General features: G+C 41.9%; 1 protein-coding gene across 3 annotated transcripts; it reads left to right on the forward strand.

The window, feature by feature from the left end:
* Positions 1-1,855: 1,855 nt before the first annotated feature.
* Positions 1,856-52,054, forward strand: KREMEN2 (kringle containing transmembrane protein 2). 3 transcript variants are annotated; one of them, XR_015733706.1, is made up of 10 exons: positions 1,856-3,213; positions 16,709-16,975; positions 19,881-20,005; positions 23,961-24,114; positions 35,589-35,921; positions 37,655-37,783; positions 41,966-42,038; positions 48,295-49,487; positions 49,604-49,741; positions 51,321-52,054. XR_015733706.1 is itself a non-coding variant. In XM_034423416.3 (8 exons), exons 1-8 carry the CDS (start codon positions 3,147-3,149, stop codon positions 48,590-48,592), a joined length of 1,446 nt encoding a protein of 481 aa, XP_034279307.1. In that variant the 5' UTR covers positions 1,856-3,146; the 3' UTR covers positions 48,593-52,054. The 3 variants fall into 3 exon arrangements, 1 of the variants encoding a protein (XP_034279307.1); XR_015733707.1 differs by lacking the exon at positions 49,604-49,741; XM_034423416.3 differs by having other exon boundaries at positions 48,295-52,054.
* The last annotated feature ends 3,630 nt before the right edge of the window (positions 52,055-55,684 follow it).

The following is a 55,684-nucleotide window of genomic DNA, read 5'->3' on the forward strand; positions in this document are numbered from 1 at the left end:
GGACTGCTCTAACCATTAACCAAGCACAGACTCATCTCTTCCACCTTGAGTGTCTTAATTTTTTTTTTTTCAAGATTATTGCAAGGAGATGAAGCTGGGTACTGTACAAATTCATCCTAGGTTCATACCTGGAATCTCTTTTTATAGTCAAAATATTTCATTTAATAGTATGCATCAGCCTAGTGAATTAGATGACATATACATCACTATAATAAAAAAGAAAAGCATTTGAATATGAACAGACAGCATTTCTACTTGAATTAATAACCAGTGAGATCAGGCTTTTACTGTGAATTTCTAGCAAGTACTGAACCATGGAAACACTGTGTAGAAAATCCTCTTAGATAGCCCCTAAGCCGGGGTGAAATCCAGCAGGTAGGTTCTGGAGAACCGATAGCGGAAATTTTCAGCAGTTTGGAGAACCAGCAAATACCACCTCTGGCTGGCCCCAGAGTGAGGTGGGAATGGAGATTTTGCAGTATCATTTCCCTGGAGTGGGGTGGGAATGGAGATTTTGTAGTATCCTTCCCTGGAGTGGGGTGGGAATGGAGATTTTGCAGTATTGTTTCGCTGGAGTGGGGTGGGAATGGAAATTTTGCAGTATTGTTTCCCTGGAGTGGGGTGGAATGGAGATTTTGCAGTATCCTTCCCATGGTACGCCCACCAAGCCACACCATGCCCACCAAGCCACGCCCACAGAACCGATAGTAAGAAAATTTGGATTTCACCACTGCCCTAAACTTAGCTCTTTCTGCCTTTCAAAGTAGGGTCCAAAACAACCTTTAGGCCATGTAAAATCAGAGAAACAGTTTCTCTATTTTTTTGTGACATTGATTTGAAACCACTAGGTAAAATTTGGAGTGTCGTCAACATATCGATCACGCTGAGGAAATAGTTGATACCTTGGACTGTCACTTGGGCTGGCTTAATTTTGGGCTGAACGAGTGCGAACAAGCAGAGCCAATTTGGAGCTGCTATTGATGAAGAGATAGCTTGGCCCAGGTTTAGATTTCAAATTGTTCTAGAAGTGTTACAGGTTTCTTGGAAATGCTTGTTTGCTCCACTTGACTTCCAGACTTTGAGTGGCAGCAAAAGGGAATGTTCCACAATTAAGTTCATCAGCTTTCTTTCAACATTTCTCCATACTTTAGCCACCATGACTGGACTACTGCAGTGAGTTATACGTAGGGCTACCTTGAAGAGTTTCCAGAAGGTTCTATTGGTGTGAAAAGTTGCAGTTAGGAGTATTGATTTGGGCAGGGTACCTCAATTATATTCTTGTCACTGAAATATCTCTGCTAGGCACCATTGCTTTTCCAATGCTTTTCCAGTTTAATTTATTAACCTGTAAAAGCTTCTATGGTTGATCCTGGCTATCTGACTGATTGCCCATATTCTATGACCTTATCTGTTATTCACTCCAGTAGACAATTTTGTTTTCTAGTTGCCCACTGACCCAGCTTATGAGAAATGGCATTCTGGCAGATGAATGCATATCCATCCACCCGCTTTGCTTCTGGGAGGATTGCCAGAGCTTTTTTTTAAATTACGTTTTTTTTTTTAATGCGGGTCTGTGTTTGTTAAAAGGGCTGATTCATTGATTCTGTTGTCTAATGAACTATTCTGTAGTATTCGTGGTGTTGTTTTTGTTTTTACTATGTGATCGCTCAGTATCTCATCTGTGATCTTCATCTGGACAGCTTTCTCTTGCTGACGCAGGGCGGGCGTTGAACAAAAGCTGCCGGGCGGGGTGCAATCCACAGCTCCCGTCCTGGCTATCCAGCAACTTCCATCGCCCCACGCCCGCGTCCCCAAAACTCCCGTTTTCTCGTTACAAACCGCCTCCTCCTTCCTTGGCTCCGCCCCGTCTCGGATTTCAAGGCTGCGCGCAACGCTGAGAAAAGGCAGCGACTCGCTTGCAAAGCCGCCGAAGAGCCGCTTCTTCCACCCCTCCCTAGGCCCACCCTCTCCGGGATGGGACGTCCCAGGGGCGGCCGCCGGCCAGGGCGGGGAGATCTGCAGGGAGTGGGGTGGGGATGGCGGTGGAGCCGCCTTCCCTTCTGCCTCCGGCTGCCAGGGGAGCGGGCTGGGGGAACGGAGCGCGGCGGCAGCGATAGCGGCAGCTGCAGCACCAGAGAACAGAGCCGTCTGGCCAAGCGTCGTCGAGCCGGGGCGCGCGGCTGCGACAGGTGGTCGTCTTGCTTTAGGACGGCTACTAAAGGACCCGACTTCTCCGTCATCCAGCCAAGAGGTCTACAACTCGGGCTGCCTGAGCTGCATCACCCGACCGATGTAAACAAGCGCCACGGTTCCTCTCTCCTCGCTTTTGGTCCTTCGGGGATCGGCCGGCTCCGCAGGCGGCTGGGGCTGGCAGGATTGCTCTGGACGCCACCGTCCAGTAGACGCCGAGCGAGATTCCTCGAGGGATAGAAGAAATACACCTGAGGATGACACCTGGCGGGAACTGGGCTTGACCGATCTGAAGACGGAAGGATCCGGAGATATCCGGATTTATTCCAGCAGCGAGAGGGGAGCAGAAGGGATTGGTCGGAAGCCAAGAGAGGCGGGGAAAGGAGGCGGAGAGACAGAGACCGGGAACGATCCCTAAGCATCCCGCTTCTGGCAGGAGACCCAGCCGATTCGAGATCTGAAGTTTGGGAGCGAAGCCGAGAAGGGCGAGGCGCAATCCCGTCTCCGAGGCGCGTCTTCAATCCCGCCGCCAGGATGATCTCCGACCCGGAGAAATCCCAAATGTCTCCGGGAAGACAAGCCTAATCTGTGGCTGCGTTGGGAGGGCGCCTTATAGGCTCCTGACTCCCGAGTAAAGACTCCAGGTGCGTCGACTGCCGCTCCTACAAATCGGGAGAAGGCAGCCTCCGACGCTCTAGAAACCCAGAGGAGGAGCATAGTTCCAACGACAAAACCACCCTGGACAGCGAAACCAGGTCCCCGGGACCATGGCAAACGGAGACCTTGCCCATTGATCCAGCTTGATCCCTCCTCTCTTGGCCGGCACCGTGACATTTCAGAGAGGGTTTGCAGCTCCAATTGCCAGCTCTAGCTGTCAGTTGGGACCCTGGCAGTTCCCACACCCTCCAGCTGTGGGGCAGCCTTGATGCCCAAAGCAGGGGTGACACAGTCCAGAGATGCCCTGGGAAGTCGTTGGTTTCCTCCTGGTGCTCTTTCAACGGTCCTGGACTCTGCAGAAAGCAGGTAAGTAAACTGGGAGAACAAGGCTGGGAATGGGGTCTATAAGACCCAGGACTTAAAACCTGGGAGGTGGGACAAAGAGTCTGTATTGGCCAGTGATGAGGAGCACACATCCTAACTTGGCCATTTCTGCTTTCCTGAACCAGTGTTACCCAGGCAATTCAGACTACAATGCCCATCATCCCCAATCGCAGTGGCCATCACCTATTTGGACCCTTTCTATGCACTCCTAGCAGCATCATAAGAGTTCTAGATCACACAATTGAGTACTAAGTTTGATGGAGAGCTGAGCAAACACACCCTCCATCTCACATGCAGGCAGTATTCACACATCATCATATCAATTAAAGATCTACCAGCAGCATTTGCAAAATGCTTAGCTGGTTTAGTTTTGAGCTTGGTTTGTCTGTTCATGGGTTGTGGGAACGTTGCTGTGCTAATACGGTACAAGCCAGTGGTGGGATTCAAATAATTTAACAACCGGTTCTCTGCCCTAATGATTTCTTCTAACAACCAGTTCACCAAACTGCTCAGAAAGTTAACAACCTGTTCTCCCGAAGTGGTGCGAACTGGCTGAATTCCACCATTGGTACAAACCCCCAAAATGGGATCATTCCAGAACCAAGTTATTGTGTGAGCATGCATCTATTTATTCCACGTGTGCCTGTGGAGGTTGTTGTGAGAGTGTTAGCCACACAAGATTGTTGAGATGCAGAAAGTGGCAGCTGGAAACACAGCCATAGCCCTCAGCATGGACACGGCAGAGATTGGGAAGAGAAGAAGGAGAGCCACTTGGTAGACTTTTCCTCTGTCTTTGGCCTGGGAGGACCCTCCTGCCTCTTTCACTTGGTGACTCTGCTTGGCCCGAGGAGCCCTCGGCCTCAGAAGCACCTGGCTAGACCACCTGTCCTGCCCGACTGCAGACAGATGAGCCTCGCCAATTTCTCCCTCACCCTGGCAGACCAGACAGCTGCTGGACCACAAACGGCAGCTCGGAAGGTGGTGGGATGGGAGGAGAATACCCTGGCAGAGATCCTGCCCTCTCCCCCGCCCCCGAAGCCCTTCTGAACTGAAGCATCCTCTACCCCTCCAGATGTGCTTGACTGGAGTCCAAGATACCTGTTGAAATGGGAATCCCAAGTGCCTGGAGAAGGTTGGGCTAGACTATTATTGAGAAAAGACTGTGATGGCAGGAGGGGATGAGCCTCACCTACAGCCCCAAAACATTCCTATGCCACTATAATGATAGCAGCTTCAGCGACGGTTTTCCCAGTTCTTCCTTTTTCTCCTCTCCAAACAAGCTGACCCCTCTTTCAGTTATTTGCAAAGATGGTTATTTGAGATACGGCAAAGCTTGGGGGGGGCTGGCTGTAAGAGTAGCAATGGGAATTGTTTGCTGTCGATTGAACTGGGTGTTACTAAGGTTTCTTCAGCAAGGAGAAATTGGGGAGTTTGTGATCTTGATGAGACGTCAGGCTTTTGTTTCCAGCACTCACAGCACTGGATGAAGAATGAAGGGACAGGAGGCTGCCCCAAAGGGGCTGTAAGAAAGGAAAACTGGAGAGAGACGGAGAAGAGCCAAAGAACAGGGCTGGGAAAACAGCTCCATGTTATTAGCTTTAGTCCGGACTGCTTTACACAGGCTGGTGCCTTTTGGGATATGTTGTATTACAGCTCCCATTAGTCTCAAGCAATTGACATACCGGCTTGGGATGATGGGAGTTGTAGTTTTAAACCCTCAGGAAAAACTCCAGATTGGGGAAAGCTGGAATTGGATGCAAGGAACTGTAGAGAGTTCCAGTGGTATAGTGGATTAATTAAAGTAATTAAATGGGAGGAAGAGCCTAGTGAAAGGTGTGTTTGTATCCATCATCACTAGAGTCAGTTTGGTGTAGTGGTTAAGGCTCCAGGCTAGAAACCAGGAGATTGAACTGGGTGCCTTCTGCCACTCTCTCTCAGCCCAGCCCACTTCAGGTTGCTGTTGTTGTAGTTGTTTTGGAGAAAATAGGAGAAGGAAGGAGTATTTGGTATGTTCCCCATCTTGAGTTATTTACAAAAATTATACAGGCAGGATGTAAATAAATAAAACAAAATAACTACCACTGTGCCATTTAAGTGGGAAATCTGACCTTGATGTTGAAAGGACCTAACCAGGATTGTGATTCCCCCCCCCCTGTACATATTCAGCGGTGTTCTTGCACACATTCCAGAGTGAACTTCTCTTTGGGAAGGGATTGTGGCAGCATGCTAAAGTACCTGCTTGGCATGCTAGAGGCTAGATTCCATTGGAAAAATCCAATTATAGCAGGTGAAGGAAAGCATCTCTATTTTATCCTCCAGAGATGGCCTTCTGGCAGAGCAGGCTACCCCAGCCTCAGAGGACCAGTTCATCTCCACATGAGACGGCTTCATATATTCACAACCCAGCCAATATAGATACGTTCTGGGCTGAAGACCAAATAACAAATGCTGTCCAGGTATGCAGGAAGAAGACGTTTCTATTCCACACCTCCTTTCATTGTATCTCCCAGGGAGAGGGAAAGATGTCTGGCTACTTTCCCAGCCAGGCAAGGACTTATATCATGGAGCTGGATATTAATCCTTGAGATCTGACAGTTACTAGGGCTGCCAATATTCTCCCCCTTTCCCCTCCCTCCCCAAACATACCTTGGCTGTCCTTCAGTGCCTTTAATGTAATACTTTCCTGAAGTCATCCTACATCTCTATTTATTCTTCTGTTTGGGGACTCTTTGTTCTCTTTCTCTTTCATGGACAAGTGGTGTGGAAACTCTTGGGTGGTATGGTTGATCCATGCGTGGGTGTGCTTGGTAGGTGCCATTATTCGGAGAGATTCAGAATAGGGCTTCTAAGATGGTTGAGGAATGGAAGACTCATCCAAGAAAATGAACAACTCTTCCGTTTTTCTTCTTCCCATTTTGGGCCTCCTTCAGAGTGGTTAGATATCACTTGGATAGGGAAACATGTGTCTTGAGAAGCACAAAAACAGCCAAAGAGAGATGCCAAAATCAGAACAGCAGTGGAAAGAATGGTGGGGTGACACAAAGAAGAGAAGTGAGATTCAGTCTTCCAGTTTTACAAACCCTACTCACTGGCTCCACCCACTGTTTGTTTTGGGCTCCACCCACTCTTCTTTGGGCCCTCGCCACAAACCCACTTTTATTTTGCCCTCCCCTCACATCACCATCAATATTTCTTCACCCATTAGTTCAGTTTAGCATGTCATGTGAATGCAGCTACCACAGCTTTTTTGTTGACTTGATTAAATCTGGAGCATATCCACTAAATGGCTTGGGAATATCCATTCATTCTTTTTGAGCTTCTCTTAATCTGTTTTTAAAAGAAAATGATGGGGAGTAAAGACATTCATCTTGTTGGGGCTTCTTTTTTTTTTTTTTTGGAGGGGGCCACATTTAATTTACCCAGAATTCATCTGTGGGAGAAAGAAGGTTTTACCTATCATGTGATCCAACTCTTCCTGAAACCTCCTCTGCTGTTTATGCTCTTTTACGTTGACATGTTCAGGGTAAAACAGCAATTCAGCAGATGAAATCTGAATACCTGCACTGAAGCTGTGGTGGATCATGTAAGATTCACCTGTTGAACCTTTGCCCTTTGGTGCAGTTAGCAAAGGTGGAGTTATTAGTGTTGACAACTCTGATGGTTGCAGATCATGAAATACTCCATTTTCTCTTTGTTGTTTTGCTTGAATCAATTATAATTTCTTTCTATTTCTTTTGTAACAGGAAATGCCAGTTAGTCAAAGTAACTTCTTTCTGTTTTTCTACGTTCTGAACAACAAGAGCAGAAAAAGCCAGTTTTAAAGCTTCGGGCTCCATAAGGGGGCACTGTGGTCACAGAGGCAGTTAGACCCGTTTGCTTCCTTTTGTTCCAGACAATTTTCAGAATGTCCCTACGCTATTTTGATTTTTTTTTTTAATCTCCTGAGTACGATCTTTAATAATGCCTCTGCAATTCTCACTGCCCCTGAAAATATAGTTGCCTTAATTACCTGCTGAATTTCATTTTAGAAACCTGTTTAAAGATGAGACTCAGGAAGAGAGACACAAAAGAAAACTATAAGGCAATTTTCCAGTTTTGTGGAATGCGGAGTAGTTAAGAGTGCAGAACGCAGAGGCGTGACCTTAATACATAATCCATGCTCCAAAATTAAAGAGTTATCTGAATTAGCGGCATTGTCACATCTTGCCATAGGAATACCCAGTCATTTCATTATGCTGGTGTGTGGATTTTGGCTAAGCCAGGATTTATTAATTTATGAGCAAGAACTCCTGCCAAAAGGCTTAAGCCAAAGGGCTTGTATCAAAAGCGCACACCTTTCAGTTTCTCACAAGTAAACTAGAGGCGTTCCTATACTTGTAAAACCCATTATTCTGACGCCAGAGCTGCAGTCTACCCTTCCTTCTGATGTATGCAATAGGCTGGAGCTGTCAGTCTTTCCAAGTTCAGTTTCCTCTTCCAGTCAGCTACAAATTAGGTCTCAGCAAGGGGTTGTATGTCTTTGTTTCCACATACAAATGCACAAACACGAGGGAACGGGTAGCCCCTGCCCTGAAAATACGGTTGCTGGGAAGGCTTACTCTGAATTAGGTTTTTCAAGGAACTCTTCAACTGAAAAAAAAAATGTGCACTCTGTTTAAATCAGGGGCGGACAGACTACAGTACTGCAAGCTAAATGAAGACCAGGCAGAATAGAAAATTCAGCAATGTGTAACAGATGTGTTTGAGCATCGGTTCCTGCTAGGAAAACTTGAGTTCTGTTTCTATCCCACCTTTTCTCAGAGAAGCTCAAGGCAGCAAATAGGATTCTCCTTCCTGCCGCCTCCCCCTTCCTCCCCGCCATTCCTCTGGCAGGCAAGTCAGTCAGAGAGACAGTAATTAGCACAAGGTTATTTGGTGTGCAATATAGCTGAGCATGAAAATATGCCTGGATCTCCTCTGATCAGTGCATCATGCTGGCAGATTTCTGGGGTCCATTTACAAAATGTTGAAGAGGGTGAAAGAAAAGGATTATAAAACTAGAAGGGACATCAGCTTCTGAACCTGGTGCAGATGTGATGTACTACAGTATGACATCAGCCCCAGACAATAGCTGCTCCGTGCCCTACAGCAGAAGAAACCGCCAAGGCCATTGTGAATAGCTGACAATCATTAGGAAATGACTTCTAAGAAGTTAGCCAGAAGCAGACATTTCCTTGCATTTTTCTTTTCCTACCCAGGGCTTCCAGTCCAGGTCTCCAAACTACAACTGGGAACTTAGCTCCACTTTATATGTGACAATCCTTCAGGAATTTAAGACCATTGTCATGCTTTTGCTTGATCTTCTCTTCTTAGAGTTAAATATGCTGAGCTCTTTCTTTCCTCCTTCAAAGTACTTAATTTCCAGATTCTCCTCTGTTTCTCAATTCTCTTCTTGACTCTCTTTTTAAAGTGTTGAATATTTTAACTGAATTTTTATGGAGTTTGTAGATTCCCTGTTTAAACAGGTCATGCTTTTCTTCAGCTTTTCACTTTAATTGGTTAATCTCTCCCCCACCCCCAAAAATCAGATAGAATGATGGGATATTAGATTTTTAACACTGCTGGAGAGCATTAGATTAAGGAACACTGCTGCATGGTATATTTATTTAATTTGCAGGAATAAATGATTTTGTATTCATGCTGCATTGTGCTGGCTGCAAGCAAAGAGGGCATCTGGTTAGTGAAAAAAATAGAAGGAAAAGGCAATTTTTAAAAAGTTATCTTCATTTTATGGCTGCCTGAGGTATAGCAGCCCAGATATGATATGTTGCCAATAACATGCATGTAAATGGCATGTGCTAGAAATCCAAAAATCATCCCACTTTTTATCTCTTCTATGCTTTTATGGATCCCTTGGTAATGGTTTCAAAGCTATGCAACAGGAATTATTGTCCTAAAATGTTTAGAAAAATACCATTTAACGTTATTGAAACAGAGACGTAGCAGCACCGATTTATCAGTAATGACATTATGGTAAATGTTGAACTGCAGCTTACTCTGACAGATGATACTTGTGTGAAGTACTTATATCATCACTGTTGTTGTCGTCATCATCATCACCATCATTTTAGCCATTGTCTATCCAACTGAAGGATGAAGGCCTCTTTCCAATCAATACGGTCCTTTCTTTTGCCAATTGGGCCCACAATACTTGCTGTTATCATCGATCCATTTTGTTTTAAGTCTTTTTCACGGACACTTTTTATCAATCATTCTATAACTGCCTTGGTCCACCTGCCATCAGTTCTTGTATGTACAGTATTTATATATGCATACTTAAATATATGCAGAGTTTTCTTAACACTTATTACACAATATGATTAAAGGAACAAAGACCAAGAGGGGAGCTCCTCTCTCCAATGAGTCTGATTTATACTGATATTTTGGGAGGTGGAAAATTAGGTGTAAAGAGGAACGGGATGGGATATTCTGGAAGAGTTATAAATGACTAGCTAGCAAGCTGTTCCTTCTTTCTCCCCATATCCTTATTCTTTCCTTACTTACCTCTCATTTCAGCTTTTTACTTTTCACATTTGTACATGAAGCATCAAGAAGTGCATCACTTTAGTTTCTATTTCATTTTTTTATTCTCTCAGGGTTCAAATTGTTTCCAAATCTCCCACAGGCTGCTTGCCATAGATCCTTTGAGTGAATCATGGAGGCTGCCTAAGGATTTGTTTGAAAGCACCATTGTTGACCTCTGGGCCGTGAAGGCCAAACTGGATGTGGCAGTAGCAATAAACCCAGATCCCTTCAAAATTTTGTCCACTGACATATAATATGAGGAGCAGAGAATGTAGATAGCTTTACTTAACTATATAAATGGTACTGAAGAAGGGGAACACCAAGCCCTTCAGGATTTCTGGGCCTCGCTACCTCGCTACAGTGTTTTTCCATTCCTTTTCCATCTCATCTTGGCTATGTTTAAACTGAAAAGAGAACGATGCAGCTAGAAAAACGGAGAGATAGGCTGAAATCCAAAGCAATGGTGCTTCTCTAATGTGCTCCCTCTACGCTTGGCCACTTCTATGTGAACTGTGTGAACATGTGAATGATGGCCTGAAAACACCTCAGGTCCTCCCTCGGCCTGCTTGATGGGGAAGGAGAAGATCTATGGGGGTGGAGCAGCTGTCCCAAATGATGGGCCATTTGCCGTGGAGCCATTTGCTGTAAAAATGCAAGGTTATGGCATGAACTCAGAAGGAAGGGAGGAGATGTGTATTTGCAAAGCCTGCATAGCAAAAATAATGGAAGAGGGAGTGTGGACAGGTGGGGCCCCTTTCAGTGTAGAGAACAAGAGCTGATTGTCAGACATATCATACAAGATATATTGCTAAGATAAGGAATAGGGCTAAGACAGCCAATAGAACAGGGGTCCACAATCTGTGGACCGCTGCCCACTACTGGGCCATGGCCTATTCACAACCGGGCCACATGAGTGGCCAGCTGGTGCGTGAGTGCTCACAGCCCCACTCACACGAGCATCTCAGGTGCTCAGGGTGCCACTCGCGTAAGCATCACGAGCACTCGTGGTGCCACTCATGCTAGCGTCATGGGTGCTTGTGGTTCCACTTGCGCTAGCATTGTGGGCACTCATGGCCCCACTTGCGTGAGGGTGACATGTGCTTGTGGCCCCACTCATGTGAGAGTCGTGGGCACTCTCAGCCCCACTCATAACAAGCAATGTGTACTCGTGCGCATTTATGCACGGCTCTGCCTCTGTCACAAAACCATCCCGTCTTTCCTCCCTCCCCCTAGGCTCCGGGCTGCCAACCTTGGGGAACTCTGCAACAGAAGGCTGCTAAAAATCTTCTAGAATGCCTATTTATTAATTTTTAGGAATAGGGTTGAAGTAGAACCAATAGAATACTTGTTAGATAACTTTTGAAATGTTTATTAGTTAAGACTTAGAAATAGAGATGGCGTGGAACCAATATATGACCTTTTAGATAATTTTCAAAAATCTATTAGACAATGTTTCTTTATCCCACCTTGAAAAACTGTATAAAAGCTTGTTGAATCCTTTTTTTGGGTCCTGGCATTTTGATGACAGGGACCCTTTTGCTGAAGCACTTCAATAAAAGGAAATCAACCCTGCACCTCATGTCTGGTTTTCTTCATTGGCTTCGGCGCCAGGCTAAGACCCGAATTTGGGGACAACACCCAAAGCAGCTGATCTAATATGACTGCTATTCTCACTAAAGGGTTCTGGTAAGTATCCAAGCATCTCCAGAGTATCCGGAACACAGATGCAAGTCCCAGAGATACAGAATAAAGGTGTGAATATACCCTTGATTTCTTTTTAAAGAAAGGCATTACAGAGATTTTTGACATTCTTGCCTGTCCTATTCGTCGTCCTTTCTCCACAGCCTGTTGGTCTTTCGACAGCTGCAACCCCAGCAGGAGGAAGCTTTCCACAATGGTACCAAAATAGCTAATCCCACGTTTGTTGAAACAGAGCTATGAGCCTCCCAGCCTGCCTATATGCGTTCCATTACATTCATGTCACATTTCTTCAGCAATTCAACAGTGCGGTAACACCAAGACCTCCTGTACCATTTGTCTAATGCCTCACCCCTGATTTTTACTCCCCCTCCCTCACCTCCCCAGGGCCATCTCACATTCGTGCCCCCCAGATAGCACTCCACTGGTCCTAAGCATCTTCTAAAGGACCAGCTGCCAACACCCACCACCTGCTAGACATCCAGTCTCCGGCCTCTGTGGGCTTCCACATCCTCCTATGAAGAGCTCACTTTGCTACCCTCCCCTTCCTAGTCTAGTCTAGTCCTCTTGCTTCATATCGACCACCTGTTTATTATGTTCTCAGCTATTTCCATCTCCAACAACAGGTGGGTCCCGTCCCCCTGGGGCTTATGTCTGCTGGTTGGAAAGGCATCTGGTTACACCAGGAGAGTTTGGGCTTGGAAGGTGGGTGGTTGGATGGATTGATGGCAGGAGGCAAGTGAAGAGAAACACAAGTCATGGGTTATTCCCAGCTGTGGAAGAACGTTACTATGTCTGGGATAAAACAAGGCAGGCTGGGGGCCAACGCTCTCAATTTCTTGGCGGGGGTGAGGGGCAGCCGCTGGATGTCTGATCTCCTTGCCAGCCCAGAATGCAGCTTCCCTTCCCCCTTTGTTCACCCTTGTGAGTTCTACCACCCGGCATTCGGCATTATTTAGACTGAAGGATCACTTGCTGAATCTGTGCCATTTTTCCAGAATAAAAAAAAAAAGAAGGGGGGGGAGGGAAACTACAGATTGGATTCTGCAAGGAAAATGGCCTTCTGCCACTTCTGCAACCTAGCCAAGTAGCACAGATGTATGTTTTTGCTCCTACTTTTTCAGCAGATGTACGTGGTTGTGTAAATGGCTGCCTACGATCCTTTTGCTTCCTTGAAGTGTTATTTTATGCCAGCATTCTGCCTTTGCACCCCTTGCGGGGCAGTTTGATGCCAGGGCAATCTTCAAAATGTCAGGGGCCACTGGGCTTGGTCTTCTGCCTCAGACGTCTCTTCTGATCCAGAACGCTATTTTCTTTGCCTTAAGCTGTAATGGAAATAAGTGGCAGGGTTCCAATATTTATACAAAGCATATACTTCAGACTCTGGATGACAGAACTAACTTGTGAAGGTCCTTGGTATGTAGACGCATATGAATGCAGTGAGGAACATGCTTGTATGACTTTGAAAGAGAATACAAGCAAACCCAGGGCTGGGTTGGGCTAGAATGTTTTTCCTTGTCATGTCAGTTTTTACTTGGGTGAAAGTGAGTGTAGTGTTTTGTGTGTTTTGTTTATATGCAGGAACATTCAGAAATGACATACTAACTTGTAGCCTGATGTGGTGCATTCCTTCCTTCATTTTCACATTTCTACCACTTCAATCAGCTGCCTAGTTTAGTAATTCTCAACCTTAGTCCTTTTAAGATATGTGGACTTCAATTCTCCAGCCAGCATTCTGGGAGATGAAGTCCACACATCTTAAAAGGGCCAGGGTTGAGAACCACTGGCCTAGAGAGACAAGACTTTCCCCTGGGATTAGTGCTTCTGATGTGAGGAGAGAAACACTGTAAAAATGGGATTCCTGGGAGAATTAAATCTTGATATCGCAGATGCAACCGGATGGCTCTACAGTGGGGCAAGATGCTTAGTAAGGGATCCTATGATCACGCATCAACCCTAAAAGTTTGGTTGAAATACTTGGAGCCCTTCTAGAATTTCTAATTCTTAATAAATTATATAGGTCAGGGGTCTCCAACCTTGACAACTTTATGACTTATGGACTTCAACTCCCAGAATTCCTCAGCCAGCGCTGAGGTGGGAGTTGAATTCCACAAGTCATAAAGTTGTCAAGGTTGGAGACCCCTGATATACCAGTGGATTTGGATACTTGTCAACTTGCAAATTTATGGTGGATGTAGTATCCTGCATTCATGTAATCACAATTTCTAACCTTCTCAGCTGTCTTTGGACAAGCAAACTCAATGGAAAAGTCCTCAGCAAAAGTCACAAGTTGCAGACAAGTGATTGTCTGGCTTAGTGACCATAGCAAAAATAAATAAATAAATCAGGTGTGGGCAAGTGATGTCTCACTTAATGACTGCACTGTTTAACAAATTTTCTGGTTTTTATGGTGGTCGTAAGTCAAGGACCACCTGTAGTGTGAAATATTTGAATATGAGTCCTTGGTTGCATGTATATTTGCTTTAATAAAATTAATTAGATTTTGAGGTAAACAATGCTAAAACTCTGTAGGAAGGCAAGAATGGAGATGACACCAATCAATAAATAAAGATAAATGATAAGCCTAAACAGGAAAATTAAATAAATAGGAATAATTCTATCATCTGCATGTAAATAAATCAATTCCATTTTAATCCAATTGAATTTAATTCTGTCTTGGCTTTGCTCAGTTCATTATGTTGTCTCTACCAACTTTGGAGAATCTATCTCCACCTGTAACTCTACTCAAAGACCAAATGTGACTCACCACCCCCTCCCCAAATATTGTTCATCCTTGGTTTACAAAGACTCATTTTTGACCTTGGTGGAGGTCAGAGATTTAGCAAAGGCTCTGCCCATCTCACTGTCCCCCTGTATTCTTTCTTTGTGTTCTGCCCGCACTTGACTGTCTTGGCATGGGCGATTAAATGTCTTTGAACTCTTTGATCCTCCTCCAATCCCTCCTCTTCCCAAATGTGAGATCTAAAAGGGTCTCCTGTGTTTCTCTTGCCTCCAGCCAAATCTCACAGGACACCCTCCACCATTTCCCTTTGAATCTTCAAAGCCCTTGCATGCTTTAACTGATTACACATTTAGCATCTCTAATCTCGTTTTGGCCCCCACCCTGGAGGCAGTCTTGAGAGGAGTCCCTCTTCTTCCAAGCTTGTCTTGTCACGCTTGCTCTGATGTTTCTCCAGCTCCACATTTCAGGATTGGGAGGGGAAGGAAAGAAGGGGCAGCTGGAGGTCTCCTGTGAATTTCCCAGAAGGTCTCTTCTCCAGCTGCAGGTCTTCAAACATGTAGTTTCCTTCAACTTTTTGACCAAAGCGAATTCTCCAATTACTGGTAAAAGAGAATCAGGACTATCTTTTCAAATTTTCTGCCCCAAAATTATAACTTGTTTATATAATTATAAAATTATAACACAGAAGCTCTTTCTGTGAAGGAACAGAGGGAGTTTCCTTCACCAATAAGTTATCAAGGGCTGAATCCAGCCATCAGGACGGTTGAAATATTAGCTTTAAGATTGTTTGAAAATTTTGGATCTCTTCCTCATCTAGAAATAAAGTTCTACAAGTCGTGATTATATAGGATGTCACAGCTATCGTACATAATTTGTGCCTGATTGAATTTTTGAATCAAGTACAGGTGATAGTTCTAGTTTAATGATCACAACTGGGATAGGCAACTCGGTCATTAATAGTAACTAAATGACTTACTTGAGCTTCCCTTTGCTTTACAGACCTAAATATGAGGAATGGTCATTAAGTTACTTTTTCACCACCATTGTTAACTGTGAATGGTCACTAAACGAGACAGTGATTGAACAAGGACTAGTTTCTCACTGTGACTGTCTTATCAATGCCATAGCTCTCTCTCTGAAAGAAAATACATTCAGTGGGATTTCATGATTATAATTACAGAATCTTGTTGACCTGACCCAATTGAGAGCATCAGCTGCATTCACACAACTTAACCTGCATGAATTTTCCTGGTTTACACAATGCACTGAATCATGCATTAATCAAAGAAGTTTAATTGACCCAACATACCAACTCACAAAAACTGAGATTAAAACCAGAAAAAGTTAGTAACTCTTACGTGAATTTGCTATTTTTTAATTGACTGACTGAAGCTTGTTGTATGAACAGACTACTAATCTCTGACCAAGTACAAATTCACTTGTCCCTAAGCCTTAGGTTTTTTAAAATTGAAAGCCCTTTATTTTCTTGATTATGTAATTTGTATCCGTACATATCAGTGGTGGGTTTCTATCAGTTCGCCCCAGTTCGGACAAATCAGTAGTGGTGGGAGGTTCTGCCCACCTGCCCGGACGTCATCATAGATGCTCTGTACATACGCAGAAGGTTCTGCGCATGCGCAGGAGGGCCGCGTGTGAGCAAAGCGCTTCCAGTTCTGAACCGGTGAAAACCACTACTGGTACACATATTTGTGCGCGTATATATGTGTCTATGGAACCCATAGCTTTCTAGATGTTGCTGAACTATAACTCCCAGCAGTCCCAGCAGATATGGCCAATGGCTGGGAATTTCAGCAATACCAGGAGAGCTGCAAGTTCTTCATCCATGAGAAACTGTGGATTGTTTTCCTGGCAGGCTACCATAAGTTCCTTGGATGACCTTGAGCTGGTTACTGTATCTCAGTTTAACCAAGCTCTCTGGGTTGTCGTGAGGACAAATTTGTTTGTGTATAACAGCTTCCCGAGGGATAGCTGTGTTACTCTTCTGCAGCAAAATCAAAGCAGACTCTTATGCCGCTTCAAAGGCTGATATATCTTTAGTTTTTGTGCATTGCGATCCAGTTTATCAGTTGCATGTGATACAGAGAGAATTGTTGTGACTGTAAAGAGAGAGAAGAGAAAGAGGTGTTGTTGATCAGAGATATGTCTTGGGTTGGAAGCAACCAAACACTTAGATTTCACCATAAAGCAGCAATCAAATATGGCTTAGGTGTGAAGATAAGGCATTGCTTGGCTGACATTGCTAAGAATTGGGCCTGATAAGTTGAAGACCATCCATGCACGCTTCAAGAGTTGACGATTAGTCTCAAAATAATATTTACTTTGTATGACTTTGTTCTTCAGTGAATGGGGAGTAAACGCACGATAACAACCACCACCACCCATTTAAAAAATAAAATATGCAGGAGTAAACATGTTTCCCACTATCTTTTTTTCTTTCCAATTATTCCCCAGAATTATCTGAATGCTTTATGGTGAATGGAGCTGATTACCGGGGACTGCAGAACAGAACTGCTCCTGGATCCACTGGGAAGCCTTGTCTCTACTGGAACCAGACACGAGAACATGCCTACAACACGGCCAAATATCCCAATGGCGAGTGGGGGCTGGGCAGTCACAATTACTGCCGAAATCCGGATGGTGATGTACAGCCCTGGTGCTATATCTCAGAAAATGAAGAAGGGATCTACTGGAAGTACTGTGACATCCCAACCTGCCACAGTAAGTGCTGGTCTTTGCATCAAGGTGGGGGAATCAGCCAACGTTGGATGAAAAAGTTTGGTCCACTCCTACTGGTTTGCAAATGTGCGTGCATCTTCCGTGCATGCATTAGGTTTCTCTGTACGCACAGAGCCTCAAAAATGTGGAAAAATGGGACATCATGATGTCAGTGCTGGTGGGCAGGGCATCCCGCAGTCGCCCCTACCGGTTTGCCCGAACCGGATAGAACGGTCTGAATAGCATCACTGGTCCACTCTGTAACATTTTAATGAAATTCTCAGAGATGGCGTGTTGTGGTTTTGGTTTTGTCTTTATTATGGGAGAGCCAAGAGGTATGGATGAAAATCAAAGGCAGTCTTCCAAAGGGGGTGGGTGGGCCCTTTTGGCCCTTTTCAGATTTTGAAGTATGATCAGCCAGGGCAACTTCGAAGTGAAAGAAACAGAATACAGTTGTAACACCCTTGTCAGTTTCAACAGGACTGTACTGTAAACTCAATACATCAAGAAGAGAAATTTGAATGAAATTTTCAAGCATCCTGAAAAAAATACAGGAAAACAAACAATACAGGGGGAAAACATTTCAAAGAAACCATAAGGCAAAAGTTGGCATTAAATCTATTGTATCTGAAGAGCATCAATTTCAAGACAGCTGCCTGATGCCTTTCACTCAAAGCAATATGGTTGTGTTTCTCAACCTTGGCAACTTCAAGATGGGAAGATTACAGCTCCCAGAATTCCCCACAACTGACTGCTGTGAATCATGCCGTTAGTTTGTATCACAGGTAGTCATCACTTATTGACTGCCTTGTTTAGTGACTATTTGAATTTATGACAGTTGAAAAAGAGAAACAGCTTTGCAATCAATCTTTGCATTTACAGCCCTACAGCGTCCCATGCAGCGGTGAAATCTGTTTTTTTTTTTACTACCGGTTTTGTGAGCGTGGCTTAGTGGGTGTGGCAGGGGAAGGATACTGCAAAATCTCTATCCCCTCCCCACTCTTGAGGGAAGGATATTGCAAAATCTCCATTCCCACCCCACTCTGGGGCCAGTCACAAGTGGTATTTGATGGTTCTTAGAATCTGCTGGATTTCACCTCTGCTTTACAGGCATATTTGGACCCTTTAATACTGGTTTCTCAACCTCAGTTACTTTAAGATGTTTGGACTCCAACTCCTAAAGTTCTCCAGTCCCTGGGGAATTCTGGGAGTTGAGGTCCCCACATCTTAAAAGTGGACAAGGTTGAGAAATGCTGCCTTGGAAAAAGAATCCAAGTTGCAAAAGAGATGTTTTCTTCTGCCTCGAAAGATTTTCCCCAAAGATTCCACCGCGTATCTGGAAGGGAGTTTGGGAAGCGCGTATAAGAGAACTGGAGCAAATGGGACATTTGTGGAAAATTTCTTGCTCGACAAGGAAAGCTAAGTGGAGATGATCAAGTCCTGCAGAAGTGGCTAAATGGAGGGTAACATTCACCGAAACAGATCCTCGAGGCCAGAGCTGCAGGATGCTGAGAAGCGGCTTCATTATGGTGTTTCCCAAAGAAAGAGCAACAACAGAAGTTTGGGGCTTTCAGGCTTCTTCTGTAAATCTTGGATCGGAAGAAACTGTGTCTTCCAGTCCGTTTCCCCCCCCCTTCTAATCTTGGGGGGGTGGGAATCACCAGGAGTAAAGCAATTGCACCAGAAAGGGGGAAGTTGCAGGCTTGTAACCAATGGCAGGAAAAGACCAGTGGGAGAGTTATGCAACGGATAGAAATCGGAGCAAGTCTCTCACTTTTCCAGTTTCGCTTGATAATGGCATTGTTCTCTTGTAAGTGATAGTAGGATTTCAGAAAGCGGCTTTCAGATCAATAGGCATGCTGCTGTTTTCCCATCTAGAACATATTTCAAGTTATTTTCCAAAGGCGGTTTATGAATGTTTCTGATGCATTTCTTTCTTTCCCTTTCTTTTACCTTTTAAAAGCATTTTTATACTACCGGTTTGGGTGAATAGGTAGTAAAAAATGCTTTAAAAAAGTAAAAAAAAAGGCTCCGACAATCGCGCGGCACAGCTGTGATTGTTGGAGCCTTTTTTCTTATTTTTGAAAAGAATTTTTACTACCTATTTGCCCAAATCGGTAGTAAAGAAATGCTAAAAAAGTAAAAAAAAAAAAAGTTCCAACAATCAGCGGAACGACGTGCAATCATCAGAACTTTTTAAAAAACTTTTTAAAGCATTGTTTTACTACCAGTTTGGGCGAATAGGTAGTAAAATGCTAAAAAAGTAAAAAAAAAAGAGTTCTGACCATCACGTGTCGCTCAGCTGATCGTCAGTACTTTTTTGTTTACATTTTTTTACTACCAATTCAGTGAACCAGTAGCATTTTTTACTATTGGTTCAGGCAAACTGGTCCGAACTGGTAGCATTTCACCCCTAGTCCCATGGTTAAGGGGTTGCCATTTATGAGCTTCACAATCAGCTTCAAACAAGTAAAATTAATGGAGAATCCAAAAGTGAAATACCCAGTTCGCAGTCATGTGATGTTTCATTTAACGATCATGGCAATTTGTGTAATGACGGAAGCAGAAGTGGCATCATAGGCCAGGGATATCAAACTCATGGCCTGCGGGCTAGATGTGTCATGTGCTGGCCATGTCCATCCCCCCTGGTTTAGCGAAGAGGGGGAAAGTCATGATATGTCATGTCATGACAATGTGATGTCATGAGTTTGACACCTGTGTCATAGGCCTAGCGCAATTACATGACTTTTTTGCTTAATGACTGTGGCATTTAACTACAGAGTTGCAAATCCCAACTGTGGTTGGTAAATGAAGACTACTTGTAGAGTCCTAAAACTGTGTAGTGTTGTGATACCTTCTTGCATAAACATTCAAAATTTCTACCTACATCCTTCATTGTTTCTTTCAGTGCCTGGCTATGTTGGCTGCTTCCTGGACTCTGGCACTCCCCCAACACTAAGTGGGAGCAGTGGCACCTCCACCAAGCTCACAGTGCAAGTTTGCCTCAGTTTCTGCCGCAAGCGAGGCTATAAGGTACAACAGTCTCTTTCTTATGTGCAACTCAGGAGGCCTTCACAGTCCATTGAAGAGATTGCTTCAAACAGCCCTTCCAACGTGGTGTTTTCTATGGGTTAGAACTACATCTCCCAGAATTCCCAGATAACTAAAAATTCTGGGCTGAACTAAGAATTCAGGAATTGAGTTCTTGAACAGTACATACTAGCTGACATTTGCTGAGAAAAGAGGCCTTATAGATAAATATAAAATAATAAATAAAAGTCAGGGAATGATTCCACTCAGCTCCCACATTCTACTCTCCAGCCTAGGAAAAAAGCACCAGTGAGAAGGATTTCATTCTTTCTAATCTGCCACACTGGAGTTGTGTGATACAGCTCTGGGCTTGTTTTTAATTTAAACATAGAATCCCATGAGGAAACGGAGATAGAGCCGGCAGGGGTGGGTAGAACTCTCTGCAGAGTCCCAAAAGTTTTTCTTTTACTTTTGGGATGGAGCGGATGAGATGCCCCATATCCCCAGCCGCTGCTCCGGGCTTTGGGAGACCTCTGCTAATGCAGAGCCAGGCGTCAAAAGCAAGCCTGCGAATTTGACAGATTACTCAAAGAAAATGTGAGCTGGACCTGTAATACTGAAGCGCAAGTATTTTACTTATCTTTTAAAAATTACTTAAGAGAATAGAGGAAGAGAAAGAGGAAAAAAGTTTTTTTTTAAAATGGCGTCTGCCGCGGCTGGAGAAGAGTTTGAGAGGGAAAGTTCTTCCGTTTTTTATTATTACAATGTAGCGGAATAAATACAGCTCTGGGCTTGTTTTTAATTTAAACATAGAATCCTGACATTGTTTCAAATACTGTATGCTTTTAGATTTTTCTTCCCTCATCTGATTTGGTTTGCAAAGCTTGAGAAGGCTAATTTAATGACCTTTAACATCGGTCTATATAAGGATGGATCCTGGTTCAAAGAGATACAAAGCAGTGCTCTGGCATAGCTAACAAATTTTGCCAGTCTGGGACTGGAGACTATTAGGAGGTTCTCAATACAGAACTAATGAATTTATGTATTGATTTATAATTATTGATGAATAAAGAAATTTGGAACACAACAGAGTTTAGTGACTAAAGAATAATAGAGTTGGAAAGGAACTTGGAGGTCTTCTAGTCCAACTCCCTGCTCCGTCTACCATTTCAGACAAATTGTTATCCAATCTCTTCTTAAAAATTTCCAGTGTTGGAGCATTCACAACTTCTGGAGGCAAGTCATTCCAGTGATTAATTGTTCTGACTGTCAGGAAATTTCTCCTTAGTTCTAGGTTACTTTTCTCCTTGATTAGTTTCTATCCATTGCTTCTTGTCTTGCCTTCAAGTACTTTGGAGAATAGCTTGACTCCCTCATCTTTGTGGTAACCCCTGAGATATTGGAACACTGTTGTCATGTCACCTGTCCTTCTTTTCATTAAGCAAGACATACCCAATTCCAGCAACTGTTCTTTATATGTTTTAGCCTCCAGTCCCCTAATCATCTTTGTTGTTCTTCTCTATGCTCTTTCTAGAGTCTCCACATTTTTATTGCATCGTGGCAACCAAAACTGGATGCAGTAATCCAAGTGTGGCCTTACCAAGGCATTATAAAGTGGTATTAACACTTCACACGATCTTGCTTCTAACTCTCTGTTTATGAAGCCTAGAATTGTGTTGTCTTTTTTGTCAACTGCAGCACACTCATATTTAAATGATTGTCCAAGTGATTGACGATTTCTCTGTCCGGGAACCAAAAAGCTTTAGTTCCCTGAATAAAAAATATCTGATAGAGAAGCTCCATTTGTAATTTCAACCTCTTTTTCATTTGTACTCTTAACGCCCCATTAAACTACAGTTCCCATTAAGAACAGTATGACCATTCTTTTTTTCTATTAATGGGTAGCCAAGATGGCTCATCTCTCATATTTCAACAAATCCATCAAAGCAGCTATAGAGATCCTGCTGGCCGCTGATCCATGGTTTTTAATAAAGAGCTATCTATTTAATATTGATATATGGATAGTTTATTTGCCAGCTTTTCTGAACTGATCTTAACTACTGGGCCTTGAGCAGCTGCTGCTTGATTTGATGAGTAACAGTGCATATCTCCATACCATAAAAAGCTTTCCCAGTTGATTTGTTTGCCGATTTCGGCACCATCAGCACTTTGCAGGCAACTAGCTCTCCACCCTTCATTTGAAATTCAAGGTACAACATCTGAAAAGCAAATCAAATGATGACCAACATCCAACATCCCAGAAGACAAGTTCAGGATCCAAAAAGATCTTGACAGACTTGAACAATGGGCCCCATCTAACAACATGAAATTTGATGTGGAGAAAACCAAGGTTTTACACTTAGGCAGGAAAAACCAAAGGTACAAGTACACATTAGGTGAAATCTGGCTCAAAAACAGTAACTGTGAAAGAGACCTTGGAGTCCTAGTGGACGATCATGTAAACATGCCCCAGTAGTGTGTGGCAGCAGCCAAAAAAAATCAATACGGTATAACCCTTGGTTGAATAAACAGAGGCATAGAATCAAAATCAAGTGAAGTATTAGTACCGCTTTATAAAACCTTAGTAAGGCCACACCTGGAATGCTGCATCCAGCTTTGGTCACCACATTACAAAAAAGATGTTGAGACTTTAGGAAAAAGTGCAAAGAAGAGCAGCTAAGATGATTAAAGGCCTGGAGGCTAAAACATGAAAAATGGTTGCAGGATTTGGATTTGGCTAGTCCAGAGAAGGACTAGGGGGGACATGATAGCAGGATTACAGTATTAGAGAGACTGCCACAAAAAGGAAGGGGTCAACTTATTTTCCAAAGCACCAGAAGTCAGGACAGGAAGCAATGGATGGAAACTAATCAAGGAGAGAAGCAACCTGGAATTAAGGAGAAACTTCCTAACAGTGAGAACCATTAACCAGAGGAACAACTTGCCTTCAGAAATTGTGGGTGCTTCATCACTGGAGGTTTTTAAGAAGAGACTTGACAGTCACTTGTCTGAAAATGATGGTATAGATCTCCTGCTTGAGCAGGAGGTAGGACTAGAAGACCTCCAAGGTCCTTATAGCTCTATTCTGATTGATTGAACCTCAGGATAAGGCAGAGTTAGCTTACATGGAAGGCCTGAATCCTGATTTTCTTCACTTGCTCTGGGCATGTGTCCTCACTGATCTAACTTTTTCCCTTTTTTGGATTGGTCTTTCTAGTCTTCTCAGACAACTGATGGGAGTAGAGTAGACACATATTATCCCCCTTCTCTATTTTCATCCCATCAGCCCAATTCTTGGCACCCTGTGAAACAGAGCTCAGCCATCAAACAGCATTTGTTTTGTCGTTCCAGGCTATCAGTTTTTATTAGCGCAACAAATGCACAGTTGTTATCCATTTGTCACACTTGGTTGAGACGGCTGCCTTCATGGTTATGCTTCTGTTCTGTAGATACTGAATTTGAAGATTAGTCTATTTTTTAAATACCTGTTTAAGCTTTCTCATTTCTCATTCAGCAAGAATTTGGGGCTCTCACAGGTAATTTTGTCTCTTTTCCTATAATCTTCCATATTCTCCACCCCTTTTATTTTATGGAAACATAAATCTGCTGGTATTACTCTGCATAATTGCTCCATAGAAAGTAAACCATTTCTTCTGGCCCTAAAATGGACAACTGGCTTGACAGTTTATCATGCAAATACAGTCCTTATGGTCTGTAAACCATGATTTACGATCTAGCATGTTGAGTGAACCCAACCAATTTGGCTTATTCAGTAAACCATGATTAAATCAGGCATGGTCTGAGTATGTCATAGGAAGTCTTGAATTTCCTTCAAGACAACTGCTTGTCCTATCCTGGTTTCCTTGTGAAATTTCATGTTTCACCATTTTAGCCATGCAGTTAAAAAGATGGTGCCATCTTACATCTTCTCTTATTTTTCTCTCTCTTTTTGGAAAAGTTTGCTGGAGTGGAAGCTGGTTATGCCTGCTTTTGTGGCCATGAAGGGGATATCCGGCACAGCCAGCAAGTGAGTGCTGTGGAATGTGATCAAGTCTGCTTTGGCAAGTCCAGTGAACTGTGTGGAGGAGATGGCCGGATTGGCATATACAATGGTAAGTGTCTGAGGATGTGCACCCACATTTTCGATAAAAGATGTATCTGGTACAGCCAAATGCATACAGATGAAACCTCCTCCCTCTGCATATTAGACGTTGAAGGTCATCCAGTGAAGTTGATGGGGTTTAGAAATAATTTCAATATACTTTTAGAAAGACAAAATGCAAGTTATCTTCTTATTCAAGGATTCGGAATCCAAGGCACCCTCCTAAGTCAGGGTCCCCAACCTGTGGCCCGTGGCCCTCCACCAGTCCTTGAGTCGTTCAGCATTGGACCACGGAAGTGGGTAAGCGCACGTGTGCATCTCCACTTGTATGATCAAATGGAACTGCATGTGAGTGCTTGCTCAACGTTCGCTTGGAATCATCACCTCCCCCCTGCCAGTCCACAAACCCGGAAAGATTGGGGGAACTCTGCCCTAGGTCGCATATTGGACTACTTCAGACTGTAGGGTTTTTTTCAGAAGTTTCATATTGTTTATAATGGTGTTTCTCAGCAGCTTGAAAATGTATGGATTTCGACTTCCAGAATTTCCTAGAATTCCCCAGCCAGCATTTGAGAGTTGAAGTCCATACATTGCCAAGGTTGGGAAACCCTGTTCTATGCACATATTGAGGCTATGTTCACATGAACAGTAGGTTAGGGTCTGAGATTGTAATTGCCCCTCTCTGTGTCCCCATGACACTGTGAATTCTCTGTGAAAATTTGAAAAGTGATCCAATTAACTGCTGGCTCATTTCCTCCTCCAGAGAAAAAATTTCTCCTTGTTTCACTTCCTAGATGCTGGAATTTTCCCTCTTCTTCCCTTCCCCACCATTCGTTCATCTAATATAGTTGCACCATGCACAGGGCTGGTCAGGATTGTTTTTGTTTTTTTAAAAAATCTTGTTATGAAAATGTGAAAAGGAAACAAGAAAGGTAGAAGAGTGCCAGCTTCCTGCCTTTTTTCAGCCTCTTTCATTGGATTGGGTCACTTTTGAAAACCTCACAGAGAGTTTACAGAATCATGGAAGGGCAATGACAACCAGTTGGAAGAAGTGCCATCAGCTTACAGGATGGAAGGTAAAATCCTTGCTAAATCCATCACACTGGCATAAGATAAGGTTTAATATGGACACTGGCATGGAAATGCCGCTTACACTTGGAGGAGTAAATTGATGGCTATGGAGAAGAGGATAAAGTTACATGAAATTGAGTGAGATGAAATACTGAGAAGAGACATTCATCGATTCAGAGGCATCTGAGGCAAGAAGGATAGATGCAAGCTGAAAAAACAATGTCATGCTAAAATGATGAACTCTTTTGTGTGTACTGTGTGACCTTACACACACGTGCAAAAGGAAATGAGCTTGCATTGTTGAAGGTGCATCTTTGTTTTCCTCATTTAAGATGACAGCCTCCCATCCTGCAGACTCTTCTGTGTAAATTGTGTTTTCTTTTGAGGAAACTGATGCTGCAGCACAACACTTTTGTACCTAGGATTTAGAAAACTTCCATTGTTAACGATGCAGGGGTGTGCTTGAGTTCATATTTTGCCATAGCAGAGAGTGTATTTGCAAGTTTCATTTGCAAGTGCCATAACCCTCATTATAAATAGGAAGGACATTTTAGGAACAAGCTCTTGCATATTTTTTGGTATAGGAGAGAAGGATAGTATTTTTTTTGGCCGTTGGCTATAATTTGCTTCCATCCTGCTAGTTTTATGTTCTCAACATCTGGAATGCAGTTATTTATTTATTTTAACTAGTGTTACTTTTCAAGAACTTTGTTTTGTCTTCCTGTTTATTTAAGATGCAGCTGGGCCCCTTCCTGATTTTAACTCTTGACAAAGGCTGTTTGCAGCTTAGTATTATTTCCATTTTAATTAGTTTTTAACAACCATAGCAAGTTGGGATCTACCACTATGTAGGAGCTCCTTGCACATGTGAGGCTGAGTACTGACAGTTTGCCATAATACAATTGCAACTTAGAAGGCACATGACAAACACAACAAGGCTTTGTTTAGAATATGTGTGTGAGATGCACACTGAGTAATTGTGGGAGAAGTGGAAGGTGCTAAAAAAGTTTGTGTGTTTTTTATGACTAATAGCTCTGTAATTGCAAACTCCAGCTCGGCCTTTTAAATCTGTTTTTCTCTTTTGAATTGTTCTTTGTTCCTTTAAATTTAATAGTTTTATTTGAAAAAGGAAAAGAAAAAAAAATCTTCCAGCTCACCAGTATCTTCTAGGAGCAATATGATGAGGATGGCTGCTATCTATCACTTTCAGAGTCCTTTGCTTATTCTGCTCTCAGTTTTATACCCTCACCCTAGTCTATTCAATGTCTTTGTTGGTTTTACTATGCTAAATAGACAGACATATGAAATTGACTCCGCTTTTACCTCAAAATATCTTAAAAGTAAAATCAATAGTACTGGTTTGAAATATCATGTGTCATGTACAAACTTTTTAATAAAAAATAAAACCTAGCCAGAATGGTGGGGGGAACAGTTTTGATAAAAAAAAATTAACAGGACAGTTGGATCCTTCTTTGCATGGTTCATCAAATTAAGCAGCTCGATCCACCTAGCTCCCCTCTTCCTTTCCCTTTTAAACTTTGCAGGGAAATCTTTCTTCATAAAGGAGAAAAAAAACCCGGAATGTTTCTGCAAGTGAGGGAAGGGGGATAAATCCATCCCTTGCCTTTCAAATTTTGCCACTTTCCTGCTTCCTGTTTGCCAGCATGTCTCCGGGTGATTTTTTTTTTCTGGTGTGGCGCCGAGTTGGCTCTACGTCCAGTTGCCCAGGGTGACTTGTTCTGAACCCACCTGGTTGCATTCACCTGGCCATGTCCACCCAAGTCATCTGTGCTGGAGCCAGCTGCACCTAATCCTCTGCATCAATCTGGACACACCCACCCAGCCACGCCCATCTGTAGTGCCCAGATGGCTGCGCCCACCCACTCATGCCCACCTTACGGCTGTGAATCGTCCCATTCCTAATACTGATAGTATTTAAAACTATGATTGATTTAAAACTATGATTGGGACCAGAATTTCTGTTGCTAAGCAAATCACACTTTATTTATGATCATTTTTGCCATGATTGTTAAGCACATCACAGCAGTTTTCAAATTAATCCAAATTAATTAATGACTTGGCATTTCAGCTGGGAAGGTTACAAACGGCAATTACATGACCTCAGGATAATGCAACCATCATTATCCTGGCATTAAATACATGCCAGTTATCAAGCACCTGAATTTTGGTCACATGACTGCAGAGAAGTTGTATATGTATGTGTGAGGATTGGTCATAAGTCACTTTTTTCAGTACCATTATAACTCTGAACGGTTGCTAAATGGATACTTGTAACTCAAGGACTACAGTACTTGTACCAGGTCTGTCTCAAGAGCTGGCATATATTGGCATAAACATTGGGGGAGGGAGAGTCACATATTCAATCAATCTATTTGTCTGGTCATTGGGGACTCATGAGTTGCTTACTATATAAATAGGAAAGGTAGCTTAAGATGATCCAGGCATTTCATATTTAGTTCTCAACAGTTGCAGATTTGATTAGGATTAGATTAAATTAAAATAACTCCTCCTGGACAGCTGACACCCATGCAACTAGATTCAGGAGGGATTAATGGCTCATTCTGAGATCTAGGTGACATCCTAAAGATTTTCTTTAGTGTCATCATCTCTGACAGCATTCTGATTTTCATACAAATATACTTGTGTGACTACATGGGGGATTAAAAAAAGGCCAAAAGGGATGAGAGTGAGTAGAACATACCCTTGTCCAGTGTCTCCACAATCAGATAATCTAATTTTGCCTCCTTTGCAATGGCTGCACATATTTAGCAACGTTTAATCTCATTCTGCTAGCCCCTGAGTTCAACAAGTCAACGGCCTGGGAGAGAATGGCTCCAGTTGTCAAGAGCTTTAGCTTTTGTGCTACTCAGAATCCCTTCTCTGTATGAACATTTGTTAAAGGTAGTCAGTGGTGGGTTTCAAAATATTTTCCTACTGGTTCTGTGGGCGTGGCTTGGTGGGCGTGGCAGGGGAAGGATACTGCAAAATCCCCATTTCCTCCCAATCAGCTGGGACTTGGAAGGCAGAGAATAGATGGGGGCGGGGCCAGTCAGAATTTTTACTACCGGTTCTCCAAACTACTCAAAATTTCTGCTACCAGTTCTCCAGAACTGGTCAGAACCTGCTGAAACCCACCTGTGAAGGTAGTTCTAGGTAGCCATTCTCTGACCGAGCATACTGGTTGAGGAATTCTGGGAGTTGAAGTCTACACATCTTAAAATTGCCAAAGTTGAGATACACTGCTCTAAACAGCCAGTACCTGAGTGTCTTCCTAACCTAGAATCCAGTGAACATCTTTTTTCTGCCTTCCAAATTCACTGACAGCCAACTCAGGAGGAGCCCTTCAGGTGTAGCGGTCATGCCAGTCCAGCAGTTCGCAACATGGCAATGAGTTCCCACAACTGATTTGCAGTGGTGGAGCTCTATGGAGGTTTGGGTGGATTGTTTTTCTATACATGGAATCTTGCCTCTCTACTTGGCATTCGCTAGGAGTTTTTTTTCTTCTTCTTCCATTCAATCATGTTTGATTTTTAGAGATTGCCTGGACAAGTCCCTACAGTTTTCTTGGCAAGGTTTTTGAGTGATTTGCCATTGCCTTCTTCCTAGGGCTGAGAGAAAGTGATTGGTCCAAGATCATCCAGCTGGATTTGTGGTTAAGATGGGACTAAAACTCATGGTCTCCCAGTTTCTACCCTGATGCCTTGGCCACAACACTAAACAGGCTCTAGGATAGCGATCCTCAAATTAGCATCCTTTGTGTATTAAATTCCATCTATCAGAGAACCTGGTTTCAGACAGCATCTGGAAGAAGGGGTAAGAGGGGTCAGATTGACAGAAGCAGGGTGAAGATATCATGATGAAAGCCCTTCCTCTTTCCTAATGGAAATTCCGGGCTCAATTACAATATAAGTCAACGACTACCTGAGGAACTTCTGGTTAACTTCGCGGTGAGATCGGACACAGAAAGCTGGTCTCTGCGTTTCTGTGCTGAATTCTCCTCGTTGGTGGGTTCTTAAAGGAGCTAAAGCTGCCTTGGAGGGGTGATGAAGCAAAGATGGATGCCTGCGAGGTCTCAGAGAGTTACAACTCTCCTGCCTGACTTGGGGCTTACTTTCCCTCTCAGCCACGATGAGAAGAGACAGCCTAAGATGGCTGCCACAAAGCTGGGACAGCTGATGACCATCTAAGCTTTGAGCTGGAGTGGATTTTTGTGAACAGTGTGGAACTGGGTGAGAGGATTTTTTTTTTAACCTGAAAGTTAACCCCAAAAGAGAAATCTAGGATTTACTCAGAACTATCTGTTAAAGCGATCGCTGCTTTGAGTGTTTTCTCAAACACTTTGAGTGTTTTCTCAAAGTGTTTGAGAAAACTATCAGACCGAAAGGAAAGGATTAAAGAGAAAGAAAAAAAATTCTCCAAAAATGTAGGAAATTGGACTCTTGAATTGGAAAGACGTGACATTGGGAAGGCAATTTAAAATGCTGGAATTATGGATTCAAAAAATTAACACTGCTTTTATAATTGAATTACAATTTAAAATAATTAAAACTAGATTTTTAGTAATAATATTGAAAATTAACCAGAGAGTGCCACCTGCTGGTGAAAGGAAAATATACAAGCCTGGGAATATCCATTTAAAGCACTCTGAAAATATTTACTGGACTATATACATCTACCCTATGACCTCTGGAGATTTAAATTTACTGCTGGTTTCAGATGGTGGGGATTGGTGGCCACCATGGTGATTCCCGCTGCCTGGAATCAGCCGAAAATGCAATGAACGGAGGCCAAAAAATTGGGGCATGCGGAGGCTGAAAATGTGATACGCGGAGGCGGTGATGAACTGTGGCGATCCCCACAGGCTGGAATAGCTGATTGGCGGTATTCCGGGAGGCTGATCCAACTGCCAATCAGCTTCTCGTGCTGAATCAGGCTGTGATAACTGCTGAAGCTGATCAAGCTATTTGCTGTTTGCTGCAAGGAAGCGAGCCAGAGGAATACCGATGGATGCTGGTAGGCAGAGACATAATTTTTTTTTCTTGTTTTCCTCCCCAAAAACTAATGTGTGTCTTATACTCTGGAGTGTCCTATACTCAAAAAAATATGGTATGTAATATAAAATAAAAAACTTGCTAAATGACTATCTTTTTTCCAAGCCCAAACCTTTTGGAGTTACTCTAGTCCTGAATTTTCAGGACTGTTAATATGCCTGCCTCATCTTAAAACTAGAGCCTGGCTGTTTTGCTCTTTTTTGGCATCCTCCCCTTTATCTTGTAGGCTGTTTCTCAATTTGGGGAGGAGAATTGCATCCCACATTGACTGCTTCTGCATGCCACCATTGGTATGTATCCTCCTGGATGAGAAGCCTCGATCTAATGGATTTTGCAATCTTATCAGCGAACCCAATCTTAATTCTCCTAGCAAGTTTCACCATACCTCAAAATTGCCCTGCAACATTTTTCCACCTTCTTTAAGAAATTTCCACACAAGGGCAGGCAGCACCCTACAGCATTATGCTGACTTTGAGAATTTATATGCAGAGAAAAAAAAATGCATATACAGGTAGTCCTCGACTTACAACAGTTCGTTTAGTGCCCTTTCAAAATTACAGCGGCAATGAAAAAAAGTGACTTATTACTATTTTTCACACCTATGACCGTTGCAGCAGCATCATGGTCACGTCATCCAAATTCAGATGCTTGACAAATGATTCATATTTATGACGGTTGCAATGTCCCGGGGTCATATGATCCTTTTTGCAACCTTTTGACAAGCAATGTCAATGGGGAAACCAGATTCATTTAATAATGTGTTACTACCGTATTTTTCAGAGTATAAAACACACTACCTTTTTTGGTGAGGAAAACAAGAAAAAGAAATTTGCCCCGCCTCTGCCTCCCAGCAATTTTGCCTCGTTGCAGCAAACAGCAAACAGCCTGCTTTACTTTCATTCTCGTTTTCAGCATAGCTTGATTAGCACAAGAAAAAAAAAATCTGCTCCAGCAATTTACCTCCTTGCAGCAAGCACCAGAGGCCTGTGCAAAACAGCTGAGAGTCAGGAGGCCGATCCAAGGGACAATCAACTTGTGCTAATTAGGCTGTGTTGAAGCTGAAATGAGCTGTTTCTTTTTGCTGCTTGCTGCAACGAGGTAAACTGCTGGGAGGCAGAGGCCAAAGGGTGGGGGCCAGTGGGTGGGCGGGGCTACATTCTGTGTATAAGACGCACCTAAAATTTCATCCCCTTTTAGGGGTGAAAAAGGTGCGTCTTATACTCCAAAAAATTCACTTGATTCACTTAACAACTGTGGCAAGAAAAGTTATAAAAGGGGGCAAAACTCACTTAACAATTTTTTTCACTTAGCAACATAAATTTTGGGGTCAATGGTGGTCATAAGTTGAGGACTATACATAAAAGGAGTTTTCCCTAATACCAGTAGTTTAGGGATGTTTTTACAAAATGCCCAACCAGAAAAGCACACACCATGTATGGAAAACATGGAGGTGGGCTTAACAATTTGGGTTTCTTTTCCCCCTTTCAGTTTGGCTTAGAGGCAAAGGGAGTTTGTGGCTCCTGGAACTGCTGTAACTCAGGGCACAGGTCAAGAACAAATGGATGGCATATTTTGTGCTCACCTTTTGGTTAGTTTGAGGGATTGGCTTTATGGTATTCTTGCTTGTCCTCAGAGTTCCAAGGAGTGGAATAATCTCAGCTCTGTTTCCAAATTTAGTGGGGGTGGTAGAATGGGACTGGGAAGTAGAATTGATGCTCTGCAAAAGTTCTGTAAAATTGAGGTAGTTTAATCAAGCACTTGTACATCCCATCAAAGGGAGCTGCCTAACTATTCAGAGTATTATTTTATGCATATGGTTCTTGTAAACAGCTGCATTCCTGGGTTCCACCTCCCTCTTATCTCCAAGGTTGCACACAGAAATGGATGAGCTTATGAAGCATAATTGTTAAATCTGAGCCAGCTGCAAGATGCAAGAATATTGCTTGCATAGGAAAAGATCCAACTGTTCATGTAGGTGGCTCTTACCTTTGGCCAGGTTATAACAACTCCATGATAGTTGGATGCAATGTTTAATACTCCCTGTTAATTGCCTTTAGCGTTATGATGTAGGATGTACTACTATAGCTGTTGACAAGCTCCATTGAGATCTAAGTTCAGCCAAGTGCTTACTGCTTAGCCTTAGGCATGTTGCTCCCATTCAGCTTTCACCAGCCCTCTATAATCATTAAGGCTATGCAGCAATCCAGGTTCAAAGGTCTACACTGAATTTTGAGTATACATGGGTGGTGCACATAGCTCTTATTGTGAATACCAATTCCTGGAATTGTATGTGACTGAAATCAGGTATAAATGTAATAAATAATAATAAGTAGGATATGTCAGGGCAAGAATATTGGTTATACACTTGTGGGAGGCGGGGTAAATTTAAAAATGAGAGGAACCCCTTTCTCCAGTTTAATGAGAACTCAATAGAGTTATTAAGAGAGGTGTAGCAGAAACATGGAAATGTTGGAAATCTCGTCTTGTCTCCTGGGATATTCATATCTGGACCTTACCTCTTGCTACTTATAGCTGGGCAATTCTCACTGCTTCCCAAGCAATACTTTATGGACTAGGGGTGGGTTCTACTTAGCTTTACTACCGGTGTGCAACGGAGCCGTGCACATGCGCAGAAGCATTTTCATGATGTCAGGGTCAGTGGGTGGGGCCTCCTGCCGGTTTTACTACCGGTTCTATAGAACTGGTGCGAACCGGGGACAACCCACCACTGTTATGGACATCTTCACAGTCCTGTTATGTGTATGAAAGGGGGTTTTCATCACCTATCTTGTCTTGCTGACAATAGCAATCAGGAAAAAAAAATTAAATTCTATAGTGCAACCTGCTGGCCATTGGGGGAAGAGGGAATGACCTTGAGGGATAGGAGGAAGAGCTGATACCAAGGCCATGGGCAGATAAAAGAGGCCTCAGCCCAGAGCAAGAATGTAGTGTGTGTAAATGTCTCAGACAAACCCTTCCCTAGTTCTCAAGAAGATAAAAGGAGGGAGATGTATTCAGAGTTGCAAGATTCTGTTATTGTAATAATAGATAGTCCTTGTTTAAAAACCATTCATTCAACCATTCAAAGTTACGATGGGGCGGAATGAGGTGGACCAGCTTGCATGTCACTGCATACTGCGGTCCCATGATTGCCACCTGTGATCTTCACTGTCGACTTCTGACAAACAAAGTCAATGGAGAAGCCAGCAGGAGGTCTCAAATGCTGAGTACATACCACAGGACATTGTAACCTTTGCAAGATTCAGCAACTGGGATTGCCAGAACTGCTGTCACAAGTCAGTGTTGTCATCTAACGTACTTTACAACTGAGTCACTTAGCAACAGAGTTTCCAATTCCAATTACTATTGGCAAGTGAGGACTACCTGTGTACAAACCTCTATTTACTATAAAAAGACTGTAGTCTTCAACTTACAACCACAATTGAGCCCAAAATTTATGTTGCTAAGCGAGAAATTGGTTAAGTGAGTATTGTCCCATTTTGCGACTTCTCTTGCCACGTTTATAAATTGAATCACTGCAGTTGTTAAATTAGTAACATGGTTGTTAAGTGAATCCCGCTTCCCCAATGGCTTTGCTTGTCAGAAGGTCTCAAAAGGGGATCACTTGACCGTGGGGACACTGCAACCGTCATAAATGTGAATCAATTGTCAAGCATCTGAATGTAAATTACGTGACCATGGGGATGCTGCAGTGGTCATAAGTGCAAAAAATTGAAGTAAGTCACATTTTTTTCAGTGCCGTTGTAACTTTGATCACCAAGCAAACTCTTGTGAATCGAGAACTACCTATATTTCTTTGATCAAAAAAGAAAAATTTGCTGGTTGAAGTTCTGTGCTCTCCAGTAGACAAAGAAGAAAGGGCCAAGAGGCTAGTTCAATTTTTTTCCAGAAAGTCAAGGTCCAGAAAAAGATTCCACTGTACTTCCGTAGCAGTAACCAAAGATTGTCTGAAAGAGAATCACCTGTGAGTTTCTATTGAGGACAATAGACTTTGGGTTTTCCTGGTTCTAATCTAATTAGACATTTATGGTTGATCAAAATCCTTCAATATTAACTAGTTTAAGAGATATTGTCTGAAGTAACACATTATATTAAATCATTATGTGGATTTCTCTCTAAACGTATTTGGAAGGTAGGAAAGTGTTTATGTTTTGACGTATAACCACATAGGAAACTAATGCTGAATTATCCAAATTTGAAAATAGAGAAGAGGATCTTGAATGTCTGGACCAAACAAAGGATAAAATACCTTAAGTCAGTTGATTTTTAGTAGTTGTTTTAAATATTTTGAGAGATTGTATTCTGAATATGATTTACCCATAACATCTGTTTGGCAGTATATATTGTTGAAACATGTACTGACAAAACAGCACAACCCAGATGCTTTTAGCAGTTTTAGACGTACCTGAGTCTTGAGATTCTTAAGAGATGCAGCACTTAAAGTGAACCCAACAATTCAGTTTTATATGGAATTTAAAAAATAGAAGGAAGACTAGCTTTAATTATATATCTGTACTGTGGAATGAAGAATTGGAATATTCAATTTTGGAAAAATCAAAGGGTGCAGCTTTTTAAATAAAGTGTAAACATACTTATTATTATTTTTAAGAATTTAAGAAATTCAACAGAACATATTATTTTATGCATACCGGACTCCTCAAATAAAGTTTTTAAAAGGTTGGACATTAGATTTTTTTTTGTACTGGCATTATAAATATTTTTAACATCATTTTGAAAAGAAATGGAATGTAAATGAAATATTTATTATATTCCTAAAGAAAGGAATTTGGTGTTTTATGAAGAGGTTTGGCTATACCCTAAACCTAGGGCTTGGTAAAGTGAATGATCTTATATAATTTAAATAAAACTTATCCTCCTGATATTAAAGAATTGATTCAGAATATGAGCATGAGTCCGTTATCTATCTTTGAAATCTTTTTATTCCAAAAACAAGAAGGCGAAGCAATATGTTTCTATATGGTCTAGATTTAATGATAAACTTAAAGACTGATATAATCTCATATCAACATGAAATGAATTTTACATGCATTTGGATCTTTTAAAACCGACTCTTTTTATTTTCTGTTCTGTTATATTTAGTTTATTTTCATCATTATACAACATACAGAGTTTTTGTAACTTAGCTATTAAGTACCCTTTTATGTTGATGTTGCACTTCTTTGTGTTTCAGTATTTGATCATTTTTTTAAAAATTTAAAAATATCTAAATTTCATAACCTGAAGATGAGCTCGATTCATCAGAGGCTTTTCCTTTAATATTGATTGCAATTCTGTTCTGATTTTTCTCCTCCCGTTCCAGTCTCCATGGGGGCCTGTCAGGGGAACTTCAGTGATCTGTCTGGAGTGATCTACTCTCCGCAGTTCCCAGATGACTATGAGGCCAACAGCAACTGCAGCTGGGTCCTTTATCCTGCAGGTTATGATTCTATAGAACTCAGCTTCCAGATCTTTGATGTGCGTGATCCAAACGACCGCCTAGAGGTCCGGGATGGACACAGCAATCTTTTACTGGCCCACTTTGATGGGCGCCGAAGGCCAGCTGCACCTCTGCTGTTCCCCACGGACTGTCTTTCTCTCTCCTTCCAATCAGACCAGTTTCTGCAAGCCCAAGGCTTTGCCATCTTGTATCGAGGTAGGCACTGAATTGGCTTTCTGGATGATGCGGTCACCTGACTAAAATGTTAGAGGAAAGTTCTAAAACTTATATGATGATGTTATTTCTCTTTCCACCTCCCCTTCTGTCTCCCAAGTGGCCCTGCTCACAGAGGGGGACAGGGAAGACCATCTTAGCAAGATGAATGAAGTCAACTTTTCAGGCAGTGTAACCATAGATACCTTTGACCTGTGTGATGGATTGTACTCACTTGTACTAGTGACATCTTACCCTTGCACTCTGGGCTCAATCCAATGCCTGTAATCTTTTTTTCTTGTGCTTGTTTCCCAATTAGTAGATTCTAGATCCATATGTGTTAGGAGTAGAGATGTTCTGTCTTGGTACATATTTCAGGATTTCTTGAGAAACACCAGAAATCTATTACCAAATTTATTTAGCAAATTTATTGCTATCTGGCCTGTATGAAAAATGTTTCTCAATCAATCAATCAGAATAGAACTGGAAGGTACCTTAAAGGTTTTCTAGTCCAACTCCCTTCTCAAGCAGGAAACCCTGTACCATTTTAGATAAATGGCTGTCCAGTCTCTTCTTAAAAGCCTCCAGTGATGGAGCACCCACAATTTCTGAAAGCAAGCTGTTCCATTGGTTAATTGTCCTTGCTTTTAGGAAGTTTCTCCTTAATTCCAGATTGCTTCTGTCCTTGATTAGTTTCCATCATTTCTTATCTTGCCTTCTGGTGCTCTGGAAAATAAGTTGACCCCTCTTCTTCATGGCAACTCCTCAAATACTGGAATACTGGCTATTATACCACCCCTAGTCTTTCTTTTCTCCAGACTAGCCATACCCAGTTCCTGCAACCATTCTTCATAAGTTTCAGTCTCCAGGCCTTTCATCATCCTACCTGCTATTCTCTGCACTTTTTCCAAAGTCTCAACATCTTTTTTGTAATGTCCTCAAATTTTTTAATTACCTTTTTTTCTAATTACGTTTTTACATTTAGTTTAATTAATTTTTGTAATATATCCCCAAAGGTTAATGTAGGCCAGTTTCTATTGACATCCCTTTGAATCTTTCTTTGGCCCAGATCAGTAATCTGATCAGTAATCTCTATTAAAAGAGATCTCTGTGTCCCCAGAGATCTCTTTTAATAGAGATGGCCAGAGCTGAATTTGGAAAGCTAGGAGGCACAATTGTGCCAGGCTTTCACAAGATATGGTTTGGTCTTTGAAATGAGTGGTTGGATCAGTAGTTTTCATCCTAGTAATAAATAAAAATATATCTCTAGGTATTCACATTTATGGGGCCACTAATTTCAATGGGGGAAAAAAAGCTAAATTGATATATTGTGCATTGAGAAGAAAAAATCAGATGGACATTTTGCTGTTGAGCATCTCCAAATCTTAAAGACTCTTTGATCTGGCTGCTTTTGCAGTGAAGTTTTTGCTTGGTTGGGTGATTTAATTTCTTGTATTTTATTCAACCTTTCTGTAAAGCAGCAGTCCAGAGCTTCCACTAACTGAAAAATGGGTTCTCTGTATGGGGAAGACTCTAGGGGTTCAAAAAAGTTACTAATAAACTGCATTTGTTGCATTTATTGCATTTGTGCAACCTGGCCTTATTACAGCTCTCATCAATGCAAAATTGGTGAGGCTGGCGTTACCATTTAACATATCAGGAAAGCCTGAGATTTTGATAAGAAGTTAAGCTGAACATCCGCTATAAAGTCCTTCATGATTCTGATTTCCTTCTAGGATTGAAAGCTTCCTCGGTCAATTTACGGACCCTTCCAGGGGATGGATCCCGTCTGACCCCTACCTCTTCTGATTGGCTGAACTCAACCTGGACCTACAGTGCCAATGACTCTGCCATTGGGGTAGGAGGTAAAGGACTAGATTAGAGGGGGCATATTATACTGTGCAGCTGTTATATGTTATATAAACAGATTCTTTGACACTGTAGATTTGCCCTGGACCAAGGAACTCATTCTAGTTATGCCTGCTAAGAGAACCAGAGTGCCCTTAAATTTACAATATTTGAAAGAGTGGAATTCGAAGCAGAGAATTCATTTGCAAAATTATTTTTCCTATCTGTTTCTTTCTTCTGAATCTAGGGTGAGCCAACTGTATGTACCACTAGTGGGCATGCATCTTCAGACTAATTTTTTTAGAAGAATCACCAGATCACAGTACTTAAAACTGCCCCTGCCTGATTTTGCTCTTAAAATATGCATAATAGATGAGGCATAGCAAGGTTTAATCTACTTTTTCCCCCATTTTTAAAGCCTTTTAAAGCCTTCCAGGCTTGGAAAAATGTAAAGGAGATTTCAATCCCATCTCTAGTGACAGTATATAGGCTTTGTTATATATATATCTCCCCTAGGTTTGTCTACAGCTAAAAATGTTGCCTTTCCATCTTCTTCCTGTCATAATTTTATTTTTATTCAAAAGAAAGTTAAAATACAAAACTCCCCCCCAAGAAAGGACAAAAAACACAAAACAATCAAGACATTTAAAAAATCCATCAAAAAGAATTTTTTTTTAAAAAAAAAACCCAACACATACCAACATATTATCCCTCCTAACTGAATGTTGATTAATACATTAATACATCCTATCCATCTTCTAAATCAGTGTTTCCCAATCTCAGTACCTTGAAGATTTGTGGACTTCAATATCCAGAATTCCCCAGCCAACAGCATTGGCTGGAGAATTCTGGGAGTTGAAGTCCATACATCTTCAAGTGGCCAAGATTGAGAAATACCGTTCTAAGCAGAGCACTCTTTCAGCATTTTCTCCCACAGTGATGATGTTTGGATATATTCAAGGCTGATAATTTGGAATGGAGCAACAAGTATGGATGGAAAGCAGATCCCCAACCTTGCATTCTCCCTATTGATTCTTTGCAGAATATCTTTTTCCCATAAATAGTTCCTGGCTGAAACAAAGAAACAGAAACCCACTGGGGAGCTCTAAAACTTATTCCAAAAGTATCTAAAACATATTTTTCAAATGGAGAGAAGGAACATTTGAGGAACGGGTTCTTTTCACGTTTTTATACAAACCATTCCTTCTTTTGCCGATTATGAATTGAAGCAAGGCTATCTACAGGTAGTCTTCGACTTATGACCCCAATAGAGCCCAAAATTTTGCTTGTTAAGTAAGACATTTGTTAAGTGAGCTTGCTCCATTTTATGATCTTTCTTGCCACAGTTGTTAAGTGAATCGCTGCAGTTGCTAATTAAGTAGCATGGTTGTTAAGTGAATCTGGCTTCCCCATTGACTTTGCTTGTCAAAGGGTTGCAAAAGGTGACCACGTGACCTTGGGAAATAGCAATGGTCATAAGTTATGAAACAGCTGCCAAGAATCTGAATTTTGATCACATGGGGATGCTACAAAGTTTTAACTGTGAAAAACGGCCATGAGTCACTTTTTTCAATGCCGTTGTAACTTTGAACGGTCACTAAATGAAATGTTGTAAGTCAAGGACTATCTGTATTCTCTCGTTGCCACACATTTGGAATGTGTATTTTTCTAAATGAGTTCGTACCAGGTAGTTCTCAACTTCTGACCGGTCGGTTAGCAACTGTTTGAAGTTACAATAGACCTACCAGAGGGGGCTACTTATGACCAGGTTCAAAGTTCTGATGATTGCCCCCCCCACATGGTCATGTGACCCAACTTTGGGTGCTTAGCAACCAGGTTGCATTTATGGTTTTTGCATAAACCGTGGTTGTACCACTGTGATTTTGCCAAAACCCAGTATTTACCTTTGGTTTTTGGCCAAACTGCACCCATAGTAAACCATTGCTGATGTTTCACTCAATGACTAGAGCAATAAAAGGTCATAAAATCAGATCAGTTTTGTGACAGATTCTTTTTTTTACAACCATCACGACTTATGACCATGATGGGCAGCTCCATTATGATCATAAGTCAAGGACTGCCTGTAAAGGAATATTTGAAAGAAAATATGTAATTATTTAAATATTTAGTGCTCTGTAAAATTAGACGCAGGATAAACAAAAAAAAAAACACACACTGAAAAGGGATACAGTCATTGTAAACAGATAATCGTGTTAGGGAGAAGAAACAGGTTGATGTGCAGCTCAACTTTTCCTAATACGGTCTCTCTCCAGATGTGCCAGCACAGCAACTCCCCTAATCCCCTGGTCAGCTTGTGGGAAGATGAAATTGGGGCATCACAGTCTTGCAATCGACCACTGCAGCAATGTTTCTCAACCTTGGCATCTTGGAAATGTGTGGATTTTTCAAATCCCAGAACTCCTCAGCCTGGGAGTTGAAGTCCACACATTTTCAAATTGCCAGGATTGAGAAACATTGCATTAGAGGTTACCTCTTATTCTCATTCTGATATTTATTTTGTTTTATTTTATTTCTATCCTGCCTTTATTATTTTTATAAATAACTCAGGGCGGCAAACATATTCAACACACCTTCCTCCTGCTTTTTCCCACAAGAATAACCCTTGTGAGGTGGGTTGGGCTGAGAGAGAGAAAAAGTGTGACTGGCCCAAAGTTATCCAGCTGGCTTTCATGGCTAATGTGGTACTTGAACTCATGATTTTCTGCTTTTTAGCTTTGTGTCTTAATCATTGAATCAAACTGGCTCTCTATTCACTTTATATACACGTATACTTTATATACGTACAAAGTACATATCAGTGGTGAAATCCAAATTTTTTTACTACCGGTTCTGTGGGCGTGGTGTGGCTTGGTGGGTGTGGCAGGGGAAGGATACTGCAAAGTCTCCATTCCCACCCCACTCCATGGGAAGGATACTGCAAAATCCCCATTCTTCCCCACTCCTGGGGGAAGGATACTGCAAAATCCCCATTCCCTCCCCACTCCTGGGGGAAGGATATTGCAAAATCTCCATTCCCACTGTACTCTGGGGCCAGCCAGAGGTGGCATTTGCCGATTCTCCAAACTACTCAATATTTCCCCTACCGGTTCTCCAGAACCTGTTAGAACCTGCTGGATTTCACCCCGGTACATACGTATATAAAGTATGTATGTATATAAGTACCCTTTGTACTTCAAATTGGGTGAATGAACACCTCCAGGATCCTAGCAGATAACCTCTTATTTGGGACAAGACTTTGAATCTATTGCATGGGAAAATAACAAAAGCAAGATAAATCAGGTCTCTGTGCAAGAAAACAGGGCACGGTGAATGCAAAGTTAGCAAGTTCATAGATATGTGCTTATTTGGCACATCTTTTTCTGCTGCCTTTATGGGAATGGGAAAAGTGGTTTGGAAAACTCCCTTTTTGGCTTCTATTCAGCCTCTGCCTTACCTGATTTCAGTTCTACTAAAGTGTTGCTCTGCCAGTTTCAAATCTGTCAGTTAAGCCAGGGGGACTAAGAAGAACACACCAAGCCGAAGCCAAAATTTCTCAGCTTGGCATATACCTCCATGACGCAGTCAAAGAAGAATGGAATGCATGCTGTCAATAAAAGGGGCCTTCCTTTGGCTACGTTTCTGGTTGGCTTGTGTTCATGCAAACCTGGATGTGTGTATATATACATACCATACATAGAAGTATACTGGGTGACACATATTTTTATGGCAAGTATCTTCATTTCTGAAGTTTGTGCCATGTTCTTAGGAACATTGGCATCAGTAAATCACTCCTCTTGTCCATCAGGCTATCTGGGATTTTATATAATTGGGTGTCATCTTCTAGCCTTCTGTCTCCTCCAGAATAATGAGGTTGCTGCTCTGCATTATCTACCCCATCTGGAAGACATTGGTACTATTCAGTATATTAAATTTGGCACCACCTAGTGGCAGAGGTTTTGCAATTACAGATAGGCCAATAAAGGGTTTTAAAACTGCCCCAGTTAAGCCTAAGTGAACCTGGCTTGGAGTTCTGTGATCACTTCTTATTTTTTTTTTTTTTTAGTTGCAGGAAATTAAGGGTCTTGAGTTCCAATATATTTGGAAGGCACCAGGTTGAGGAGGGCTGTTATGTTTAGCATGATTAATGGTTCAACATTTGTTGAACACACATTGATTTCTTCTGTTCTTTTGTGACACAGCTTGGGTGATGTACACGGCCACAGGCACCTTCATCTTAGCTATCATCATTGTCTCATATCATTTGCGCAAGAGGTAGGTCCGAGCTGACTGGGAGATGTGTAATTTGTTGTTCCAATTTCTTGGAGGAATGGAAGTCCAAACATCCCTGCTTGGAACAAGGAGTGGTGACTTCCTTTCCTGTTTTGCAGGATGAAAGGGAATAAATTTTGGAAAAAGTAATTTAAGGCCCAGAGATTGAAAATAAGGTATATGAAGGCTACATGGGTACTGGCTAATTCCCTGAGCCCCATGAAAAAAAAGCACATCAAGCACATAAGTCCTTGATTTATGACCACTTATGACTTAAAAATAGGGAAGAAAATGGTAAGTGAGCATCAGGACCGGATGGATTACACTTCAAGATTCTGAAGGAACTGGCAGATAAGATCTCAGAACCACTGAATTATATCTTTTAAAGATCCTGGAGCACCGGGGAACTGCCAGAGGACTGATGTACCATATTTTTCGGAGTATAAGACGCACCTTCCCCCCTCTTAAAACGGGGTGAAAATTTAGGTGTGTCTTATACACCAAATGTAGCCCCGCCCACCCAGTGACCCCCACCCTGTGGCCACTGCCTCCCAGTAGTTTACCTCCTTGAAGCAAGCAGCAAGAAGAAACAGCTCCTTTCAGCTTCAGCACAGTCTAATTAGCAAAAGTTGATTGGATTGGCCTTCAAACTCTCAGCTGTTTTGCTCTCAGCTGTTTTGCCCAGGACTCTGCTGCTTGCTGCAAGGAGGTAAATTGCTGGAGCAGATTTTTTTTTTTTCCTTGTACTAATTAAGCTATGCTGAAAACAAAAACGAAAGTAAAGCAGGCTGTTTGCTGTTTGCTGCAATGAGGCAAAATTGCTGGGAGTCAGAGGCAGATTTCTTTTTCTTGTTTTCCTCACCAAAAATGGTAGGTGCATCATATAGTCCGGTGCGTCTTATACTGTGAAAAATACAGTAGTTCCCATCTTCAAAAAAGGGGGAAAAAGTAGATCTAGGAAACTACAGACCTATCAGCCTGACCTCAATACCAGGGAAGAATCTGCAAAAGATAATCAAGCAATGAATCAGCAAACACCTAGAAGCAAACAAAAGCCAATATGGGTTTTTCAAAAACAGATCATGCCAGACTAATCTTATTGCATTATTTGACAAAGTGATAAAATTAGTGGACTAGACGAATGTTGATATAATTTACTTGGACTTCAGTAAGGCATTTGATAAAGTAGACCATAACCTATTCTTGATAAAATAGAAAAATGTGGGTTAGACAGCATCACCACCAGATGGATTCATAACTGGCTGACCAACTGCACTCAATGTGTAGTCCTCAATGGAACTGCATCTACATGGAGGGAAGTATGCAGTGGGGTACCCCAAGGCTCTGTTTTATGCCCAGTACTCTTCAACATTTTCATCAATGATTTGGGCGAGGGGTTAGATGGGGAACTCATCAAATTTGCAGACAACACCAAGCTAGCAGGAATAGCCAACACTCCAGAAGATAGGCTTAAGATACAGAAGGATCTTGACAGACTTGAACATTGGTCGCCATCTAAAAAAATGAAATTCAATGGTGAAAAAAGTCGGATTCTATATTTAGGCAAGAAAAACAAAATGCACAGGTTTTGTTATGTGATACCTTGCACAACAGTAGTAACATTGAGAGGGATGTTGGTGTCCTAGTGGACAATCACTTAAATATGAGTCAGCAGTGTGCAGCACCTGCCAAAAAAGCCAACACAGCTCTAGGCTGAATAAACAGAGGCATAGACTCAAGATCATGTGAAGTGTTAATACCAGTTTATAATGCCTTGGAAAGGCCATACTTGGAATACTGCATCCAGTTTTGGTCGCCACGATGAAAAAAAGATGTTGAGACTCTGGAAAGAGTGCAGAGAAGAGCATCAAAGATGATTAGGGGACTGGAGGCTAAAACATATGAAGAATGGTTGCAGGAACTGGGTATCTCTCATTTAATGAAAAGAAGGACTGAGATGAAATGATAGCAGTGTTCCAATATCTCAGGGGCTGCCAAAAAGAAGAGGGCGTCAAGCTATTCTCCTAAGCACCTGAGGGTAGGACAAAAAACAATGGATGAAAACTAGTCAAGGGGAGAGGCAACTTAGAACTAAGTGTTCTGTCCCCATCCCACGCACACACCCCCACAGATGGCCCGGAGTTAATAAGCCACACGACAAAATCTTTGAAGATAAAGCTGGCAGCAACCCAGTGGCTAACTGCCAATTCAGACTTTACTCATACAAAACAAAGATTAGACTGCAAGCATTCCGATAAAGCAGGCAAAGTTTCCGCAATACAAGGATTAGTCCAAATGCAGTCCGACAAGACAGGCAGAAGTCCAGTAACACAGAGATCATGGATTATTTCTAGTTTTTGCTCGTCACAAACTGAACTGGCCACTACACCCACATTTATACCCTGTGGGGTGTGGTCCAGTGACTCAGCTAATCTCTGGCATGCCTTCCCCTCTGCTGCGCACGCTTCTCCCTGCGCCTCTGCCGAGGGTCCAGCCAGCACTTATCTCCTTCGTCGCTGTCCACCTGTGGCTGCGGGGACCTGCTTGGCTCTGAACCTATCTTTTGGCCTTCGGTGTCCTCCGGAGGCATTGCCAGAGAGGAGGGTCCTGGAAAGGGAGGCCTTGCCAACTCCTCTCCCTCACTCTCAGAGTCTGCATCTGTCGATAGCCCAAGCTCAGGCAATGGAGCCACAACACTAAGAGAAATTTTCTGACAGTTAGAACAATTAATCAGTGGAACAATTTGTCTCCAGAAGTTGTGACTGCTCCAATACTGGAAGTTTTTAAGAAGAGATTGGACAACCATTTGTCTGAAATGGTATAGAGAGCAGGGAGTTGGACTAGAAGACCTCTGAGGTCCCTTCCAACTCTGTTATTCTGTTCCGTTATTTTGACTCTGTGCAATGTATTCATGCAAGTTACTGTGGATACTTGGTACTTTTGCTATAGTTGTGTTAAGCCCAAGTTTAGCATTTTCAGAACAAGTATTTTAGTTACACAATCATTTTGCTTCATTCATGGAACTTTAGGTATATAGAAATTGTTGCTTCTCTTCAAATGGTTTCTCACCTACCTAAAACAAACAAAAGAGCTTTGCTAAGAAGAAAAGGACGAAATGCAGGCAGTCCTCAATTTATGACCACAACTGAGCCCAAAATCCCTGTTGCTAAGTGAAACATTTATTGTGAGCTTTGCCCCATTTTATGACCTTTAATGCCACAGTTGTTACGTGAATCACTACAACACAGTTGTTAAGTGAATCTGAATTCTCCCACTGACTTTGCTTTCAAAAGCTGTCTGGGAAGTTTACAAATAGTGACTGTGTGACGTCAGGACAATGCATCTGCCATAAATATATGCCAGTTGCCAAGTGCCCAAAATCTGATCATGTGGTCATGGTGATGCTGCAACAGTCATAAATGTGAAAGATGTTTAAATCACTTTTTTCGGTGTCATTGTAACTTCGAATGGTCACTAAACAAATGGGTATAAGTCAAGGACTACCTGTAATTGCATGATATATTTGATTGATGGAATTTGAGACCCTCGGTTTAGAAGCATGCTTTATCAGCTATAGCAAAAATGTGGAAATCAATTGGTTTCACTGATTTTATTTAGCTTCATATGAACTGGGTCCATTATCCTCCACATCCTGGTATATATTGTCTTGATTGGCCTGATGGAAGTGGTAGTCCAAGTACTATGAGGAGGCCTATGTTAAAGTTTGAATGGGCAACCAACATAGCCCCAGGACCTTTCCCCACTCCTGGGTTAAAGTGCTGTCCACCCATTTTTTCCCTGAATCAGCACAGAGGGGAAAGTAGTTGGCCAACATTTACTGCCCCGCCAGGACCATTCTCTCAACTACTTTTGGTATCTATTATCTTGGTTGCATCTGTCAAAGCTGCTGCTGAATGGCCTTGTTTTGATTTGTGAATGGGACAGTTGTTACAGGCAAGGCGATAAACTGTCTCCATTTGAATATGTGACCAGGGGTCTTGGAAATCATCTAGCACAGGGGTGTCAAACTCGCATTGTCACGGCAGCGTCACGTGACATATCGGGACTTTTTTCCCCTTAGCTAAACTGGGCGGGGCCAGCATGTGACGCATCCGGCCCCCGGGCCATGAGTTTGACATCCCTGATCTAGCAACATGGTGGGTGCAGCCGTGCAATCGAACTCGATCTCTTTCTATGTATGTGTGGCATTGATAAATGTATAAAACTGGGGAGGCCTTGATTGTGAGGAGCCGTGGTGACCCAATGGTTAGAATGCAGTATTGCAGGCTGACTCTGCTCACTGCCAGGAGTTCGATCCTGACCAACTCAAGGTTGACTCAGCCTTCCATCTTTCTGAGGTCAGTAAAATGAGGACCCAGATTGTTGGGGACAATATGCTAACTCTGTAAACCGCTTAGAGAGTGCTACAAAGCACTATGAAGTGGTATATAAGTCTTAAGCACTATTGCTAAGTGCAACTGTGAGGCCATCTTTTCTCTTTTGGCCCTGCCCTGTAGAAGCTGTGTGAAGGATATGGTTTCTGTTCTGTAGGCTGGTACTCCATTTGGCATCTCCCAAATCAAAATAATGTAAAATAAATGAACAAGTAAATGAGTGAATGGAAGACATCAGGATAGAAATAGTCTCAGGGATGAAACTGCAGGTAGCTATGTCCTGTAGAAAAAAGATCTGATGGACTAATTGTTGAGCAACTTCCAGAAGAGAAGAGAAATGATTAAAACTGACAAATACAGGGAAACTAGCAAATAAGCACCAGAAGCCCAGTTCAGCCTCTTTCTTTCTTCTCTGCATGAAGAAAAGCAAGACTTCTGCATGCTAAAATAAAGACATATTTCAGAATACAGCTAAAACAAGCAGGGATAAACATATCCCCACCGTCTCTTTCCTAGAAAATACTGGAAGGTGGCTGTCCTCTACTTTCCATTTTTGAGGTCAGTCTCAGATAGGGCTCCAGGAAGTAATGGGTATGAAAGAAGTTCAGAATAACAGAGTTGTAAGGGATATTGGAGGTCTTCTAGTCCAACCCTCTGCTCAAGCAGGAGACCTATACCATTTCAGACAAATGGATTGACCAATCTCTTCTTAAAAACCTCCAACTTCTGGAAGCAAGTTGTTCCACTGATTAATTGTTCTCACTGTCACCACAAGCCAAATAAATCTCTTTGGCTCATGGTGAATGAAAGAAGACCCAGCTACCCAGGGGTGAAATGCTACCAGTTCGCTCCTGTTCAGGCAAATCGGTAGTGATATAAACTATCACTATGCTTTAAAACGGTAAAAAAAAAGGTTCCGACGATTGCGTGGCACAGCTGATTGACAAAAATGCTTTTTAAAAAGTTGTGACGATCACAGCTGTGCCGCACGATCATCAGAACCTTTTTTTTACTTTGTTAAAGCATTTTTTTACTATCGGTTCCGGCGAATAGGTAGTAAAAAAAAGCTTTAAAAAAGTAAAAAAAAAGAAAAAGTTGGCCACGCCCATCCAGTCACATGACACCTCCCCCCACCAAGCCACGCCCACAGAACCGGTAGCAACAAATTTTACATTTCACCACTGCACCTACCCCAGAGATGACCCAACAGGTGGCATTTCACCCCCACCCCCAGGCTCAAGTTATAGCCAAACTCACTTAATTCAAGGAACTAAGCATTAATGAAGAGGACTGACCATTAAAGGTTGAGATGGAGGATGAAAAATGATCAGAGGGGAGGAGGCATACCAACATCTCCCCAAACTACTCTGATTGTCACATCTACAATCGGTCAATTGACCTTATCTCCAAAATAATGGATAACCCAAAGCTGTCAATTTTACATTTTGAAGCTGGTTCATTTATAAGGAAAAAGGCAGCTAAAGGCAATTTAGAAATGTACAGATAGTCTGTGTTTAGTTACCACAATTGTGACTCACAATTCAGTTGTTAAACTAAGTGGTCTCTAGCTAAAATCACCTTACAATCTTATTTTAGTTCTCCTTTGCTTTACAGACCTGCAAAGGTAAAAAAATGCAAAGACTGGTGCCAATTATTTTTTCATCACCATCGCAACCGTGAATGGTTGCTAAACAAGATAGTTGTTAAACAAATCTACCTGTATCGCTAACTGCCTGGGAAAGTGATGAAAAGTGATTTTCATGATTGTGCTCTGTAAGGGGCATTGGGCATGATTGCGTGGCTATTGCTGATATTTTGCTATCAGAGCTAGCTGGCCATGTCACCTGTTTTTCCCTCTTTTTCAGGACTTGTCTTTTTGTACAAAAGAAGACGGGGAATTCTTTAGTCCCATTCTCCTCCAAAGGGCCACGGAACCGTTGCCAGTGTCTTGGGGGTGAGGCATGGGCTGTAGCCTATCGACATACTCGTGTGGTGATCTGCACAACGCGTGGGGCCCCCCACCACCGTCCCCTGCACAATGGGAGTGGAGTTGCCGGGGGAGATGACGAGACGTCCTCCGATTGCTCGTGTCTGTGCCACAGCTATGAGAACCTTTCTTCCACCAACCAGTCCTCTCTCAAATCTCTCATCTCCACCATCTGAGGAGCTCAGATCCTGCAGTTTGTGACTTTTACTGCCAGATCAGTTAAAGCAGACCTTCCTTGGTTCATTAGGGACAAAAAGACTGGGACCTTACAGTGTTTAGTCACTCAAGATGGGCAGCTGTGGCTCTATGACATAGTGGAAGTCGAAGGTTTTAGGCTGAGAACCACATTCCAGAAAGCCAAAGGTCACTGGGTAGCAAGGCTCCGTAACAATATCCCCCACATCACAGCTTTCTTTGAGGCAGGAAAAGCCTGAGGGAGTGGAGACGCTCTTGCCACGTCTCCTTGGGGAAGACATGTCAGCTTAATTTAATCTCAAAGCAGCCTTTATGGCACTGGAATTTTGTAAAAAGGTCCTGTTGGACAAAGAGGACTGGTAGAAGCTCCCATTATACCAGAAATATTCCCCAATGGCATTATGGAGTAATGTAGATCTGTGTGACAACATACCTGTTCCTTATAACTGATGGAAGGGGGAAAACTTTGGAAGGAATGGAGGCCTGAGTATAGTATGCTTGATGAATTTTTGGACACTGACTAGGGAAAACCGGTTCTCATGTTGTGGTTGTATCATCAGTGAGACATTTAGCTGCAAACACTCCGAAGACCTCGAGACCCATGAAAACATTATTTACTTGGCATCAGGGAAGTTTCTAGAAACACCAAAGAATGAGGAAAAGGGAAACTAGCCGTCCTTTGTTCCACAGGTACAGGATGGATTTTGGAACTCGAAGCCTTCATTAAATTATTTTCATATTGTCAAGGATCCTTCTGTGTTATAAATCATCAGCTCTGTTGAGTTGTGGTTCACAGCTTGATAGATTTTCTGCTTTCCTGGACTGAGTAGGAGATACACTGGATTGTCCATTTTTCATTGAACATGGTTCATTTCTGTGAGTATTTTGTCATTAGTAGTGGGGAACCAAGCGATCTTGAATAAGAGGACAGGTTCTGGAAGAAAGTGAGGAACATTGGTACTTTCTCCTGACTTTTGCTAATCTGGTTTCAGATTCCTGGTTTCCTACTGGACCTGCAGTGTGTTTGGGAGGTAAGGTGTGGTCGGCTGTCCCTAAGGCTCTGTGAGCCCTGCAGCTGTAGCCAAGGCTTGGATGGCTATGCATCTATGCTGTTCTTAAAAAAAAAAAAGGTACAGAATATAGGGTGGCAACCAAAATCCTTAGGAGCCTTGAGCAATTCCCAAATAAGGGTTTTTTTTTTTTTTTTTACAATGTTGGGATGAATTTCATGAGGAGGAGAAGGTGAGCAAGACAGGCAATGACTGTATAAAATTATGCAGAATGAATAATCACCAATAGTAGAAAATGAGAACATGCAGTGAAGCTGAACTGATAGAAGAAATACTAACTTTCTTCATGTCAATAGCAAATCCTAGCTAATGGGACAGAATCTGCTGCATATAAATAGTGTGTTATTTTATTGAATCATAGACTAGATTGGTGGTGATGAGGCTGTTAGCAGATCCTTGTGCCAAATTCTTTCAGTGTTCCTTCCCTAGTCATAATGGTTGCCAGTGCAGAATTGTTTAAAAGAAGAGGACAGCATAATCTCCTAGTACCTAGTAGCATCTGGTTAGCCACAAAGTGAAACAGGATCCAGAACAACTATACAGTGTGTGATTTAATGCAGTGTGTTTCAAACTTGGCAATTGTAAGATGATTGGACTTCAACTCCCATGCTGGCTAGAGGATTCTGGGAGTTGAAGCCCACATATCTTAAAATTGCCAAGTTTGAAAAACCCGATGTAACCTATCAGGTTTTTTTAAATAATGTACTATCTTTAGGAGAGAGCAAGAGAAGACATTATTCTAAAAGTCAGCTTTTTGGAATGTGATCCACTAGCTCTTGTAATTCTTCAGCTGAGAATGGAATGGAGGAGGGGGGGGTTCTGCTCCAGCTATATACTTCAAAACAATATCCCCTAGATCAGGGGTGTCAAATTCGATTTCATTGAGGGCGGCATCAGGGTTGTGTTTGATCTCAGGGGATGTGTGGGCATGGCCAGCTCAACATCACTCCGGTCGGGGGCACCTGTGTTGGCCTGAGAGCTCTGCCAGCGAAAACGAAGCTCTGGAGGGATGTACATAGCCCTCCTGAGCTCCGTTTTCGCTGGCAGAGGGTTGCAGGAGGCTGTTGCAGTCAAAAATGGAGCTCGGGTAGGCTGCACGCTGGCGGAGGCGATGCGAGCCAGTCCTTCGCTGTTTCCAGAGTGGCACTGCCATATCTAAGTACCCTATGGGCCGGATTTGGCCTGCAAGCCTTGAGTTTGACACGCCTACCCTAGATTTTTCCAACCTGGTGCCCTCCAACCGAGGTCCTCGTTGTTATATGCTTTTCCCAAGGTTTAGTACAAATCAGAACAACACAATAATTATAGAAATATATTATTATAAAATTAATCGATAATTTAATAGCCAAACCTGTAAACAAAGTTTAAGGGAAACTAGGAATTACAGTCCTAGTACTTCTAGAGTATCCCAGCTTGTAAAGGATTTGTTTGAATGGGCCTTTGTGTGTGTCCCAGGAAGGGAACAGTGCTAATTAGGGAAAACTTGTGTGTGTTTTGTGTGTGTGTGTGTATTGTGTGTGTGTGTGTGTGTGTGTGTGTGTATAATTCATGAACAGAATGTACGGAATGTTTCAGTTCCAATCATTTTAATTTCAGGATCTTCGACCTTGTTTACACACGTGCCTTTTGTCAATATTAGGTACCAGAAACCAGTCTTTGGAACTCTTCAATGACTTGTAAGAAGACGAGTCCAGAAATTTTTAAGACTGAAAGAGAACAAGACTAAATCTAAACCTAAGACCATGATTCCGGGAGCTGTGGGTTCAGCCCTCAAGTATGTGAAAGAATAAAGAGTGCCTCTGAACTTTACTGAACAGTAAAGTACTTTCCCTCAACAATTAGTAACTACATCAAGTGCCTAGGGCAGCATTGTAAAATGAGGGCTGGCAGATTTGTCTCTTGATGGGCCCCACCCTATGTTGGTTAACTCTCAGTTTTAGAATCATTTTGTGGCAACTGGAAATGATTACAAGCCACGATTTCCAAATTCCTGGAAGGATGCTGAAATGGTATTTTAGGAAGTGTTGATAGCAGCCCATCGGACAGTTTCAAATACCAAACCATGCATGGAATGGGGCCCTTTTCAAACAGAGACATGGGTTAATGCCCCATTCCTTCTCCATTTTTTTTAGGTTTGCTGAATCTCCAGGGCCTTATTTTAGAATCATTTACTGCAGAGTCTACATTCAAATGTATTTGGTATTTGTTCTGTCCTTTCAATGAATCAAATCCATATCCGAAACTTTATCAGGCTGACTCCTCTTGTCATCCTCTTGTATAAAATTGAAATTTGTTTAATTATTTAACTTATTATGAAATAATTGTGCTGCATGTATATTAAGAAAAACATAATAAAGCAAGTAGCCATTAAAATTAATTGTGTGATCTGGATATGGACCTGGTCTGACAATACAGATTGGTTTATTTAAGGGAACACCTTCATGTTCAGAAGTGAGTTTTGTATACAACAGTAAATCTTTTTTAAATGTTCCTACTGAAATAAAAATTGTCGTCTTTTCTGGAAGACAATAGAATCTACTATACACAGGGAAAGCAATCATTTTGCTGATATGAGCATTCTGGTGATGGTGTAACACAATCAGCTGAAGAACCCAGCTGCTCCGTGAGCTTTATAAAACCATGATTCTGCTTACATCAGGGGGAAGAGACAGTTGACCTTCCTTGATCTTCAGCCAGGGAACAGAGAAGCTGACGCCCTCTTTGCATCCCTGCCTCCTACCTAGCAAATTTCTGTAAACAGTTTGCAAGCTCCATTTGTGTAGTAGAGAGAAAGAGGAGTTGACTTATCCTCCACTTAGAATGGCTTGCAAAACCACCAAAATCTGGTATAGCAAGTTTCATATCCTGCCAATCCCTCAATTCCATATTATACTGTACATGTACAGCTTACATCAATTAGGTGTTCCAGATGTACCAGAATTGCTTATATTGATAGATAGATAACCTTTATTGTCATTTTTTACTGTTGCAGAGATCTTCTGTTAGTTACCTTAGACCAGGGCTGTCTAACCTGCAGGCCGGATGCGTCACGTACTGGCCACGCCCATGCCTGGTTTAGTGAAGGGGGAAAAAGACACAATATATATCACATGACACCGCCATGACGACGCAAGTTTGATACCCTGCATTAGACTTTCTCAGTAACATCAACACCTTGAAACAGGTTGTATCTGAAGTACATCTTTCCTAGACTCATTTTGCATTTAGAAAGGCCCCAAAGCCTATTTTATTTCAGTGGGCCTTAGGACCATAGCTTGATTGTAGGCAATCACAGATGATTTTCATGGTTGTTTTTAATAGAAATATTATAAGTAAATCTTGCTTAATGATAATTCATTTAGTGACTTCACAGCTATGACAGCACCGAAAGAAAAGAGCTATGACTGATCCTTGCACTTATGACCATCACAGAATCCTGCAGTCACATGATCACCATTTGTGATCTTCCCAACCAGCTTCCAACAAGCAAAGTCAATTAGATAGTCGGTAGGGAAGGTTGCAAGTTGCACTCATGTGATGTCTCACTTAATGACCACAGTGATTTGCTTAATGGCCATGACAAAAAAGCTTGCAAAATTGAGTGTAGCAATATGATGAATCTTAATTTTTAAAAAATAATTTTTATTAAATATTTTTAAAAAAAAAACAAAAAAGAATAACAATTTCCAATAATTTTGCATTGGTAAAACATTTCTTACTTATCAATTTTTTCTCCCTTATTTCAATATATTCTTTATACATATAATTCTAACATTAATTTATTTACATATATACATATAAATAAGTGTACACAATTTCATTTCTACAATCTTCATTTTTTCTGTTTCCTCTTATTTATTATTACATTTTTACTCCTATATCTTCCTTATTTAATCTTTCCTTGCCTTTTATCTCTCTCCTCTAACCACTCATACCATTTCTCCCACACTATATAATATTCTGTTTCCTCTTTTTCTTGTATTGCCTTTGTAAGTTTGTCCATTTCTGCACATTCCAAAACTTTTCTAATCAAATTAAGTCTTAATTTGAGGATTATCAACTACATTTCGTACACTTTTATTTATTTCCCTTGGTGTGCACTACCCAGAGTATAAAAATCTATGGGGAATGGGGAGTGAAATAGGGAACAAATCTGGTGAAATCCAATTTTTTTTACTACCGGTTCTGTGGGCATGGCTTGGTGGGCGTGGTGTGGCTTGGTGGATGTGGCTTGGTGGGCATGGTAAAAGAAGGATACTGCAAAATCTCTATTCCCACCCCACTCCAGGGGAAGGATATTGCAAAATTTCCATTCCCACCCCACTCTGGGGCCAGCCAGAGGTGGTATTTGCAGTTCTCCGAACTACTCAAAATTTCCGCTACCGATTCTCCAGAACCTGTCAGAACCTGCTGGATTTCAGCCCTGGAACAAACTATATATATTGTGACATTGTGATGCAAGCCCATTACTTGTGTATTTGGGTTAGATGCTAAGATACAACTGAGCAGATACTGAACATTGGCCCAGATACACTCTATCTGGGATACAGTGATGAGATTCAAAAAATTTTACTACTGGTTCTGTGGGCGTGGCATTGCTGGATGGGTGTGACTTGGTGGGTGTGGTAGGGGAAGGATACTGTAAAATCTCCATTCCCACCCCACTTCAGGGGAATGTTACTGCAAAATCCTGCAAAATTTACTGAACAGCTGGGACTCGGGAGGCAGAGAATAGATGGGGGAGGGGCCAGTCAGAGGTGGTATTTACAGGTTCTCCGAACTATTCAAAATTTCCGCTACCGGTTCTCCACAACTGGTCAGAACCTGCTGAATACCACCTCTGGTATGATTGGGTTAGTGTATCCTCCATTGGGCAGGATTTAAAACTGACACAATAAGGAATAAAGAAACACAACTTTTTCACATGGATTTGACTAATATAGTCAATTTGTCATGAATGTGGGCATTTTGTGGATGAATAGTGAAAGAACCTGGACCTTGATTCATTAATTACTACCAGTCAAAAATAAGTGAAGGAGTGCAATTCCAAACTGTATCAATTTTGTATCTTCCTTTTATATAAGGAGAATCTTCTACAGTATAGGATTTGAATTCTCTCCTTCCACAGTGGCAGAATGATTTACAGACTAGGAGTTTCTTCTTCAAAGTCTATTTCTGCCAATCACTCTGATTTCAGATAAATCACTGTCAACAGTCAGCAATTTGAGGGAAATGATATGTGGTTAGACTACCATACAGGGCTGTTGGGAATATTATTGAACCCTGACCTTTACTAAACTTGATAGCCTATACAAAATCAGATCTGATTAGGATTTGGAATTCCAGGCCTGTGTGTTCATCAGAGAGCATCTGAGAAGAAAGCCTTATCAAACCAATTCTGTCTTGCTGAAAACCGCATGCCTATAACATGCTTTGGCCCTTTTAATGCCCTTTTAAGGGGGAAAGTTCTGTTAGCCCTTATTGAAGAAATCTTATAGAGTCACTCAGGTCCAAAATAGTCTGCAGGCTTCAAAACTCAAAGCAGTTTCCTCAGACTTTCATTTATGATGGGCAATTTGGAGACCTGCACATACTTTTGTAGTGTTGAATTGGCTTGTTTGTGGAATTGTTTTAAAATGGAGATAATCTACAGGAGAAAAAGTGTTCTAGAAACAATTTAAAAATTAAATGCATCTTATAACACAAAGAGTAGTCATAGAATCATAGCGCTGGAAAGGACCTTGGAGGTCTTCTAGTCCAACCCCCTACCTAAGGCAGGAATCCTGGTTTAATAATAATAATAATGCACTTATATTGTAATAGTATAGAGGTAGTCCTCGACATAGTTTGTTTAGTGTCTGTTCAAAGTTATAACAGTGCAGAAAAAAGTGACTTATTTTACACACTTAACGACTGCTGTGGCATCCCCATGGCCATGTGATCAAAATTCAAAATCTTGGCAACTGACTCATATTAATGGTAGTTGCAGTTTTCCAGGATCAT

Source organism: Pantherophis guttatus, chromosome 4, assembly GCF_059756535.1.
Source record: "Pantherophis guttatus breed Tessera chromosome 4, ASM5975653v1, whole genome shotgun sequence".
NCBI classification, from domain to species: domain Eukaryota; kingdom Metazoa; phylum Chordata; class Lepidosauria; order Squamata; family Colubridae; genus Pantherophis; species Pantherophis guttatus.

Bases quoted from the DNA above. Each gene is read 5' to 3' on its own strand.
- KREMEN2 (XM_034423416.3), top strand. From the start codon at position 3,147: ATGCCCTGGGAAGTCGTTGGTTTCCTCCTGGTGCTCTTTCAACGGTCC. The intron at 3,214-16,708 runs GTAAGTAAACTG...ATTATTCCCCAG, and splicing joins CTGGACTCTGCAGAAAGCAG to AATTATCTGAATGCTTTATG. The intron at 37,784-41,965 runs GTAAAGGACTAG...TTTGTGACACAG, and splicing joins CTCTGCCATTGGGGTAGGAG to CTTGGGTGATGTACACGGCC.